General features: G+C 39.4%; 3 protein-coding genes and 1 pseudogene across 10 annotated transcripts; 1 reads left to right on the forward strand and 3 right to left on the reverse strand.

The window, feature by feature from the left end:
* Positions 1 to 8,960: 8,960 nt before the first annotated feature.
* Positions 8,961 to 10,567, forward strand: LOC146451370 (forkhead box protein D2-like). The gene has a single exon (XM_085099202.1). It carries the CDS (start codon positions 9,044 to 9,046, stop codon positions 10,022 to 10,024), a length of 981 nt encoding a protein of 326 aa, XP_084955328.1. The 5' UTR covers positions 8,961 to 9,043; the 3' UTR covers positions 10,025 to 10,567.
* Positions 10,568 to 19,216: 8,649 nt separating this feature from the next.
* On the reverse strand, positions 19,217 to 38,674 carry LOC146451371 (uncharacterized). 7 transcript variants are annotated; one of them, XM_085099191.1, is made up of 16 exons: positions 38,467 to 38,674; positions 37,530 to 37,671; positions 33,621 to 34,118; positions 32,634 to 32,712; positions 32,442 to 32,472; positions 31,683 to 31,717; positions 30,933 to 31,017; positions 29,192 to 29,279; positions 28,281 to 28,337; positions 24,500 to 24,893; positions 23,894 to 23,970; positions 23,378 to 23,479; positions 22,111 to 22,244; positions 21,192 to 21,470; positions 20,445 to 20,604; positions 19,217 to 19,455 (listed from the first exon to the last, which is right to left on the reverse strand). In XM_085099191.1, the coding sequence occupies exons 2-16, from the start codon at positions 37,602 to 37,604 to the stop codon at positions 19,363 to 19,365; spliced, it is 2,187 nt and encodes a 728-aa protein (XP_084955317.1). In that variant the 5' UTR covers positions 37,605 to 37,671; positions 38,467 to 38,674; the 3' UTR covers positions 19,217 to 19,362. The 7 variants fall into 7 exon arrangements, with proteins under 7 accessions (XP_084955317.1, XP_084955316.1, XP_084955319.1 ...); XM_085099190.1 differs by having other exon boundaries at positions 37,530 to 37,674; positions 38,467 to 38,606; XM_085099193.1 differs by lacking the exon at positions 38,467 to 38,674 and adding an exon at positions 38,140 to 38,221.
* Positions 38,675 to 42,858: 4,184 nt separating this feature from the next.
* On the reverse strand, positions 42,859 to 51,121 carry LOC146451372 (uncharacterized; annotated as a pseudogene). Its single transcript, XR_014860049.1, has 7 exons — positions 50,983 to 51,121; positions 49,548 to 49,831; positions 48,793 to 49,042; positions 46,957 to 47,256; positions 45,636 to 45,751; positions 44,719 to 44,902; positions 42,859 to 43,093 (listed from the first exon to the last, which is right to left on the reverse strand). The product of XR_014860049.1 is annotated as an uncharacterized LOC146451372 (transcript).
* Positions 51,122 to 55,616: 4,495 nt separating this feature from the next.
* On the reverse strand, positions 55,617 to 57,427 carry LOC146451373 (uncharacterized). The gene has a single exon (XM_085099198.1). The coding sequence runs from the start codon at positions 57,135 to 57,137 to the stop codon at positions 56,268 to 56,270; it is 870 nt and encodes a 289-aa protein (XP_084955324.1). The 5' UTR covers positions 57,138 to 57,427; the 3' UTR covers positions 55,617 to 56,267.
* Positions 57,428 to 66,599: the final 9,172 nt, after the last annotated feature.

Raw genomic sequence — 66,599 nt, forward strand, 5'->3', positions numbered from 1 at the left:
TGGGTACTTCTGTCAGCGTGATCCTGGGATTGCAGTCTGGTGATAATCTTAAAACGTGGCCTAAACATTTCCATCATCAACAGGATTTTACTTGTTCGCAGTAAATCCTTGTCTCTCATCTTTTTCTAACATTTTCCGTTACTTTGTTTCATCGGCCAATAAATTTTGGGGAATATTTTTTTTAGGCATTTATTCTGAAAAACAAACGTTCTAACCTGTTCTGGTACAATTTAGTCTTCCTCCATGCATTGAAAGCGTGGCGTAGAAGTATACTGCGAATAGGTGGTTTGCAATCCCTGGAGATCCAAAAAGACAACGGTATGGCGGCCATGTTGGATAACAAAACAAAAGGTTCTGTCATCCAACATGGCTGCCGCACCATTGTCTTTTGGATTTCTAGGGATTAGTTGCAAACCACCTATACGCCTTAGCTTGACCCTGTACTTCTTATATCCAACATGGAGGATCTGGGAGCATTACTACCTCTCAATAGATAGGAAAGAAGTACCTCAGCATTTCAAACCAGGCTAGAAATAGACCTTTTCTATTAGACATTTCCAATTGGTGTTTGACTGGTCCGTCTAGATTAGAAACTTATCTGCGAGTCAGTCTATGATAAGATGTAACTAAGATTGTTGTTTGTAGTTGTAATGTTAAATCCTAGCAAAAAGAGAGAGTAACTTCATCTGTAGGAAGCTTTTCAGGCGAAAGCTACCCTTTAAACTGATCAGAATTTACCAATGGAGTTGATGGAGGGTCGAGATGAATGTATCCATTTAATTCTATAGCTGTATCTCTTGCGACATGTTAACATCATATTCTATGGCGCAAATTGTTTCGTGTAAATCGATGCTATCAATTGGTAAATACACCAGAAGTAATGTCGTAAGCTTGTGAATAAAATGGTAAAGTCTAATCGTCCATTGTTAAACCTGTTTTGACGTCATCCCAGTCCGATAACAGCTGATATGGCCTGGTATCATAATCGGCTGTTCAGGAAATAAGCAGGAATAGAGCTTTATTAAAAAATAAAAATCCCTCTTAACAATATAGCTATCACTTGTCATTTTGCTTTTAATTTTGACAAATGAACAGTGTCACAGAACCTGCTTCCTTTTCAATTACAAGGGAACACATGGCTCCGATCACGACAACTTGCTTTACAAGTACAGTTAAGAGCAAGTTTTTATTACCCGGATATGGGTTGTCAACTTTTAAACCGTGAGTAATGATATAAAATAAGTGAGTTTCGTCTTGTTATCGTTCAATTTATCCATCCTTACACTTAGCTTATGATCGCTCGGAGTTTGCAGTTTTAGAGAATTTAGTTGAACTTCAACGAATCCGATTTGTTCGTCAGTCAGGCTTGATGAGGTATTCTGATACAAAGTTGGCAACCATACATGTCAGTAATAAGATGGGAATAGCTTTTCCGTCGTGTTCCAATTCCTGTTTGATTAACCATCAAAGCCTAATATCTGAACTCAAAATGTCTTCATATTCGTTGACTTTGTGGCTTCAATTCTTCTCGGATTTAAAAGAACTAGATCTTATTCAATGACGAGTTCTTCGAGCATCTTTCCAAACAACAAGAAACTGTATCTTGTTTCTGCCAGTTTGAGTTGAGATAACAGATGAAACGAAAACAAAATTTCATTACTGCAACAGGTGGATATGAGAACAAAAGGCCAAGAATGAAACTTCAAGGTATGTAACGTCTTTTATTCGGGTCTTCACAATTGTTTTTCAGTGAATTAAATTGGTTGTGTGTACGTGTAGCTAAAGAGATCTGACTTTACCAATTCTAACGTATTATCTGCTTTCTCCCTCCAAAAACTAACATCATAGCTTTTCATTACTGCTTTTAATTTTAAAGAATCATTATGAATCCTTCAGTTATTTCTATGGTAATTTGAATCACAAGAGAGGCCCTTTGTTTCTAAAACCTTAACTAAAAGATTCCCTTAAACTTTTTAAAAAGAAGCGTGCGATTGTATTTATGCCATTGATTTTGCGGTCATGGATTCACATTGTAAAATATTGATTGATGGATATTAGTTTTTTGAAATAAATAAAATGCTTAGCGTGAGCCCCATACTAGGGAGGTCTGCACCTTAAAAACACTTGTCGCGGTTCCGGTTACCGGGAAAAAATCTATTGAGACTTCCGTTTTATTCGCCTTTTTTATTTCAATTTCCGTTTCATTGCGTGAGCGACACGCGAAGTAGCTTCAGTCTAGTCTTCAAACTTTATCTGCTCAAAGTTCCAGAGAAAAGAGAAGGCGTTTCTGTATCTGAGTTTATCACTTGTACAGTATCGATGTACTTCATTCGAAATGGCTATAGCGTTATACGTTCCTTGTACACCATAATAAGCAGCAACGTAAGAAAGTGTAGTTTTTTGAAGATTTCGCTTTATCTAAGTCTCAATTTAAGTTTTCAAAAGCTAGAGCAACCTTATGCCGCATAACAATAAACAGCACCTTACGAAAATACTGCGCAAAAAAGATTTTCTTTGATAGCTTCAAATATGCGCCATCTCTTCCACAGACTAAGAAGTTGCAATCGCCTGGTACAACATAATTAACAGCAGCACAGGAAGGCATTGTTCAAACGATTTTCAATTAAATGGTCACTTGAGATTTCATTCACTTGCTAAAATGCGGGTTACTAGGGACTTTTTTTTTCTGTTAACTGATAAAGTCGATAACACAAAGGGGTTACGTCCCTTAGAGACATCTAGAAGGGTAACCAGCGAGGATACATAAGAAAAATACTTCTAATGTTGTTCACGTGTTCCCTAACACAAATTTCCCTGTACGGCTTCTTCACCGAACAAATATTTTGCCTGTTCGGTTATTAAATAGAGGAAAGACCCTCGCAGTTATTTACCCAACTTAAAAAGAAAGCCTGAAAAAAAATTCATGCTTGAACGGGATTCGAACCCATGACCTTTGCGATGCCGGTGCAGTGCTCTACCAACTGAGCTATCAAGCCAACTGGGAGCTGGTCGTATTGTGAGTCCATAATATACCCGAGAAGAAAAAATACTTGAAATGTCATTCAGATGTACGCTAACTCCATTTGCTCCATTAGAATTCTTCAGGTGAATTTTTAAGTCCCCAGAAAATTATACGGGACAGAACCGCATCCCCGAATTCATGAGCAGACAGACGCGTTCCGAAAATTTTGGCTGGGTCTATTTAACTCTCTTTGCGATATTTAATTTTGTACGGTCGAAAAGAAAACGATTTAATTTCCCCATGTTTCTTATGTTAAGTGACGAATGACACCCAAGGAAAGCCTAGTTTTCTCCCGCAGGTCAAATCAAATTTCTGTGATTTAGGCCAAAAGAAAAAAATATATATTCACCTTAATGAACCGCTGGAAGCCCCTTGTCTAGTTATTTTGCCCATATAGTTATCAAACAAGTCGAAAAATGTTCTCAAACAGTTACTCATTCCAACAGAGCCATCGGGAAAGAAAGATGAATACACAAGCGCTAAAATCCTGGCTTAATGTTTTAAAATTGCTTCAACAAAGTTATATTCTAAGGAATGGTATTGAAAGAAACGTTTTCTTTTCATATGACATGACTACGATTTGTTTTACCATTGAAAACAGTAATTAACGAAGCCTTTGAATTCCGAATGAAACATCAGAGAGATATTTTACAAAGCCAGTTTTCAATGCAGTGCTATTTGTTAGTATTTTTTTGCGATTTGGTGTTTTGCGATTTTTTGGGGGGTTGTTATTACGGAACAGGATTTAACGGTAGACGGTTACCGTAGTCGACTGTATTCATGTTACTTTCAATGAACTATTCTTTTGGGGAATGAACAGAAAAGTACTTTGTCATAATCTGCCCCTGATGACAGAATGAAAGAAATACAGTTTACTCACAATAAGAGGAACTGCGTTCTGTTGCCAGAAAGGTTTTCAGGTTAAAGGGAATACGCGGAATGGCGTTCTTTGGTAACCGGTATTCTGTGTATACTGCTGTCCCCGTACATTAATAAGGATAATCAGAATTGTCCCAAAAGATTGCGCCCTTATTTTAAAGCAAGCTTTTTTCATGGAAAATATAGTAGTAGTTCAATGCAATGAAGGAAACGTCAGGAATGACCTTCTCCCGCTATATTAGTAGTTGTACTGTCAAAAGTTAGCTACAATCTTGGAAAGTAATGATCCGAATTCACCTGCGTGTGTGTGTGGCGAAACCAATCCGGGTTTTGGTGCGAGTTGCCAGTTATATATTGAAGTACAGAGAAATTGTTCAAGAATATTTTTGACAAGGACTGTAGATGCATTCGTAGAGGTTGTGCTCATATTGATATCTCACAAATACAGTGCTAATCTTTCTCTTTGTGACTAACTTATTGCGTTGTCAAACAGCAAGTTCTTTAGACATTTTTTTGCCGCTGAAGACAACTGGTCGAAACACGCTTAAACGCCAAATATGCAGTAAAGTGATTTCCACTTGTCCAAAACAGACGAGAGTGTGTGTCTTTTGGCGTTCGAATGAAATGCTATTTGCATGTTGTATGTGCGACTTGCTGTGCCACAAAATTGCAAGTCTTTTTTCTGTTTTTGTGTTTACAAAGCGTGTGTACTAACTATATCGCAGCGCTTTTGCAAACGGGACCCGACCAACTTGAGCATACATTCCGCAATGAAGCAAGCTACGAATGCATTTAAAGAACGTCTATGACGTGTAATAGCGGCTTCAAATTCATAATGCCATTCGGTTTTTCTTTCAAATAACATAGCATATTTTTACCACTGAAGACCCGCAGGCTGACACTAATTAACAGTTAGCACTTTGCCATGTACAGGTATTACAAGTAAATACAAGATAAAGATTCGCATGTCGACTAAGCTTTAGATAGAACACGCATGCATATGATAGAGTTCAAATTCGGCTTGCGGTTTGCTGTGTTGTTTAACTTTGAAAAACAGTAATTAACGAAACACTCTTGCAAGAGATACAGCAAGAGAAAATAGCGTCCTAACCAAAACAAAACGCCTTGTTTTGTTATCGAATGTATTTTCTGGTTTTAATGACACACGCACAATCCGCTTTTTAATTCTTTATATGTCTTGTTAGTGAAAGAATGGAAGATTCGGCCCTCCGGCAGTGCCAAAATCTTCTCCAAATGACCGCGTGTTTGAAACTCCAGGCACCTGTTTGGGCATATCGGAACAAAGTAATTTATCTTGGGAATTTTGTACTTCTTTCTGTTCGTTTGTATCTAAGGCTGAAACTAATTTAACGTTAGCACTTTGCCAAGTACAAGTATTACGAGTAAATACAAGTTAAAGATTCGCATGTCGACTAAGCTTTAGATAGAACACGCATGCATATAATAGAGTTCAAATTCTACGCAAATTTGCGAGCCAGCTTACGGTTACTGTGTTGTTTAACTTTGAAAAACAGTAATTAACGAAACACTCTTGCAAGAGATACAGTAAGAGAAAATGGCGTCTAACCAAAACAAAACGCCTTGTTTTGTTATCGAATGTATTTTTTTTGTTTCAATGACACACACAATCCGCTTTTTAATTCTTTATATGTCTTGTTATTGAAAATGTGGAAGATTCGGCCCTTTGGCAGTGCCAAAATCATCTCCAAATGACCGCGTGTTTGAAACTCCAAACACCTGTTTCGGCATTTCGGAACAAAGTAATTTAACTTGGGAATGTTGTACTTCCTTCAGCTCGTTTGTATCTAAGGACGCTAGAAAGTCGAAGTCGACACTTGGTGTTTGCTGTTTGAAAATATGATGACGCTTTGTTGGCGAATTGAAAAGATCCCTGTACATGCATAAATGAACTACACAGCTAAATCAAAAGCAAGCCTGAAAAAGGCAGTAGATTTCGGAACGTCATTCGATTAAGATTCAGGTCACTTCGTGTGATAAACCAACGTTTATCTGCATCAACAGAAAATACGTGACTTGCAAACTTTACCTTAGCATTTAAAGATTCCGAACGCTTCAAATTTGTAGCTTTAGACTGAATATTATAGACTAACATATGGTGGCTTTGTGATATATTTTTTCTATGCTTTTGTCTGCATCAGTTTAATAAGAATGCTCGCTTATTCGGTGAAATTTTATCAGGCTATTTCGAATTTTCCCTCTCACTTACCAGTCAGCTAAAATGTCGAATCGTTTTAGACAAAATACCACATCGTAATCTTATCTTTTCTTTGTATGTAAACAAACTATAAACATTCCCGTTTTAAAAAAAATATTTTTACTCTCCTTATTGTTAATTTTTATTCTTTCGGCCCTTGTCTCAATACACGGGTAGTATTTTTTTATCATTGACAATTTTACGAGAACTTTTTCACCATTTTATATTCACACTAAAAAATAAAGCTTGTAATCTATAGCTAACACCTACGCCATTGATACCAATTTTTCCATAACACGCATTTGGCACAGCGAAAAGCTTTCATCTAAAGTCTTTCGATGTCTCACATTTTCTTATTTTGAAAGACACCCCGCGTGTTTCACCTTTTGCAGCCTAAATATCTAATTGTCCTATTCAGGTGTGCAGTCATTTTTCGCAAAACCGGCTATTCATGCCCAATCACCAATGTTTTCACTTTTTCCTCAAAACACATTATCACAAAATAATGACTCTTTGTTTTCATTCTATCTCTTTCGCCAGCCGGCACACATGTCGTGTTGATTCAAAGCAGGTATTATAAGCCACGATATCCACCTCGAGTCTAATTTTCGAAGCTAGCAGATTGTTTTTTTTTTCAGCATCGTGTAAAGGACGAAACGGCACCACTTAAGTTTTGGGTTCGCTATTCTTCATGCAGTTTCTTTCAGAACAAAAAGATTTACCTTAACGTATTGTTTGCTTTAAAAATATCCTTCTCATTGCGGGTAGCTGTTATTTTAACTTCTCAGCGCCAAAGAGTCATATACAATGCGAATTGAATTTTTTGCATGGACCTGCTAACAAGGTGATCACTTTTTCACAGTAGGCCAAGAAAGGACAAATTATAGCTAGGATTAAATAGAATAACATTTTCCCTTTCATTCAAAGCTTGTTATGTGCCCTGTAAAGGCCATCCATCTTTTAGTCATCTCTATTCTCCTTCACAGAAAAAAACATTGAGCTTTCTAACTGTAAAAATGCCACAAAAACAAATCTTTGCTTTAAACCAGAGCTATTTCGAAGAATTCCGAACAATTTGAATGCTGCATGACCGTCGTTTTCTTTAAAACGTGTTCAAAATCTTGGTCCTCGGACATTATCTAGTATGTACATTGTAAGACAAAAGCTCTAAACTTGAATACTCCAATTTGTGTACGTAAATAAAAAAGATGTTTTCAAAAAAACATGCAACTCTATTGTACAACTCTTGATGACCAGCGCTTTGGCGGCATTTATTCACGAAGAAAATAAATAACGAGATTAAACAATCACCTTTTCATTAGCAGTATTAACAAGCTTTGGGTTGCTACTCTAGCAAAGAAAGAGGACGAACTCCAGGCAACAGTTTTGTTGCTTGTTTAAGAAACAATAACAACATTGAGGAAAACAAAACTCCCCATTTCGCATAAAAATATATCGACCTAAAATAAGGCGTGGAAAGTAACAAGAGAAACCTTGCCATAGCACAAAAACAATTGCAAAACTAACGCAATCAATGCCTTTATTTTCAAAGTTGTTTTCACAAAGATGTTCGCTTTGAATCGCCATAAACGAATATTTGGAACAAGCGAAAACAAGCAGATAATTAAAGAGCAACCTAAAAGCATGCCGAAAACTTTGCAGTTCTTTTCGAAAAGAGCGCATGAATTTGCGTATAAGTTATAAAGTTTAATGCTTGTGATTTTAACGGAGTGTATAACACTATGATCATTTCCTTCTGTGGTGATAAATTTTCTAAATTTTCAAATTCACTTTGGAAGTATAGCGGTTTGACGTCATAATATTTTAAGTCTTTTCTCGAGTTTGTACAATTCCTCGCAAGGCGGCTAATTAACTTCATAATGAGGTTTTCTCCCGCAGCTGAACGGTGAAAAACTCAATTCTATAATGTAATTGAAAAACACTTTCTTTTCTTTCTTAGCCATCTCGCTTTCCCTTTAATGTTTAACCGCTTTTCACCTCCATGTGGACTAGTTAGTGGAGAATATACGGTGTTGTATTAATTAAACGAGGACTATATGTTCGTAAATAAACGTGTAAACTTCGCTTCTTGAACAAAGTATTTTTCACACTTCACCATCACCTGCCTCTAGCTTGGTGATAAGGTTTTTCCGTTTTAATTGGCACGCTCTTGAAAATAGTAGCATTTGAATTGGTGTCCATTACGTACAATTTGTACAAGAAACGGGTATTGCTTCCTTAAGCGATATTTTACCACTAAAACGGGCCGATATTAGCTTTTATTCAATAACGGTTCTTAGGGGCGTATTGGTAATGTCAACAAAAGCAATTAAATAAAGAAATACATATGCTTCTTAAAATACACACGTATCCTTCTTTGACTTGATCGCTTTTATACCGCAACACACGGTTTTAATGAACCCGATATCAAAATTGCAACAACGTAAATTAAAGTGTACACTATTGATACAGTTGTCGTATGACTCCAAAACGCACTGAAGCCTTGGCACACTGAGCTTAATCTTCGCTTTTCATCGCACCTCGAAAAGTCGATCGATTCGCGCTTGGCTGTAAATTTGTAAATTGAAGCTATGATTTACTTGTATTGTTTCGCTAATGAGATATGAAGGCCAAGGCACAGAACTTTCCAATGTTGTTTACGTTATCTCTATTGTTATATGGGACACTTCACTGAGCTTGTAGCACCTGTCAAGGGAAAATTTTGAGCCCCCTAGGAGGCACTGCGGCGTACAAATAAAGCTTATGTACCTTTGACGAGCACAGCATATAAAGGCCGCTTCACAGCTGCATGACTCACTTAGCACTCGCAACTCGCAAGGTTAACACCTACTTCTGCGCGTGGCAAACTCATTTGACGAGCTAGTGAAGAATAATAGCGAGAAGGCATGGATAATATTCCCAGTTTGAGCCAGTACCTCCTTCAGCCTAGCAGAATGCCGCGGTTTAGCTTCCACGATTTTAGAAGCCTCCACGAGAGGGATTTGAGCTTGTATTCTGAGAAACTGTTGGCGGACAAGAGGGAAGATGCCTACGAATTTGTGGGAAGCAGGATTAGCGAAGTACAAGAGCCTGAAGAAGAAAAGGCGATAGACGATCGCGAAACGGCGACGCCAAAACACGAAAGTGATGACGAGAAGACAAAAGAAGACGGCGAAAAAACCGCAGACAAAGACAAAGCGAAAAGCTCAAAAGAAGACGATCGTAACTCCGAGACTTTTGTGGCAGTGATAGCGCAAGCGATTCTCAGCGTCCCAACCAAGCGAATGACTTTGAGCTCAATCTATAGCTTCATTGCGCGTAACTACCCTCACTTTGACAAAGAGAAAGGTCCCGGTTGGAGGAATAGTGTGCGCCACAATCTCTCCAGTAACGACTGCTTCGTGAAGGCAAGCAGAGCGGAGAACGGCAAGGGACATTACTGGATGATCCATCCCAAAGATTTACCAGAATTTGCCAAAGGTAACTTCAGGAGGCGAAGAAAACCACGCCGCCCAAAGTGTAGTCATCCATTGATGTTTAGAGAAAGCCCGTTTCTGTATCACACGTTCACGCCAAGCTTTTCCACATTCCCTTACACCGCGCACCTCAGGTCATCCACGTCTAGTGACATTCCCTCGGACTTGCCTGTGCCGCTACCGTACGGCGGCAGCTCCGATCGCACCATATCGCCCGCCTTCCGCCCTAGACTGGGTCTGCTGCCTGGATATGATGAAGCAAGAAGTCTAAGTTCTGTGTCCCACGCGTTTACTTACCCAACTTCTGCGCTCAGACTGGCAGAAGCGACTTCTTCAAGGAACTTTCCAACCGCGGGTGGATTGACAAATTTTCATGGCTCTTTTCACTACCCTTGTGCGTGCCACCGATAAAAAGAAAAACAGTAAAAAAAAAAAAAAATGAAATAATGACATTGGAATATAGCGAAACATTTGAGCGAAAGGTTCGTGCGCTTGTTATCTCGAAAGTAAATTAAAACGGGCTTTCAAGGTTCAGACATCGCATCTTGAGTCTTGTATATGTTGCGTATAATTATGAAAAGATCATCAAAGTTATTAGATTACAACCTCACAGAAAAATTTTCGACTAAGTTTAGATTTTATTGATTTCGGGAAAAATGTATTAAGGCTTAAAGGCGGTCAATAATTGCTGGTAATGTTAAATTTGTGAAGTTTTATTAAGCGCAGCGAATGGGAAATCTTGTCTTGACAAGTTTAAGAGTTAAACTTCATTTAAACCCGGGTGTCTGAAGCAAGTTAAGTCTAGAGATTTTAGTGTTTTAATGGTTCGCGGAATATTTCCGTTAATCTTTCAAAGTTTGTAAATACATTTTATAAAAATCTGTGTTTGATCCGCAACGGGCTGTGTACATAGTTTTGCTGGCTTAACAAGGCGAATAAAGATGTGAAGTGAAACAAGGATTTAATATTTACTTTGGCTAAATGGAATATTGCGGGAACAATCCTTTTATCTGCCGTCAATACACAAAAAAGCGGATGAGGAATTAAAATCAACTGGCTGCATTATTCCAAAACGGTTCGTTGACCGGGATAGTTTCCGGCTTAGTAAGTTAAAAAGATCCGGAGTGCTTAAGTAAAAACGTTGGCCAATTTTTTAATTAAATTGTTTAAAAACTTGCGTATTTGAAAGATCCCGCTAATTTTTGTAACCTCGAATGGGAACATAAGAAATTAATGCCGATTGATGGGCGCAATAAATGTTAAAACGAGAATTTCTCTTGATAGTCTAAGTTTTGGAAGATAATTATCGCTGGGCAATTTCCTCCCAAGCCTTTCAATTTTTGTTGCTTCAATTCAAAGGCCTTGGATCGCCGTTGTGTTTGTGTAACAGCTGTACAGAACGGAAGGAAGTCGTTTTTACAAACTTTAGTACTTCAAAGCGACAAATAACACAAATCGAAGAAATTAATTAAATTGTGAAAAGGAGGGGTAGAATTTGACTGTCGGAGTAAAATTATAAATCGATTTTACATCGGGAAGTCAAATCAAAGTTAAGATTTTTGAACCTGATTTTTCGCGAAACTCGTTAAAATTGTGTATATTCTAATGCTTATTTCAATAAAAATCGCTTGTCTATTTTGTGCGGTTCGTTTATTACTTAGCTAACTAAAACATCCTTAATTATACACAACACTGTTTAAACGCAGCGAAGAGACGCTGTTTGGTTCTTTAACAGCTAGTAAGTTAACTCAAACTAAATATACATTTATTCGTTTTATAACTTTTTAACCAAACCATGTTTTATTGAACTACCAATTAGGACCCTAGATCTCATATTTTAATTATTACAGTACGAAAGCGATACTATTTAAAGCCAACACTAAATATTTCTTGGTTAATTCTAAACGCTTTCAAGACAACGCGAGGGTTTTTCGGTCTGGTAGATTTTGTCTCTCGCTCTGTTGCCATTAGACGGAAATTCTTGGCGATAGTTGCGCGTTTTCGATAAATGAACGCGGCTCAAATTAGCCCGTGGTAGATGCCGTAAATTCAAAGGCATGACACCACAGTGGTTGCGAGGTTTTGTTTCATGAAAAGCATGTTCATTAACTCATTTTTAATCAACCAAATGTCTTTGCATGAACTTTAGAGACAAGCGTATTTCGTGTCTCCAACGCCACATTTTTAAAATCGCCGAAAAAAAAAAAACCATCTTGCCTAGAGGGCTCATTCCAATAAGAAGTTTAATAATACAAATAACTTCGGCAAAGAATAGACAGAGAGATAACATCATTATGTAATGTTAGGTTTACATTTTGGAAATCATAAACGAGAGATGTCAAACAAGTTTAACTGACTCTTCTCGATAGTGCCAGAAGCGCTAAGACATTATCACTTTTTGAACACCTACGAAAAGGTATGAATTGGATCAAACCGATCAAATTCGATAACGTGTAATTACATGGCGTGAAAACAACGGAACATTATGATACCGACTCGTCTGTTATTGAGAATATTGTTAATGACAGCTTTGACCCAAGCAATTCTACAAAGCCAACGCAAACAACCTATTCCTTTGTCTATCACATTGTCATTGTGCGGTGAAAATAGTTATTCAATGAACATGGTAATTAGAAAATTAAGTTTCCTGTGGTGAACGCATCTTAATAGACTAACGCAATGCTTAGACTAGCGCGAAACTTTTCATCTCAAATCGCACAAGAAAACCCTGGGGTAAAATTATTAAAATTATTGTTTTGGGAACGGCTTGAAACTGGAAACAATGCAAGAATACTCCTTGGTTGCAGATTCGTGCATCGTTCATCTACGTTGGTTCATAACCCCCTCTAGTCTGCATGTCAAGCGTATTGTTGAACACTCTTCGTCTTTGTATAACCTAAATAGGTTTATCAGCTACAAAGGAAATCGCACATTGTTAGACGTGTATTTAGGGTTAAATCTATGCGGTGGTCAACGACCGCAGTCAAAGCGTATACACATCAATCAATGGGCCAATTTTAGCTGCAAGGCGACTTCTTTGTTTCTGCTAAATATTGCGTAAATTTGCGGTGTAGAGCGGACAATTATACTTCTTAGAGATATGAACAAAGGCCGAACCCCATGGAATAACTGCATAATAGAGGGCAGATCAACGAAATTGCATTTGCGCTTAATTTTTTATTCATTATTGTTTTTTAGTTTCTCCCCACGAGGTACGCAGAAGGGTTCCCTTTGGAGCATAATCAGAAAAAAACTGAACTCACTCGCAAAAAGGAACGTCATAGAGACTCTGCAGGTCTTGTAGGCTTTCACATGAAAATGCTCACGCAAGAAATATCAAAATGAATTTTTTGCACATAATTTTGTTTAAACTTTCATTGATTTTATCAAAATAAATGTTAAAAACTTGCGAGGCTTGTTTTGGCTTGATGCCTAAGTTTGGGGCGGCATTTGCAAAGTATCCATTATTTGGTCGAGAAAGCAACAAATGGATCGCGATTTTTAAAATAATCAGAATATTTTCTTTAATTTGTAGTAATGTTTCGATGTGACTCACATATTCGTCAGTTACAAAGAGTATTTGTAAAACAGTTTGAATTTAAGAAAAGATATTAAGTATTGTTATGACGAAGTAATTCTTTAGTTGATCGGTTTATGCCATACGTTTTTTTGTCACTTTTCTCGTTCACATTGTGATCGCTGTAATTCATCCTTGCAATTCGTCATGATTATCTAGAAATCTAAGCCTGCGGCGTTCATGACAAGATTCCCGTTTTATAAGTACTTTTGTCGGGCAGCAATTCATCGTCATTTGCTGACGTACTGAGCTGTTGTTACTACAAGAATGGATTTTAGTCAAGACCAGCCTGGACCTCGTGGGACGAACCTTAATCCCTTAACACAGCTTATAAACACATCTCAGGAGACAGAAAACAATCAAGACCTTGGTTTTTCTGTACTGCATACACTTAACTCTTTAGAACTAGAACCAAACCCCAAGAAAATATACACATTTATTTCGTCAGTAAAGGACTTAAAAACAAAGGATGTTGCGACAGGCGTGAAATTAAAATCGCTTGTTCATTTGGCATGACTGTGCTAGAAACTGTACCAAAAGCGTGTTTATAATTGTAAATCGTAACTGGAACTTTCCCATTTTACTTTAAAATCAAGTTAATTCTTTCGTTTTGAAATCAAAATTCGTAGACTCCAGCACATGAAAAAGGTAAAATGGAAAAGCAAAAATGAACGCTGAAATTTCTAAGACGAGACAAGCGATTAGAAGAGTGGGGGTATGAATGTACTGAAATTGTTGTAAACAGTTTTTTTAAATGATTTGATGGCAGTTCAATGAGTTTAATTTCTTCAAAACTTTTAATTTGAATTTTTAATACAGCTGAATCCGAACAAGTTTTATCTGATTAAGTAAGTAAGTAAGTAAGTGAACTTTATTTAGATAGGGTGACCCAATCAGCTACGGGCCTGTTATTCAGAGGGGCCCTGTATACACCTAAAATAATAATTATTATTATGGTATGGTATGGTATAACTGACCGTATATTATAGATTCAAATCATAAAGAAAAGTTAGTACACTAGCTCATTTAAACAATTTGTAAAAGAACAAACTTCGAATGAAATAAAGCACCTTATACAATTATAATACATTACTGGGAAAAAGCCAAAAAATTATTCGTATTACCATTCTGAATTCGTCTGGCTAAGGCTAATCTTTATCAAAGAAACTAAAGTATCAAGTATTTTATCAGCGGGTGACAATTTAACTTATCAACCGTAATGATAATTGACAATAATCCTGCGAAATCTTGCGGAGTATCGCCTGATACTTAGCCGAGGACTCAGCCGTAGGCCGAGTTGGCTTAAATCAGGGGATATTCCGCAAGGTTGAACAGGGTAATTGTTCTAGTTTTCAAAACATTGATAACAAAGCACAGTTTCATTGCAGATAAGCTGGAGACGATCTTTTCTTTACCATTTTTCTCCCCGACACTCGAAATTACGAATATCGCTGGATATCCTGCAGACCACGAACATTGAGAGTACTATGACCATATTTGGGCAGTGTTACAATGTGTTGAATAATAAAACCAAATATCCGTTTTCACTCCCCACCGACACAGCACCACAGTTTCTTTAGAAACTAGCCCCCTTACTAAAGTACACATTGCCTTATTTTTTTGCCACGCAACGGCTTAACCTTGTATAAGTTAAACAGTGTTCACTGTGGAGATTGGATAACTCTACGTTCATTAATACTGAAACTAGTACTGTACAATAGTAAACAATCATTCCTGTTTTCTGTTGCATTTTCAGATAGTTGTCAGGGAGTAGAAACGATTTATCATTGTTCGAAGTCTGAATTCTCCATGCCATATTTAGCGCAATGGAACCCGATTAATACGGACGCTAAACGAGCACGCAAGTGTCCGTATTGTAAGGGCTCTTGGACACGTTTTTTCGATACAAAAACTAAAGCATGCAATTTAAAAGCAATAGAACGATGTTTGATGCCTTATTAACTGTAACTTAACTTCAAACTGAATAAACCTTACGCTCATTCAAATAGCCTCGTGCTAAAATTTATGTTCCCTCAGTGCTTCAAATACGACTGACAACGTAATCATTTAAAATAGCGTGTGACTTTGCTCTGCGCTGACATTTTCAGTTGTAGTTCAGATAGACGGGATGAATATTAGACAATTCATACCGTGCGTATTTAGCCAGTTTCCGTAAAGCGAGGAAAACTCTGTATGAGAGCGTGTAACTCGGGTCACAGAAAAGTTTCCGTTGACTGGTGTCCGTATTAGGCGGACTAACGAAAGAGAAAATATATGAGCTTTTCGTCGGGGCACATACAACTGTTCATAATAAGCGAGTGTCTGTAAACGGTGAGGTTTCACTGATAAAAGAGCCATGCGGGCAATGAAAAAAAGTGGAATACCGGGAATAGAATTATAAGGAGATGTCAGTAACATTGAACTATGTATAGAAATGAGTAAGAATGAGAGAGTTGAGTTAAGGGGTTGAAATTACTGAGCAATCACTTTCATTGAATGTAGTTCATCGTACAAAAGAAAATTAAACGGAAGGAAAAAAGGCCGGTGCTATTTAGACGCAACGTGCGCTTCAGCCCACACGCAAGTTAGAGTAAACCACATGCATAGTAATTCAAAAACAAGGCTTATTTACCCGTATTCCTGAAAAACACTGAAATTACTTAAATATTCTCCTTTATTTAGTTCTGGTCATCTGCTTGTTTAAGGAAGCGCGAATTGAATGTGCCTCTTTAACCGAGAACAACTCTTATCGTTTAACCACAGCAGTACAGTGCAGTAATCTAAATTTACCGTTGACTAAAATTACAGCTTTACAAGATACACAACGCAGTTGTTTGTCAGCCAGCGAGTTGAAGCACGGCCGTGTGATATGGTGGGTTGTTCACCTGCCGTGCTAGACAAAACTCCCGGAAAACCTTTTGTCTTTGAACCACGCAAATAAACCTCTTACCTGCCTTCTTGCTAAACACAGCAGTAGTTTGGTAAGCAGTTTATGAGTAACCGCAGGCATTTTGCTTATCAAACCTTTATGATAAATTTAACGATTCAACTAAAGTGGATGGAAAGCTACATTCGAAATGCGCGCGCGGTCTATCTTTCCTCCCGCGTGTTACACTCGAGTTACTCCTCGAACGCAGACTAGCGGAATCACGGTTGCTACTCATGTTTCAAGGCGTTGCCCAAAAGTAAGCTGTATTGTATAATTTTCACCACACGAGGAGAGCAGCAGCGACCGGAATCGACTCGGACCAACGGAGACTGTTCATTTCTTTCCGGATTAACCGGCTAGGTGCCACCACAAACAGGGATTTGACGTCATGAGCGCACGGCAGGGGGACGGGGCTTTTTAGCGTGTTTACTAATTAACCTTGGGAACCTTGCACCAAGGCTCATGCGAGCAGGTAACAGTTACCTGTGGAGAAGAAATCTTTGGGAACTTTTCTACATTTACTTTGTCAACGTTTTGCATAAAAACCCGACAGAAAGTGAGAACTGTTCAAGGGTGTCATTTGAAAAGCCATTGTGGAGAGCTTGTGAGCTTAGCTTAATAAACAGCTGAGAAAGTTAATGATAAACAACTTTATCCTGAATTGTCGCATTTAGACAGGACTTCACGAAAGTACCGGTCTACAGCTTATATTTAAATGGTATTCAGTTTTGGATTTCATCCTTAGACTTAACAAGCTATAAACGCCTTGCACAGCATAATAAACAGCACCAAAGGAAAGTGAATGGTCACACTTTAGGATTTTATCTACACTCTCGAAAGTTAGAGCCACCTTGTACAGCATAATAAACAGCGCCGCAGGAAAGTACTGCTAAGTAGCTTCCACTTGGAATGGCCGAAAAACTTGAAGTCAACTTGTATAAAATAACAAACAGCATCTCAATAGCTTGTGCAAGGACCAACGCCGCATGTTAGATGCTTGTTTGCCTCTGTCTTAGTTTAATGACGTTAATCCTTTGCAAACCGGCCATTTAATTAAATAAAGTATAAACGTGAGGTCCGAAGAACCGCAACACACAAATCTAAGATTTAGATTTTAACAGAGCAATATTTCTTAAAAATATTGAGGGGCCGTAGCCAGGATGAAAAATAGTTAAAATTTAAAAAAGCGATCTCTGACTAAAATGAGAACAAAACTACGAGCTTTCGACTGCCCGAACTGCAGTCTTCGACGGGTAAAATGCTGTACAATATTTCGTTGTTTATTTCAACAACACCATCATCATATTTGTGAGATGGAGTTCTTGGGTCTCACGTTTATACCATGGAAAAAAAAGGTGGTTAACTAATGAAATCAATTCTTTGTTTTCAAAAAGGATCGCGTTTAAAAGGCAGGGTGGAAATGCTAATTTTGGTGAGTAGCACAAACATTTTGCAACTATTTGTACAACCTTGGCTTGAAATTTGCTGCTGTTTTAAAAATTTTAAATAAGATTTAATTTTTTTTTTCACTTTCCAGAACAGGATTGTAAGCTATTCTTCTAAGCTTTCAGATTATGCAACCTCGTTCCCAGCTAAAAGGAGAGAGGACCCTGGGAACGAGCTTGTTTCAGGTTATAGCGTAAACAAATGACGTCATAAGTAACACAACGTCTCCATTTCTCAATGTTAATCTTTATTTCTCTTTTTGCATTACGCAAATTGCGTAAAGCCTGTATTTCTTAATTACAACATCATCTTTATCAGTATCATTTTGTCCTCAACATAGTTATTGTCCTTAGACCATTGTAATCTTTACATGCAACACACAAAAACAAAAAATAAATCAATTAAATTAGTGTACAACGGCTTTCACCACGACGAAAATAAGACTGCCTTTTAAGGCATGCGAAGTGAATTAAAAAAAAGACCTAGTGAACCACATGCTTGTAATCCTGTCTTTGGGGAAATCCTTAAATATTGCCTTTTAGAAAGGCTTGTTCGATAATGGTACAAAGAAAACAAAAGACGTTGACTGAATACTGAATCCTCATGTATCAAGCCTTGGGAAAACACCAATTTTCGTTGGAATCTTAAAGACGTTGCCAACTTGTGTTGTTGTGCATGAAAACTATTATTTTACACTTAACGTTGACGACAGCTGGAAACTTACAATAAATTAAACTGTTGGCAAGAAATACGAGTCTTTACTCGCGTCAACATTTGTCGACAACTTATTAGTGGCCGTAAACTCGAATTGGTGTGTGAACGCTTGTCAAAGGTGTTATTTGCTTCAAATTTCAAACACAATGAGTTCTACCTTCCGCAATTGATATATGTTTACTTTCAAACACGAGTTAGTCAACTTTTTCAAGTGGATTTTGACAAAATAAGTTTAACAACTACTGAGTACCTCGTGTTCTGGTGACCAAACTTTGGGTAAACAAATTTAAAAAAGACACGTGTTTTGATGCATAACAATTCTAGACATCAACGGGTATAAATTCTCCTTTCAATATCTATGCCATTTCAACCAAGCAGGTGGTGAGAAAAACGAAAATCATCAACTAGGTGATATTTTCTTGATTAATCACTAAATTTTCATGACGAAATGGATGGGTACCGTTGGAAAACTTGAAGTCTTTAAGTTTGAAGTTTATAAGAAGGCATATGGCTTGACAAAATTCTCCTTTATTACGGTAATTTGAAATTTTGATGTGGGTCAGCTAACGAGAAACCTTTCACACTGTTGAAAAGAGCACCTTAAAATAATTATTAGTAAAAATGCCAAGTTAGGGAATCTTGTCTTTTAAAATAGCAGAATAGAATGCAATGAGGAGAATTGAAAGACCCGCCCCTCTAGAGACTTATCAATCAGTAATTCAGATATTTTGAAATCTCTCAGCAATTTGTATTTTCTTCACGTTTAAAAAAGAAATCACAGAATGTACCTCGATCAAGTACTTAAGTTGGCGATTTTAAATAAATTCTTGAAATCAAATTCTAGCTGAAAATATTTCCTTTTTAAGTGTTATCAATCGACGATCACTTTCGTTTCAAAATCTTGCGTTAACTCGATGTTTTATCTTATCAGTAAAACCTTCCGTTCAAGTATTGAATCTCTTTTCTCCCATTTTTTCTTTTTTTGTACAAGATGTTAAAGTTGATGGGAGTTGGTGTTACTTTGCTATTTAGCATTATTGAAACCTGTTCAAATCTCTTATCTCTTGTTCAATTCTTTTATCGTCACTGCGCAATCGCAACTTCCACCTGTGCTCCAGTCCTCCTGGTGCGTGCAAAACTCGTTCCCATGCGATACTCGGCCATCAGCTTCTCGGCCTGCCAACAGATGACATGAAACACTCGTTATTTTGAAAGGCTTTAAGTTCAAGGCATTTCTTAAAGGGGCTATTCCACTTATTTTGAGTATTACTGTTAAAAAAAGCTGAAAAGACATTGGAATGAAAGGAAATCAAGAAAATTGTTTACCCTCCTTTATAAATACCCTATTTGTTTTCCGAAACTATACAAAGAAGTGTCTTTAAAGGGGCAGAGTCACAGAGATTTTGCTGTATGGTGGTTAAGGCTGCTCAAATATTTTGCAAAGAACCTTTTTTCTAACATGAAATTACTCTCAGAACACCGGGAGGAAATATGAAATGAGTTCTTCGAGGAAGAATAAACCGATAATCACTCAGCAATTTTTCCAAAACACTCAGAAGGAACTTGAAAAAATTGGCCAACTTTTTCAAGTTGCAATCCGTTTCCATCCTAGCCATCTGCAGCTAAAGATGAAGGATACTAGTGTCTGTGTAGTAGTAAGGTTATTATTAACAAAACTGATCCATTAATTTTACGATCCCATCTATTCAAGGATGTTTTTTGACAGTTCAAAGTCACACAAAAAAATAGGTGACGTGACCCTGCCCCTTCTCCAGATGCCCAGGTTTCAATCGGTTGCAAGTGAAAAAGTTTTCGAGGTTTTCCACTTTGTCTCAGAAAAATCTCTAAAAATAGATTCTGGTTTCTTCTAAGTTTCAGAAAATCACTTGGTATCTCGTAGTCTTTAGAGTATTTCGAGCGCAAAATTGAAGAAAAGATACAATTATCTACCCGGAGTGGGGACTAGATTTAACTGGACTTTCTAAATGGCGGTTAATGACTCTATTGACCATCCACAAATGCCCTGCAGTCGGGCATTTCAACAGAAAATCTCAGCTTGGTTTGAATGCCACCAGTAGCCGCCTCCCCCACCCCTCCCCTCCAAACCTCTGCGGCTTGATACTGATTGGTGCGTTATACTTGCCTAAATCTTACCGCTGCCTAACCTCGTCCTCGCTGGCTCCAGTTTCCATTAGACTGCTCCCGTTCATGAGAGTGGAATGGTAATGGCCTTCATCTGATTGGCTGTCGCCGTTCAGCGCTATGATTGGTCCATCCTCTGGGGGCTCCAGCTTCACTTGTACCTGAGACTGCGACAATTGGCTACTGCAAACATAAAGTCAGGAGAAGCCAATTAAAACACGGACCCGCACTTTTCTACCGCACGATAACAATGCTTATTCAATCCCTGGGGTCATGGGAATTAAGGATATGGTCACCCAAGGTGAATTTTCTTGATATCTTAATAACTTCTCCCCCGTACTTTTATAAGAAAAGTATGGGGGCAAGATAGGAGAATTTATTTTTTGATATTAGGGTTTAAAGGGTCAAATATCTCACTATCTTTATCTAAGGGGCATTGTAGCGCTTTCGTCTGTGTAACGTTTCCGGGAAGAAGGAATTTCTGTTGCATGGACGACACAAGTACGGCGATCAGTGGGGCCTACAAAGCACAAATATGGTGCGATGTAAGCAGCCCGCTGATTGACCGGATAAACACAATGCCAGAAATTGTCTGGCCAAGCAGAAGAAGGATTCTTTCGCTTGAGACCGTTTGTTAACCGATTTTGCCTATTTCTATCAGGTGAACTTCCAGGGCGTTTTAAAAACGTTCTGGGGGTTACAAAATGTCGTAAGGCGACACAGCTCATTCCTGTGATCGCGCGCAAATTCTGTCACATTAACATTCTTACTTGATATCCTTGGAACAGAACTCCACCAATTTCGTGATTCCACCCACTACTCCCTCAACTTCCTCCCCGTCTCTAAGCTCCCTGCGCTTCTGGGGCGGTAACTCGTCCCCAGTCTCCTCGTCCGAGCTTCTCTTTCGACTCTCCTCTTGACCAGAGCCCTCATCTTCGCTGACGTCATTGGAATTTGAGGCGGCGAGAGGAAGCAAATTGACCTGCGTGGGGAGTCCCCCTAAGGCGCCTTGTTGCATTAGGCGTTCTCGCTCTTGTCTCACCATTCTTCTGTTTTGAGAGAAAATAGATCAACAGGTCAGCGAACAGTCCTTCGCTTCTCATTTCCAGTCTCACTTTCCTTCTTGCTCACGCAATTCCCTCTCCCAAACGTTTGCTTTTTGTTTTGTTTTGTTTTTTTCCCTCCGTGAAAAAAAATCTCTGAGCTCAAGTTGTAGGCCGTTTTAGCTAAAGCCATCTCTCTGGCCTAGCTGGGTCGCACGGCCGGAGCTTGACGTGTTTTCGGTAACACGAAGTAACTACGAATACTACCAACAGCTCCAACACACCCTAACGAGCATTACGGAGTGAAGAGAAGACATTTAAACTTATTTCCAAAGAAAATGGCTGGCGTGGGGTGGGGGGGGGGGGGGGGAGAGGAAGGGGACGGGGACTAGAGTAACGTTTCTCTTTCACAATACCATAAAAATTGAGAGAAATCTCATCTGCTTTCAAAGGCCACTTCCTGGATAGTTCACCCACATATTACAATTTGAACGACTTGATGATAATCGCGAAGTAGGTCAAACGATAATTTTTGTTTCTAACTGACACCGTGGTTGCTCAAGTTCCCTAAAGTCTATTATAAACGTTACTGAGAAATCAGGCAAACTCACAAAGGCCAAACGAGAAAACGAACAACCCAACTTACGCAGCGCTGTGTGTCACTTTTGACTGAGGTCGACGTTTCATGTACTCATCTTCGTCTACAATCCACACGGCTCCTTTGACGTTTTCCTTTCTCACGAAGCATTTATGAAGAGACAGGTTATGGCGGACAGCGTTCTGTTAAAAATGGACAATGTTACTTTAGAGAGGATGTTGAAGAGCGAGAAAAAGGAGAGAAACATGTCAAGTTTTAAAAGGCGGGAGAAATTGTGGATGAAATAATAGCGGGGGAAAGCAACAATCATACCACGTTAGACCCAGAATAGACTGTTATCCGGTTTCGTTTGTTAATTGCCCACCTGTTTTTGAGTCTAGACAGTGACGGATTAAGGCGAAACAAGTTTGTTCGAAGAGGACCTACCTTCTATGAAGTAGGAGGGTTAACGGAGACACCACCTATCGCGTTACCGACAAAATTTTGTTGCCTTTAAAATTTGAGTTGACACAAAAACATGCTTAACAAGTTTGTTCGAAAAGGACCCACCTTGTCTGGGGTAGGAGAGTTATTGAAGACAACACCTATCTCATGAACATTACCGACAAAATTTTACTGGCCTTAAAGTTTTACTTGACACAGAAATATTCAGCTAGCAAGAGTCAGCATTGCTAGATAAACAACAAGAGTGAGGTTGAATCTCATTGTCATTTTGTTTTACTGCTGGATAGAGGGGTGGCTATGCAATAAAGACACCATCTTTTGAGGTTGAGGAAGGAGGTACAGGCAGAGACCACCTCTATTTTGGGGTTTGGTGGGTCCTGTTTGAGTATAGAAATTTATTTATTTATTTATTTATTTATTTATTTATTTATTTATTTATTTATTTACTTTTTTTTGTGCGGTAACCCTACAAGGGTAAACCCTAAATTATCTTCAAATGTTACTTTTTTCCGCCCCATTTCTCTTTTCTTATATTCATTCAAAAGTGTTAGAAACCTTTCGCGTCATATTTTTTTCACTGCGCCTAGTTGCTTAGCAATCTTTTACTGTCGTTATTTAGGGGAGATTGTAGTTTCGGAGACAGCAAAGATTGCAACGTGCAAATTGAGCGCCGATTTTAATAAAATCGTGACAGGTAGAAAGACATACGCATAATTTTAACTAAAGAAATATTCAGAGGGTGTGTTTTCCAATGATTACTGACAGTAATTATTATTAATAGTTCCAGGTTGTATACAAAGCCAAATTGAAGGCTTTTAAAATCAAAGTTAGCAGAAACAATATTTCGTGCAAGAAGACGTTTCCAGCTCACCTTCCAAGTGGCAGCATTTCTCCTGAAGTAAGCAAACTTGTGAACAAACCAAGAATAGATCTCGTTCAAAGTGAGTTGCTGCTCCGGGGCGTCTAAAATCGCCTATGGTTAAAACAAACAAGGCATTAGTCGAACCCGCTTGCCCGCTGGTAACCCGCATGGCCGCGGACAAACCAACGAACAACAAGACAATGTTCCCAGCCCTAAAAAACAGTGCAGCTGCAGGTTATTAGGGTCCAGTGGAAATAGAGCTTTTGAAGGATGCAAGTATACTGGCGGTTTCAGAAACCAACCATCGACCCTCAGGTCAACAGCATGGCGTGGCAACAGAGGGATCACCAAGACCCCTCCAAATTATTGAACGCAACACAAAAGTAAATGAATAGCAACCAACAAGGAGTAAATGGATTGAATACTGCTGAGCTGTAGGAAAGTTCAACATCAAAACTCGTGACGGCAGCCAATACCTCTTATCCAAAGACTTCAAGAATTTCTGACGTTTTTTCAAAGATTTACCTGTCTTATTAGTGACGCATACGTGAAAGGGGGCCTGACATCCGCCTTTTGATAGAAATCTGCTGACCGCTGGATATCTAGATGAAACAAGAATGGAGATAATGTCAACTGGGTTACACTGGCTCGCAAATTTGCTCGAAATAAGACTTAATGAGCATTAGTTTCTTGTGTGTTACAAGGTGGTTCTAACGTTTGAGTCTGTGGATGAAATCCTAAAGTGTGACCATTCAAATGAAAGCTACTGAGTAGTACTTTCCTGTGGTGCTGTTTATGCTGTACAAGGTGGTTCTAACGTTTGAGTCTGTGGATGAAATCCTAAAGTGTGACCATTCAAATGAAAGCCACTGAGCAGTACTTTCCTGTGGTGCAGTTTATTATGCTGTGCAAGAGCGCTTCTAATATTTTATTCCAAGTAAGAAATCCTTAAATGTGGCCATCTAAACGGAAAGCAACTACGCAATACTTTTCTTTGGTGCTGTTTGTTGAGTCTATGGATCACATCCAAAAGTGACACCCTCGACGCACGATGTACAACTATGCCAAGGAAACAGTGTTGTCCTGAGCATAACGCTTCTTTAGTGCAAAAATGACCAGTGGTATACTCACCCAAAGCTATACCGTCTGGATCCCCATTTCGTCTCTTTACATGGACTGGTTTTTCGTCCATCATGTGACACGCAGGCGCCGCCACAACCGCAATGGACTCAGCGGCAGAGTGCGTTATGTCATGCACCGTTATGTTGGGGGGTGGTGTGAGGGCGTGTTTCCGTGGAGGAGTTCCCATAGTCGGAGGGGGGCTCTCGGGGGACATTGGAATATCCTGTCTACTGGTGAGAGTGGGTGAGTGTTGCGCCGGTGGGGTACCCTCTAAGGGAGGCATGTGAGTGTGTGGGGGAGGGGCAGGTGCAACATGGAGAAGAGGCTGTGCTTGGGAATGAGGCACCTGCTTGGAGCCTTGCTCTTCAAGTTCCGTGTTCGGAGTTGGCGAGTGTGGAGACACCTGTTATAAAACAAAGATAATTTATGAAATAAATATTAAAGATATTAGATCCACTGTCATTTGTTCAACGTCTCAACATCATGTTTCTAGATCAAAACATTACAGAGAATAGGAATTTGCGCAATACTTTATAAAAGCAATTAAACATATTTCCTGGATCCATTAAGATATATCCAGACGCTCACGACCGTTTTTCATCCATGCTTACATTTTATTCGTTTTCGCTAACGATTTAAAAACTACCCAAAACTTTACCATCTGTTAGCTCCCCTGGTGCTGATTACTTTAATCGAACATTTAGGATAGCTTACAAGTAGCCAAACCCTTATTGAACAATCTTCGTTGTCATTTCTTTTCTCAACAGCGGCTCCCAACGAGCACATTCAAGCAAAAATTATCACGGTTTTCGACGCCATTTTGACGAGTAGGCAAACAGGCTTGAAATAGCAGTGTTTATATGGAAATCCGATGTCAAATAATTTTCATAAAACATTGCTTCTGAAAAATTCACGAATTGGAAACTTTTGGCACTAGGAAAAGGATTTTAAGAAAAAAAAAATTGGAGGGATGTAGCTGCGTCAGACAGCGTCCAGTCGTGTTTTGAACTTTCCATACATTTCCCTGTATTTTTTCCCGCGAACTATTTTAGAAGCAGGTCGCGGCTGGTTCGCTATACAGACAAATATATTGTACATGTGCTAACGATAAATATCTCATTATATCCAATTCAGTTAGCCTAGTTGTCGTTCTTGCTTTTAATTTTCGTGCTATTGGCTACATTTTCGGTTGTTTTCGATAGTTCACTTGTGGACGGAAAGCCTAACCGTTTAAAAACAGATCCGTTATTAAACTAAGAAGGTCAGAAAAGGTATTCGCGGTTTGTACGCGAATATCTTTAATTGGTGCTGACTATCAAGAAGCTACCGACAGAGATACAAATTTTAGAAGCTGTCACAGTTTATCTCGCCTGAAAATTAAATATTCTACATTTCAATCTTTTCCAATCTTAGTACCTTCCTTTTGCCCCAATATCAACTGGCACTTTTTATCATTGACTTGGCATTTTTCTTCTTTCAGTATGTAATTATTTCGAAATTTCCATTGATTTAAGATAGTTCAGGGGCAACCAATGAGAACACTAACCCTTTAAGCCCTAACAGTGATCAGCATCAAATTTCTCCTTGTAATATCAAAGCTTATTCAACCCCTGAGGTCATGAGAATTAAGGATATGATCACCCAAGAGGAATTTTCTTGATATGTTAATAACTTCTCCCCAGTACTTTTGTAAGAAAAGTATGGGTTCAAGTTAGGAGAATTTGTTCTTTGATGTAGGCTTTACGAAAATGCTACCCGGCCTTATTTTGCTTGCCCCTCCGAAAACACAATGGATTAGTTTTCCGGCATCAGAAATTTTGAGGTGGCATTAGCCATAGAAAACCCTACTTTTTCTTCACCTCTAAATCCTAATTTCTGAGGTGATGTACAGTCTTCCCTAACAGAAATTCAACTAAAATGGCGGTTGGGTACCCCCAATAGTTGAAGACATTTAGATAAGAACATTATTATAGTGTCAAGCCTAATTACTGGCTGGCTGTACATTGTAAAATAACCCGTAATTTGAGGTACCGCTAGTGATAACGATACAATATAAGAAAATGGCTGAAGAAGACTTAAATAATTATACAAAATGAAACCAATGCCAAAACCCTAACTTAACTCCGGCTTCGCGGTAAACTAACCAACTAACCGATGAAATGAGCGTTTAAGAAACCTTTGTTTAAAAATTGAGGGAAAACGTTTGTATTTCGTCGTGTTTTCCTTTCGCGGTTTTGTAGTTCCTCGGCTGCTGGTAAAACTACGGCCTTGGATTGAATATGGCCCAATATCGTTTGCGCTTTGCTGTCAAAATTTAATTGATAGCCCAATCCGTCAATCAATCAACCGAACCGCAATAAGACAACATTGAAAGGGCATTCAAAAGCTTCTTTACAATTTTGCTGTATATTTTATTTATGAAAAACACCTGCTCGTTGTTTTCATTTATTTAAATTCTACTGCATATGGCGTTCCTGTTACATGTAGTAAGAACGAAAGTTTTTAAGGCCAAAGGTTTCAAGGCCTCAAAGCGAACCGTAGTTCTTAGTGTCAAACAACGAGGCGAACCTTGATTCATGTTAATAGGGATCTAACTTTTAAGACTCTGAAAGATCCTCAAGACTGACCATTCAAATTAAATCTACCGAGCAGTACTTTCCCGTCCATACTCTTTCTAATAAGCTGCTCAACGAGGATCTAACATTTAAACTGTGATATCTTTTTCATGAAAGCTACTGAGCAGTATTTCCCTGTAGTGTTGTTTAATGTGCTGCACAAGGTGGTTCCAACTTTTGAGTCAGTGGGTGAAATCCTAAAGTGTGACCATTCAAATGAAAGCTACCGAGCAGACCAGTGGTTCTGCTTATTATGCCGTACAGGGTGTTTCTAACTTTTGAGTCTGTGAATGAAATCCTAAAGTGTGACCATTCAAATGAAAGCTGTCTGAGCGGTACTTTCTTGTGATGCTGTTTATTATGCCGTACAAGGTGGCCTCCCACGTTTTAGGTAGCGGGTAAAATCCTAACCTGTGATCATTCAAATGAAAGCTATTGAGCAGTGCCTTCCTGTGGTTCACATATCTTATCAGATGAACATTTGGTGTGTAATATCGCTGTATATTTTTACGAGTTGTGCCGTATTGCGGGGGAGGCAAAAAAACAAACGAGTAAAAATAAACAGCGATACTACACTCCAAAACATCTAATAAGAGATTTATTATTCAACTTAAGCTTTTCTGATAAGACGCCAAGAAAACTACAGGTAAAACTAAAAGAAGATTACTGCACGCGCGTTAGAAAACCGCTACGGATAATCACGAAATAGGTCTTTACAATACAAATGACTAACTGTACGAATATCGCACCATATTCGTGCCCGTTTCGCTCGTTACATGTATGTGGACAGTACTAAATGCAGCTGGATAGTAATGTTTACTACCCTGTAAAAGATGGTTCTAACTTTTGAGCCTGTAGATAAACTCCTTACGTCTGTCCATTCAAATGAAAGCTTGAGAGCATTCTACAGTATTCTGTGGACTGTTGTTATGCTCTACAAAGTTGCCCTAACGTTGAGTATGTGAATAATCATACATGTACCAAGAATCTGCAGTTTTCCTGAACTAGCTGTAACCATTCAAATGTAAGCAGTTTAGCAGCACCTTCCTATATGTCAGCGTCAACTTGCTTCAAACTTGATAAAAATGTATTCCAACTGACACTCTCAGTAACATTTTCAAAAAAAATAATAATAAAAATAAATAAATAAGGAAAACGTATAAAAAATATAATACCTTGGGAGTGTGAAGGTGATTCATCATGGCAGACAGTCTTTCACGCTCTTTGTTCATCTGTGATCATGAGATAATTTAAATTTACTAAAAGCAGAGTGACATCAAATTTACATACTAGCATTGTAAATTATCACAGAGCATCTCTGTCAGCAAACAGAGACAGTCCCACCTTTCAAATAATTAATGCAGACATAATTTTGAATCACTTTGAGCCAATTTCACTGCTGTACCAATTAACAAATTTAGCCCCGGGTAATTCTTCAAACATGATTACCTGACTATGGAGATCTATCTTCCCATAGGAATTCTCATTTCTCATTTACGTATGCCAGAAAGTTACTCCAGAATTCTCTTTAGTTAGTGTGTTATACATGTATTTATATTTTATGGCCAAATCTTCTTCAACCTAATATTTGATGATGGTTGAATCCAGATGGCCAATCATTAAGCTTCCAAATCATCAATCACGATTGAAGACTTTAGTCTGCATTCTACATTGAAATACATTATAAATAACATTGTCTGCAACTCAAAACAGTACATGTACTCTAGGTTTGACACAAACCAGGAAAGGTGCTGTTAACACTGGGAAATTTGTCTTACAACTTGTCACACAATTTATTGCGTCATTGTGCCACAAGTTACACGGATCTTGCCTGGTGTAACATTCCCTGAAACGAACAAACCTTGCAACATTTCAGTTGCAGTCACCGTTGCACAACATAGAACTGACTTACTTCTACTTCTAGCAATTTGAATGCGGCAACCGAAAAAATGAGGCATGTTAATTTCAGCTGTAGTGGCTCCAGAACTTTGCGCAACCATGTTTGGATGGGTGGGGGGAGTGACAATTTAGGTTGCCCAGGTCCCCCCCCACCCCCTCCTCCCTTAGACCCCACACTGAAAAGTACCTGAAATTCTAGGTGCATCACCACTTGCATTTGCACCCTAGCTTGAGCAGTGCTTCTTTCGTCTAAGGCGTGGTCTGCATTAAGATGACTAATAAAAGAAAGAGAGAAATTAGGTTTCAAAGACATTACAGAGATTTAGGGTGCGTTTCTTTGGGAAAATTTGAATCCGGATTTTTGATCTAAGATCACTTGGATCATGGTGCATCAAAGGAACTAACGAATCCTTACCTAGAGTAGATTCGTTGGTTTCTTTGATCCACCATGATCCGAGTGATCTTGGTTAAAAAATCCAGATTTGGATTTTCCCAAAGAAACATGCCCTTAGAATTATGTTTACAGAAAATGGCAGAAATGATCACGTGACCATGTTTCCCCTTTATATTTACCACTTGCTGTTTTCTATTCCTCATTATAATTGAGTAGTTTTGTGTTAGCATCAAAGGTCAGCATTATTTTGCACTAGTCTCATCTGTGAAACTAATTTTTTAAAGAAAACATAACCTGAATCTTTACCATTTATTTTAAACAGGATCCTAAGTCTCTCTTACCACGATAAACCTGAATGACCAGTTTTTGAGCCCCTTGCAATGTTTGGTGAAACTCCAATTGAAATGTGAATTGAAGTACAATTTATGCAGCTTTCAACACCACTTTTAATAGGCATGATGATGATGAATAATTAATATCAAAATAACTTTTTTAAAGTATCAAAGTATTCAGCACTGCAGCGTTAATTGGAGATGCTATTAAATCCGTTTCAACAACACATTAATAATTCATAAGCCCATTGACCTATCAAATGGTTGATAAAACGTCATGTGCAGTGGTTTTAAAACCCAATAAAACATCCTCCTTATTAGTATGCGGTGAATTCTGTTTTTCTCATATTGTAATTTCCTACGTTCACAAAAGCATCATTGTTATGAACTCTCTTGACATACGCTTTTCCAGGAATGTTTTTGAAGCCGTTCAAAAAACTCGCAGCACGTGTTTAATCTGGTCTAAAACCACTCGGCTGCGCCTCGTGGTTTTTAAATCCCAATAAAACACTGCTGCAAGTGTTTTAAACATTAGAAAATAAATATACAAACTGAACATTTTATAACACAGGTTAAAAACACCAACTGGTGGGAGGCAAAGCAGTTGGCTATTTACACACATGTACCATGGTCTTGATTTTATATTAAACAGGACTACCGTGAAACAAATCCAAGTGGTCAGAGCAGGACGTGAACTTGAGACTTCTGAATTAAAAGTCCGGCATCCTAGCTTCAAGGCTGCATCGCCTCCCCAATAATGATAACACATGGCAGTTATAGTGATCAAGTCTGCTGTTCTTTGATATTGATAGAATCAAATAACTTTAATAGTAACATCCTCGTGAGGTTTTTCAGGAACTATTTACAAACTATTTCCAATTTATAAAAGCAAAAATGACAAAAAAAACTCGAAATCACAATTTATGCTGGTATTTTACTAAAATTTAAAGCTTATGAAGGAAATGTCTGCCTCAATAGTGTGTCTTTCAGGGTGCGTTTGAAAGATGCCAATGAGGCACTTTGCCTAAGTTCATTATGCAAGTTATTCCATATGTAGGCCCCTCTATAGGAAAATGAGCGCTGGCCTATAGCCGTTCTGTATAGTGGAATCTGCAAAGAGTTCCGTGTACGAGTGTTACGAGTATGTATATTTGAGCGCTTGGTAAACTTGCTCGTTGCTCATTGGATATTGAAATACTTACTGTATAAATTGTTGAAAGTTTTCACAAAAAGCTTCACAGCCTGGCCACTGGCAGATATTATGGTGAAACAGAGGCTGATGTTGGACTGAAAACACATCAAACACAAAGAAACATTGGTCAGCAAATTACCTAATCTGTGTCTTCGTGAACAATATTGATTATCACAACTGTAAGTACAGTAATTTTATAGGTTTAAATTTATTTATCATGCATGGTGCCGTCCAGCAATCGTGCATAACAAGTCGATAATCGTGCACTGATTTAGCTTTCCATTGATGGTGCATAGATTGCTCCTGAATGGTGCATTTATTGTGCATCAATCATGCTTTAACATCGCCCAGGTGGGGTACTCGGGTATAAACGTGACAGGGGGGTCAGACGGAGCCTAACATTTAGAACCCAAAAAAATACATGGACCTTATATTGTGTACCCAAAAAAATACAAGACTGGAGATTATTCGAATCATGCTTTTGGATCTTGCGGGAACTTTGGCTTCAATTGCATAAGAACTATTAGCCTGGCGGAAATTCGAACCCAAAAAAAAATGCGCAGATTTCTTAGACCCAAAAAAATACACGGTTAAATCTCCAACCCAAAAAAATACAGAAGTTGAAAATTTTAGACCCAAAAAAATACGTCGGACCCCCCCGTCACATTTATACTTAAGTATCCCCCCTGGGTAACATCGTACCCTAATGCATCACTAATAAAGGTAGGAATAGAAAGCAGTTTTGCTAGAGACTATTTACCTGCTTGTGCCTCATTGATAAATGCACTTGCTGGCCTGTTAATCATCAAAAATAAAACTTTAAAGTTATAAATTTTAAATAACTGGCAGTCAGGCAATCGATCTATCTATCAATCAGTCGGACTCAGATCTAATTAGTCACTACGAATATCAATTAGGCAGTCAGTAAGATGGTAGGGCTGTTAATCAATCAATCAATCAATCAATCAATCAATCCATCAGTCAGTCAATCATTCATTCAGAATCAATCAGTAAGCTCCCTCAGTCAGTCAGCCTGTCAATTTAGTCAGTTACATACATGTGTAAGCCCCCTTTACCATGTAAGCCCTAACAGTGATCAGCATCAAATTTCTCCTTGTAATATTTGCTTATTCAACCCCTAAGATCATGAGAATTAAGGATATGATCACCCAAGGTGAATTTTCTTGATATTTTAATAACTTCTCCCCATTATGTTTATAAGAAAAATACAGCGACAAGATAGGAGAATTTGTTCTTTAATATAATTAGGGATTAAAAGATGAACAGTCACATACATGTAGCAAGATACTCAGCCAGTCAATCAATCAATTAGTGAGTCCCTCAGATAGTTAATAAAATCCCAGTTTCATGTACATAGTGTACAGTTCTACATAATACATGACTCCATGGTCCACTATGTTTATACCTTTTATTTACATGTAAGGATGTAAACTTACAGTATGTTGATACCAATATTTTTTTAATAAGTTTATAATTTAAACAGTTTTATTAAACTTACACTGTTCCTTCTGATGGCTGAGCCCTTCCACCTAAATGGCATAGATTTAATAACAAAATAATAATTAATTACCAAAATGTTTCTATTTCTAGTAAGAAAAGTGATGCATGCAATTCAACATTCTCTCACATGCTTATCTTTTAACACCTGCATAGAAATACAGTATTAAACTTAATATTAAACAAAACTTACCAAAGTTGGTGAGATGAGGATCTCCAAGCCCTTTCCACTTGCCATCAAAATAGGGACGAAGTTCCTGCTCCAATATTGCCTGCCAAATCAAGAGGGAAAACGTTGGTATCATACAACCACAAACTGGGTGCATGCCATATTTTTGTCCTTTTTTAATTCCCTTTAAGTCAACTGCTACAATTTTAAGAGTTGGTAAGTGAGAAGTTGCACGTTGACATGTACTCATGCCAATGTTTTTGGAAAAGTGAGGAAAGACAGTAAAACTGATATTTGATTATGGAAAATAAATGAAATGATGTTGGTTGTTCTCAGGAGACAAAATTTGACCCTGCCAACTCCCCCGAGGTTCAACACCTTTACCCTTTTTATACCACTAATTTTACAGGAAAGGTAACCCTTTCATATACCTTCGGTGGAAGGTGGTAAGTACCCCTTTCACGCACCTGTACATTGTACGGTAGGAACATTGCATCTCTTTTCATGTTGGTCTGTTTGAGATGTTTTGATTAAGGCCCTTTTAAATTCCTATAGAATGACAGTTTTCCCTACCCGTTTCTCAACTTCAGCTCATGAAATCCCTACTCTTGTCATAAAATGTTCAAAACTTGGCAGTGAAACCATTTGCCATCCCACAAGAGTTTTGCATAGAGTTTTAGTCCTCCTAAAAACCTTTCATTATTCTTATCATAGTTCAGTCTGCCTTCTTACTTAGCAGTTAAAGTCATTCTTTCTTTTTGTCATCCTGGCCCGCCTAGATTAGCTTTGTTACCTGCGGCACCAAGAAATTGTAAATGTACATGTAATTTTTTAAAAACACCTAATAAAGTTGAAAGAAAGTTTGAAAAGTTGAAAGTTGAATATTTTATGATGTTGTTTATGGTCTATAAGTCAGAGTACAGACCATAGAAAACTGCTGTCTATTTGTCAAAATAAATAGAAGTATGCATCCTGATGCTGGGGCTTAAAGGGTAAATGAGAAACACCTACCTGGTGTTGCTGCATGTGCTGTGGTTGGACAGGTCGTAACAGCAGCGGCGGCGGAGGATGTGCTGCCATCACAGTGACTGGTCGCGGAGGAGTCTGCTGGTGAGGGAAGTGGAAATGTCCATCAACATACCCAGGCTGACAACCACAGTGAGCATGCTCCATAAAGGCTGCACCCTGCTGTGAATGGCACCCAGCTGGAGAGTACACATGGTGTGTGTGGGGCCCTGGAGGACACGTTGAACAGTAATGGACACCACCGTGTTTGGACGGCACTTTGGAGTCTTGAGATGGAGAGCTTGATGCGTCAATCATGACACTGGTCACTGCAGGGGTAACGTGTTGGTACACCATACCAGGAACATGAACTTCACGACTGCAGCAACATGACTGACCATTGCTTTGCTTACTTTGTGGTGTAACTTTCTGTTTTGCACAGGCACAGTTGTTGGAGCCACATGATTCTTGAGCACCTTCCGTAGATGGCGAAGATGCTTTGACCTAGAGATGGGAAAATACTCCTGTTACCTTAAAATTCCAACTATACTCCCTTACCCCAAAACTACATGTACATGCCTACCCCAGATCTCAGAGCTACAGTACACAAGCTTTATTCCTATGATAATTTTACAAAGTAGAATAACTGTCAAAATTCCTGTGTGCTGATTGGCTGGTAGCTAATGTCCATAAGAGTACAGACAATAAAAAATGACCTCAGATGTAACGCAAGCAATTTCTCAATGGAAAATAATGCCAATTCTGCTCGTACTTTGTCTATGTTATTGTAAAAAACAAATTGACACCAGTTTCCTATGGTCTATGCTCTTATAAATCATAAAATGACGTCATAAAATGTTTAAAACTCAAGTGGAACCATGAGCCACAGGTGAGTGGTTCCACTTGCATTTTGAACATTTTATGAGATTCGTGCAGTAAGTTTTACACACAGAAGTATCGACTTTTCAGCTTGCTTTCTGAGCTTTTGGACTTCTGCTGGGTGCTGTTTTAACCTAATGGGATTGTTTTGGAGTCTAGAAACTCGGTAGCCTCCCTCGCGTGACGAGCCAAAAGAGCATCTGTGAGGGAGGCTAGAAACTAGGCTTCATTTGAAATCCCCCCCCCCCCCCCCACACACACACACACACACCCCACCCCTGACACTAATACAACAGTACTGGACTTTGCTTTACGTACATGTATGTAGGGGCACTTAAGGAAAAAATTTGTTGCCTTTAATTCCCATATTGTTTTAAACAACCACTTGTAAAATCTATGATTGTCTGATCTGTTTGAATCCATTAGCTGTCAGACACAGATGTCTTATGAACAGATTCATCTTATCACCTTGATATCACAGTGGCTGTTGACTTTGTGAAAACCTGTGCTTGCCTTAATATTTTGCACACTGCAAAGAACATTAAGTTTTTGTCTCTCCAAAAGCCAAATAACAGCTGGAATTTGTCACAAAAGAGGCATTTCCCATTGAAAACTCAGAGAAGTTTTATGCAATTTAATGCAATTTTTCAAAAAGTTTGATGGACAGATTCAGTTCTCACCTAGAATTCTGAGATGCTTTTGACTCTAAGGGGCTATTCACATGATTCTGGAATGAAACTCATTCCAGAATGAGTTTCGTTCCAGAATGAAGTTTGTGCCACATTCACATGTGAAAATCGACTGACTCTGGCTCACGTGGTTTTTTAAGTTCCCGCGCATCAGTAAACAAAGATGGTGCGAGCTTCTCACGACACATTGTTGTGCATATTAATGGCAATAGCTGCCATGATTTCAAACAACTTGACCATGTGCAGGGCTGCTTCTTCGGGCCAGACAGAAAAGACAATCACGTATGTTGGCGCTAAGTCCAAACTCATGACTTCCTGTATGCATATTTGTGTCACATCGGAGAAAGAAGAAGTCTTGAACTCTGTAGCAAGACTGAGCCACGGGTATTAAAACTTGAAGGAACTTCTTTGTAATGTTTTAATACAGCTTTTAATTGGTTAAATTTTATTGTTTATAGCTAATGAAAACGTCCAGCAATTTTTCTGTTTTTGTTGCATCCCATTTCCAACTACGAAACGGATCTTTCTTTACTTTCATATTAGCCATCTTGAAAAAGATACGCATACGCTACTTGCCCCAGGCGATTTTTCCTCTCGGAACGAAGTGCATTCTCACTTTACAATGATACCAGAATGAAATGTCATACCAGAGCGAAAATTTCATTCAGATTGAAAACCGGAATGAACCCATTCCAGAATGACTTGTGCGAGGGCACAATTTCGTCTCGGCATCATGTAAGCAGAAGCAGAGAAATATATATGGAGATGGAATGAACTCATTCCGGAATGAAACTCATTCTGGTATCATGTCAATAACCCCTAAAAATGCTAGCCAGGCCTTGGATTTTTCCACTGCAAGTTTTCGTCCCTCTAGAAACATTCAGGAATTAATTTTTCTGTAATGAAGGCAGCAATTGCCATAGAAACTCTTGATTTTGAAAACAATGAAATAAAAAATTTTGAGATGACTTCAAGGGCCTTCCACACAAATGTAAAATATTAAATAGTTTACTGAGATAACCTGCTGGGCGCCCCTGTTAAGGAAGAAAACTTGCCAAAAGTTTCCAAGGTGAAAAGAATTTTACAGCTGAGGAACAACGTCAGTTGGCTCTCATTTCCAAGGACAGCTGAGTAATCCACTTGGGTCCAATTCACATTGTTTATTACGACCAAGTTGTTTATGGATAAAATTTCAACTCAAGGGATAAGAGCAAACAGTACAACCCTCGAGCTCACTCAGCTGAGGGCCCCAGCTCAGAATGCTTAGTTGTTAATTAAATATGAATATAAAGCTGGAAAGTATCATGAAAATTTGCTGTCATTTCAAAACCAAAAACTGTTTGTCGGACAACAGAAACAGAAAATAATTGTCTAGTTTTGTTATAAATTATCACCCCAGTGCAATAAAACTGCTGATTAGTGCCTCTGGCCAGAGACAGGGTAGGTCGGAATGGATTGAAACTTGAAAAATGTTAGGCTAATGTTTTTCAAGTTTTCATATTTTTGTTTCCAAAATGCACTAGAACAGATCACGAGTTGGTCCTTTTAAGGATTGAGTTGATTTCTCTCCTCTCGTTGTTCAAGAATTATTTTGTAGCAAAGTGAAGGTCTTATTTCACCATTTTTAACAAAAGAGGTCAAAATCTCCATGATACTTTCCCTACAAATCAACAGAAACTGCATTTAAAGCTTATAATTCAAAGTAAAGACGAAAAATAATACAAATGTGAGTATAAGCCTTGAGCTTCTAAAGAAATTTAAAACTTCCCATTGTTCTAAAAGAATAGCTTTGGGCAGAATATGGTAACTTGAATCCACGAAAGTACAGTGCGTACAGTATCTCTTACAAATGGGACCACGGTCCAATTTCGATCCTGACCTCTTGAGAACAAAAATTAATTCCTCCGCAACCACGTCAGCTTCTATTAAGCAGAGACAATTATGCTCCAATGAGGCTGATGCCAGGTGAAAAATCCACGTGGAATCAAGCACGCTCACACCCGCCTTCGGATAAGTGAAATAATTTATGTCTTATCACTTCGAGGGACGCGTGACACCGCTAATTTTCAGTTGATGTCGATTTCAATTCCCGACGGAACGGCTAGCAAGGAAAGATGACCTTGATTTCACGCTAACAAAGCATGCCGTTTAAACGATTGAAGCCTTTGTTGGGCGAATACTACCTTCGCACATGTAGTTTGAAATTTTGTTCATGTATTTTCCTGGTATAGAACTTAGAATCAGCTATAAGCTTTGTGGACTTATCTAGTAAGTCACGCTTTTGTCTGGATTTCATAAGTTACAAAATTTAACTAAAAGATAAATATGAAACTACAGTTTGACTTACCCCAGATCCTCGAAGACTCGTTGCCGTGGATGTGACAGTCACTTCAACCTCGCTTGACTTGCCGATATTCGCCATTAAATCGCTCCTTTGGCAAGGATATTGTGGTGCAGAATCGTTTTAGATCAACGGGCAGGTTTTACAACTGCTAAAAAAAGAACAGGTTGTCAAATCTAGCTGCGATTCATCAGTACATTGCACTCTTATAAACAGCGCATTAAATTCAAATTTCTCAATCTCTTTTTCACGGATGAAAGCGATTCATGCGGAAGGCCCCGCGCTCTGGTGCGCTTTCTGCGCTGCGCGACGCGAAGCCGGAAATTTAACTCTCGTGTCATTTTCAACTCTGTCCGCAAATAATTTTCTTGCTCTAGTTTGGTGGGCATGATTTACAGTTTGATTAAGACGAGATGTTTCTTCTTAAGAAAAGAAACAAGCCGTAAAACAGACTTAAATCGCGTCTTAAAGGAAAAACCACGCTAATTGATTCACATGCCATATGGCCGCAATTTGAATAAATTTGTTCGGTAAGTCAATAGTGAATGGGCCTTCCTTGTTAGTTCAATGGGAATATATCTTTGTTAAACTGCCGAAAACTAGCCAAAGAACTCACTAAAGATTTCGCTACGTTTTCCACGATTCGTAAACCTTCTGTTACTTGTGAAAATTTCACCCAAAGCGCTTCAATCGTCTAGCCACCACGCATAAACAACAACAAAAGACGCTTCAAGTAAACAACAATAAAAATGGCAATTTCACTTTCGATTGGGGCATAAAACACACCAGGAAACCGCTTAAAACATTTTTCAAACTTCTTGTCAACTAAGGGACTTTTCCCACGAAAGTTCGCGGCGAACAAGATTCCTTTTAACTATTGAAATTCAAACAAGATAAACATCAAGCTAGTTTCTTGTTGATGGTGGAAACGCACGTTACTTACCTCCGCCGCGACGAATTTTCAATGAATGAAAGATGCAGATCGTCTGGCTATCCGACATCAACCTTACAACAGGGTTTCCTTCGTCTACCAGCAAAAAACTAAAAAACTTTTAAAACAGATCGCAAGCGACTGCGGGCAGGAATATTTTATAATTTTCCCTGCTAAACAATTGAAGCGCGTTGTTGTTGATGAATTTACTTTGAGCCCCAAACAAAGCCTCGCTTTGCACCGTGACGTCACGTAATTGGCACCCGTAAATAAAAACAAAAACAAACATAGGAAGAAGAAACAATAGACTTCCCACGCCAGCAATCTGCTTTTAGTCATCTAAACAAAATATTTGTTTGGGAGAAAATGTTCAATTCTATGAAAACTGTTGTCGGTTTAGCTTGGTTCTAAACGACGCATAAACAACCCCAGACGACACAATAAATATTCCGTCTTCTTGCTTTCAACTGTCATTTATGCTAAGCGAAGGCGTTGTAAACTTTTAATTCCGCGTTGTTTTAGCTTATGTTGCTATTGATTGCGGTTCATTTTCTCCTAAGGTATCCCATAGACAACACACGACCTTGGGTAAAGAAATCACTTTCTCGAAGGACAAGTTATCAGATTTATAGCGAACCTGATTGGCTATCAGCGTTTGCCCAAATGAAAGGATCTCGTTTTCGCAAACATAAAGATTATTGTTTTTCCAGATTACCTAACCCGCCCAGCTGAATTTGCTATCAGTTCTTGTCAATTTGACATATGAAACACCACGTGTTGGGAATTTCAATAAGTTTTTCTTTCCCTCTACAGAATTTGCACACCAATTTCGTCGCGATTGGGAACAGCACTCACTGTTCCCGGAAAAGCGATTGGACAAAGCGGCGTAATTTTCCAGTTGAAAATCGAATAGGGCATATCGAATTTTATTTATCTAGGCATTACAGGCCAGCAAATTCAAATACCTTTTGTTTTGTGTAGTCTCTTCGATGAAATTTGTTTGTTATGCTGGCGTCTGTGATGCGAAAAGAAAAACATATAGAATTTTAATTCGTGTCTAAACCACTTTGGATTCCGTGGTCAAGTTTCGTGGTAGCTTTTTCATATGCTTCCGCATTTTGTCGTGGCGCGACGCAATTTAAAATTGTCTGAAAACTCAAAGAACTTTAAACTCTGCCTACTCGCTTCAAGTCACCGTGACCTTGAATAAAATTGATAATATCGCAGTTGTGTTTTACTCCTCACACAAACAAAATAACTCAGCATGAAGCTTCTTCGCAATCTTTAGACAATGCGTTCATTATTGTTGTACGGTTAAACGTATTAAATCCACGTCCTGTTGTTTCACCTTTTGTCTGAAATCTTTTCTCATTTCAAATCTGTCGCATTTTTCCCTGGTAACTAGAACATGATCGATCGCTTTCAACTTTGCTCGACCGGTGTTTTTCTCGGGGCACATCAATTATTTGTGATCTTTGTACGACATTTGCCGGCTTTGGCTAGCGAAAGCATAAATAAACAGTTTCAGATTTATGTCGCCATATTTGGTTTCAAGAAAATAAGATATAAGACTCAAAACCTGCCCGTATGAAATTCGTTATTTGGGGGTTAGAATTTCCAGGATACACTGTGATCTTGACATTTCAAGGAATAAACATTTTCACACTACAAATGATTATTTTGAAAGCAACAAAAAACATCAAAGTTTCCCTTAGCTGTGACAGAAACTAAAAACCTTCCACATTATTATAACCAAGATGGATACTTAAGAAACTTAAGTGGCTTCCACCCCACTTGGCAGAATTAAAGCTGGGAGCCAAGGGTAGAATTAATGAGCAAAAAATATTGCGTGCATTTCGAAGGAAATGTTGTCGTGTTTGTCTGAGTTGTCTTGCTTTTAAATGGCTTTAATTGCACCCAAGGGCTTCCTTGGTATTTTGCTATTTCCAACCACGTGCCAAAAATGGAAACATTTTGAACAATCTACTATCATCCAATCATATTGAACCGAGCTCAGTACTGATTTGTAAACAACTGCTTGTGCCCAGACTACAATTTTTAAACAAGGTAAAACTACTTAAAATCTGCTTGATAAGGAAATTAATTTCACTTTCCAATTAGATATACTGCCATGCGATCAATTTCGAAAGAGGAACTGAAACATGTGAGGTCAGAAAGTTCGTGCTTGATTAAAGAAACATTTCAGCTCTTTTTCGCTGTTGTTTTTCGTTACAAGAGTATTAATTTCTTCGAAGAAAATTAAATAACATGTTTGGTACACAATTAACCGGTTTCCTGCATGCTTAATTTTGTTGATTTCTTGTTATAAAAAAGTCAATGATTACGTTTTCTCCGCCCTTTCTTTTTCCCTCAAAATAACTGCAGGAAGTTTTGTCTATCACTAACATCGGAGTAAATGTATCTAAAATAGAAACTTTCGCTTTTGATCGGAGACAATCCCGGTGATTTCAAGCACTGGAGGGCAACCTAGGGCAGCCTTTTTTAATGGATTATGAGACAACAAAAAACTACACCGATCAATGCAAGCCAATAAAAATACCACAAATTAATATAAAACCTTCAGAGAAAGGAGGAAATTGATTGCATACAGCTGTCTTTTAGTCAAATTTCTTCAGTTTTGCTTGTTGATTTTATCGGCAAAAATAGTTGTATCGCTGTTTAAATTTTCGCAGACCGTCGATCAGTCCGTGTTTTTTTTTTTTTTTTTTTTTTTTTGCAAGTCGCCTGTCGCTTATTTCTTGTCGTATGAACGCGAGCGGTTTTTGAACGAAAGCTAGATCAGGATCCGTATCGTGCGAGCACTGGATTGAAATGGCAAACGCATGCAGTGAGACTGCATGGGAGAGCCATTAGAAACACTTTCAAGGATAAAACGTCACTTCCACAATTACTAGCACAAGGAATTTCATAACTGATAAGCGAATATTCTGTCCCGGACCAAACCTGTCAAACAGGCCAAGATCTTCACGGCTGTCTACGCAGGTAACCAGGCCAATTTTTCCAGTCTCAAAAAGGCAATTGTCTCAACGTGTGAATGTTTTTCACTATAAGGAAGAATTTTCCGCCTTGGGTGGTTTTTTCAGTTTTAGGAAATGTTATAAAGTAAGCGTCGCGTAATTTTAGAAAGAGCTTTTAAACTGTGGACTGTTTTTCAATCCTGTGAAGTGCATTGTCCGGCTACTGATGAGCCAGACGTCAAGAACCTGTTCGGCTGCAGTGCATTGTGAAAAATGATCATCGATTGCAAATTAAAACATAACAAGATTAATATTTTCAAACTTCTTGAAAACTAAGGTTCTTTTCATGAGAAAGTCAAAGCGAGCAAGATTCCGATTTACCTGTGAAATAAGCTTGATTTTTCTAAAGAAAAATAGTCGAGTTTATTGTTGATGGTAGAACCTACCTCGGCAACGGCCAATTTCACCGAATGAAAGATGCAGATCGTCTCCGTCACCTCCACCCTCTAGCAAAAAACCCGAGAAATTTTTCAAACAGATCGCCAGCGACTGCAGCTTTTAGAGGAATATTGCTAATTTTCCTTCCTGAACTTGACGATTGAAGAGCGCTGTAATTAGTAGTTGAAAGTTTGAGCTCCAAACAAAGCCTCGCTTTGCACCGTAGCGTCACATAATTGGCACCCGCAAATAAAAACAAAAATAAACACAGGAAGAAGAAAAAATCATGAAACTTCCTTGCCAGCAATCTGCTGTTTAGTGATCCAACAAAATATGTGTTTGAGGATCCGGAAAAGTCATGCACCGCTATAACCCCTTTAATTGCAATCTTGTTTTAACCTGGTTCTAAATAGCATGCACGCAATCCTAATCAGCAAAAAACGGAACTTCATGATGGGCAAATATATTATGTCTTGATCCAAAAATGTCAAATAGGCAAGGCTAGAAAACGCTGTCTTTGATTCCGACCTTGAGATCTCTCGCCTACGTAACCAGGCTATATTTTCATTTCTATTCTCGGGAAATGTTCTCGACCGGGGGAGAGGGGGTGAGGAGGAATGTTTTCCGCCCTGGGTAGTGTTTTTTGTTTTGTGAAGTGTTTGCATTAACCCCAGGAAGCAGCTAAGGTTATAGTTAAGGTTCAGCTACGATGGGTAAAGACTTGAACGAATTAAATTTAGATTGAGAACCAGAGGCTGTTCACAGCAAGAATTCTTTATTATACCAAACTAAGAATATAAGTTTGCGCGCAAATACCAACGGCTTTCGCATTCACCAGAGTTCAAATCAGAGAGCCCTCGCTCGTCCATTTTGCTGACCCGTAGAAACTGGCGGCTCAAGGACTAAGAAGATGGGCGTTACTTAACACAGCGGTCAAAGGTACGACGCATGCTCACATTGCCAGCTGACAGACAAATGGTGGCCGTGATCTTCTACGCAAAACGCTTCTAAAAACTTAAGTCCTTACATCGGTTGTATGTTTTTTATCCTTTCAAGTTTAATAGCCTAGCTGAAGGCGAGGTCCATAATTTAATTAACAAGACAAAAAATTCCTTATTCTTTTTACAATCACTCTAGAGTTAATTTTGACATCTCAGATTTGTAATCTTCTTTGGCATCAGTCATTGTGGCCTCAAACTCTTGCCATTTATCCGCTGGTAGCTCTGTAAGAACAAAACAAAGAACACAGCAACACCAATCTTTAATTATTTCATCATTAAGTGTACATTAAATTTATAAATAGAGTGTTTTCATTCACGTGACTACCGGCCATATTGGTTCACTGAAACAAAAGAAAGTATTTGCATAAAAATAGAGTTCAATTCCCAGAGGTTTAGTTTGGGACACCAACATGGCCGCCATTTCTTTGTTTTGGGACACCAACATGGCCGTTGTGACGTCATGTGAAAACACTCCATACAGAGAAATGCAACTTCTTTTACTAAATACACTGGACCGCGGGTAGCGAAAGCTAATCGATGCGGGCAGAGTAAGAGAAGAAGAAGATATACAATATATTAAAGAGACACTAAAAGAAGTAAGGGAGTAGAATATACTAAGAGAATGAAGTGATTACTTTACGATAATAAATAAATAAACAAATAAATTAATACATACATTAAATGTATATGATATATACTGGCGGTTTGTGGTTATAAGTTATGAATATTGCAACAGTTTAGAGATCAGGATAGACACGTCAACATAGGTATCCTCAAGTGACAGAACCTTAAGTAGCGCTTTGTGCAGTTTTTTTTTCTTTAAGTTATGTGTGGATAGTTTCCGAATATCAGGTGGAACACTGTTCCATATTTTAGCTCCAATTCTGGAAAAGGAATTTTTTAATTGATTTATTCGAGAACCTTTCGAGACTTATGTCCTCGTTCAAGCGTAACACTTAATCTAAACCCACCACAGCCGCAGAACACTTCCTCAGCGCTCGTAACCACACCGCTAACGACATGCAATTCTGATCCCCATAAAAAAAGGCTCCTCCAACCGACTCTGACAGTCCGTAAGGCCAGGGAAGCCTTTCTAATCTCAAAAGGCAGAACACTTCTTCCACATGGCCTGAATATTCGCGAAGAAATTTACTATCATTTTTCCTTTTTTTTATTTTTTATTACTTCATTTGCGTCATCTTTTATACTGTCAATCACTTTAGTTTTACGTAGTTCCGTTATTGCGCAAATACTTTTAACATTAGCACATGCCCCAATGCAAATTCTCATTGTACCTGAAGAAAGCTGGTTTGGCCAGCCGAAAAATAGTGCACTTTAAAACGTAATTCCACGTTGTATCGGTCTCTGCTTCTCTTATCATTAATAAAAGAATACGACGGTGATGATGATGATTTTTTAGCGCTATATGACAAGCCTTAGACTGCAGACTGTTTTTTCTCCCTCTTATTGTAATTTTTCCGCTTAATTTTTTTCTCTAATCCATTCGCGCAGAAAGCGTAGATCCTCGCGCGTGAAACACGCGAGCGTCCCCAGTCCTACTCTACGTTCATGCACTCGCTCCAGACCTTTCGTTTGAGAACCGCGCGCAACCGTACGTATCAGACCAACGCAAAAAATACGACTGTAGATATCTTGCAATATCTAGTTGAGCCTAGGTCCTGAAAGAGGACGACTCTCATATAAGACGACCGAGGTGATGGTTTGCCGGGAAGTTTTGTAAAATACGCAAGAAATTATCAAAACCTTGTCCTGTTGGCGTCGCTCAAAATCTTTCAACCCCTAAAGCTAAAAGTACCAAATTCCACATTAACAGTTTGTAGACTTACCACATAGGAGTTTAAACAACACACCATAGTCTCGAATAGCGCTCTTTGACGTAGAATCTACTCTAAGAACCAATTGCCGAGGCCTGGCACGAATTCCAAGTTTGTGGAGGAAACTGCAGTCGTTACTCGTCAGTGGTTTGTCAAGAGGCAATAGTTTTTTCTCTTCAGTCAAAATCTTCTCAAACTATTGAAATAAAGAGGAAAAATATGCAACGGGATCGGAGCGTCGGTAATTCGCGCAAGGTTGGTCTGCCTACATTACGTTGACCAGGAGCTTATGACCCATAAGCGCCTGCGTGTTATTTTGAAATTCTAAGACAAGGCCCTACTGTGTCTCTTTCTTAGCGAGCGTATAAATGGCTACTGAAGAACCGTTAGAGAATTCTATCAAAATACTATAGGTAACCCGTTGATAGCTTCCATACTCTTAGTTGCTTTATGTTACGGCATTTCAACACAGGCTGTGTGGGATACCTGTGGCCTGTGCTAGCTGTGTGGGGAACCTGTGCATGGCCCAAGTACGGCTGTACTTTTACTATTTACTCGGTTAGTCTGTGCTCGCACTCCAGGCCCAAGAAGTCCATACTGCTGATGATTAACCAGGCTTCTTCAGCGTCGAGCAACCTGGTGACGTTTTATCATTATATTCCAGCCTACCCCCCCCCCCCCTTCTTCCCACCCACAGTCCATTGCAGGATTACTCCCACCAGAGTGTCGCTGGTACCCTTTTTATTATACACTTGGGTGAAGGGAGACAATGTGGAGCGAAGTTTCTTGTCGATCTAAGGAAAGAACTCAGCAATGCAGAGACCAACCTAGCGAATACAGACTTGGTCCAGAAAATGCTAGAACAATAGAACAATGCTTCATGTTAAATTGATAACAACAAGAAGTTTCAATTACTAATCATAACTTACCCGCTGTAGATACATGAGAACGAGGTTCTTTCTCTGAAGGCTGGCCTCTTCTGTCATCAGTAGCTGCTTAATGTTTTCTAATTTTTCACAATCATCCGCCATAAACGTGATAGGATCTGAAATGGTAAGGAATGACAAAGTAAAATAGAATAAGGCTTCGTCTGCATCAACTCGTTTTCCATACGCCCCATTTTCGCTCAACCGAAGAGCTCGAATCCACACTAACGTTTTCGCAGCTTTTTTTTCCCTGCCCACACTAAAGTGCTCGAATACGCTGATATGCAACGTGGAAACATTACGTACAACTGTTATCTGCGCACGTTACAAATGTAGACCCGCTTGTCCATGATGTTTGTGGTATTTCCGGTGTCAGCATTTTAGAACATCTCCGTTTCGTTGCCCACTATTAAACGACAGGGTTATGTTCTAGCTTTTCGAATGTATGCATTTTCGATGAAAACGAGCAGCAGTTTTGTACGTTTTAGTGTGGACATCAATCGCTCACTCAACCAACCAACCAACAAACAACCAACCAACCAATCAATTTCATCAATCAATTAACATATCAATCAATCAATCAATCAATCAATCAATCAATCAATCCATCCATCCATCCATCCATCCATCAATCAATTAATTTTTATTTATATAGCCTGTGAACAGGTTCCCAACTGGGGTATAGGGCGACCTCGATTTTTGTCTTCGGTCTGTCACGCCCTAATTGGGAGCCTGTTGAGAGGCAATATTTATACAGTGTGTGCATTTTCAAACGAAACACATTTGCGGTTTCTCCTATTGTTTTGTATGAATTCAATCCATCGTACGGAATAACACACTGGTGCATGGTTGTACATTTTACCACAATACCTTGCGAATCTAACTTAGCCAATAGGCACATAAAAAGCCATATTTTTCCGAAATTTGTTCCTGTACTAGCAACATTGTGTAATCTAGGTTTGAAGAGTTTAGAACTCTAGCCCTTCGCTGCGTTTTTCGAGCGTTTTTCGGGATTTCGTGCGCTAAGAATCATGAGTAAATGTATCAGTCACCATCTTTTACGATACTGTGGATTGGCTCTTCCTCTGTGATGCCTCTCTCTCTATCTCTAAGAATTCAAGGAGCCATTCCTGGTGACCAGCGTGAAGTACATGCAGTAACCAGGTATTCTGCATAACGATACTGTAAATTTTTTCACTCGTCATGGATAAATGGTAAAAGTGAAAATTAAATTGATCCAACATCTTAGCCTCCGTTTTTCTTAATAATCAACCACGCTCCCAGGAGATTCTAACCTAATATAACAATTACTACGTAATAATACCTTGCGTTAAACTTTCCGCCATTTCTAAATGCAAGACTGCTTCTTCATAATCTGGCTCCTTTTCCATGTAGCTCGCGCTACGAAGTGTCTTACCCACAAACTCTCCATCGCATTTCTTAACCTCTTGTTCTCTTTATCATAAACAACGCGACAGAACTTAAACAGGAACGGCCCGCGCGAATTTCGAACCACCATAGGGGGAGGGACAGTAGTGTTTGTCACGTGACCTTTGAGCCAGGAGTTTTTCCCGAGCCACGAGGCCACTTCCGAGGGAGCATGGACATTTCCGGAAACAGTTGTCTGTAAAAAGGTGAAGACAGAAATAAAATCATAAGCCCAATAATTAATGTTAAGCATATGATCCATTGTAAGGACGCATTATATTGGGACAATTCTGACAAATGATTTTGGTTCAGGGATAACAGAATACACACGACATTCTGCAACCTCGTCAACCTCTTTCCCGAGTCTCTCTCTCGATGTTGGATACACTGTGGCATTTTCCCTTCATCGTGGTTACACAGGACACCGCGCAAATGTTTAAAGCAAACATTCATCTTCAAAATCAGCACTCTTGATGCCCACCGAATCAACGAACGCCTTTCGTTTGACTACTTTATTCTTGTTTTCCACGTTACCAAGTTCCCGCCAATAGCGTAGCTCCATTGCTCACTATATAAACACCATACGACTCAAGATTCCTTGATTCGCTCTGTCGACGGGCTAACGCTCTGAATGTCAGCACTCATCAACTATGTCACGTTCATAAAACCAAACATTTGTTTAAACAGAATACCAGTCCCCAAAATAACGCAATTCTGCCCTTTCCGATTCAACCGAAAACCTCCCCAGAACAGAAAGCAAATCTTTCTATTCTTAGCAAACCGCATTTCCTTTATTCTGCTTTCAGAAGGGAGAATGAACGGAATTCTCTTCTTTTCATCCCGAAAACAGAATAGGTTTCAAAAGAACACGAATACCGTCTATTCTGTGTATTTCTCTTCCGGAATAGTCCTACAAGAATGCGCCACAAGTATGCCCTCAGCCTGCTAATGTGCCTCGAGAAAGAAAGTTTCTGAGTTAATTGCTCGCTTTCCTTTGTCTGGTTTTCAAGTATAATATTCTTTGTGTATATCATTCTCACCCATCCCTGGCCCTTCTAACGAGGTCCTTGAGCTCATTTTAGGGTAATACCGAAATGGTTGTCATGGGGAGGACATTACATCATGAATTGACCACGACCGCGGGAAAATAACGAGGCCTAGGAACTAGGCAACGACCAATCTACTTCGGCATCGAGAGAGAGGGCGATGGGAAACGAAATTAATATTTTCTGGGGATGGCTTGTTCGCTTATAGCAAGGGTGCACCCGTCACAGCTAGGTCGTTATGCTCTCTTCTGTATAACCCTTGGTCTGGGGGCGCCGTGGTTTTGGTCCCCAAATACTGTTAGTATATGAATGGATTCCCTGTGCTTGAGAGTGTAAAATACAAAATACTGACGGCAGACTGATCCTAACGGCGGAGGTGACGAGCTTGATAGAAATAAACAACAAAGGCTAGAAATATATTTGTTTTAAAAAAAAGTTTTTTCTCGATATTTCGGTTTGCCATACAAACCTTCCTCAGGGGCTGAACAAAAAAGAAAAGTCAGAAACATTGTACTTGAGATTGTTATATGAGTGTGCTTTTACTAGCACTATGGGTATTTTATACTGTTATTAATTCTATATGGGCTCCTAACGGAGCAACATTGTGAACTTTCGGCGCTTGAATTAATTTCAAGCTGTATTATTTCACAGTCATGGAAATGAAAACTAAACTCATCCCAGCGTACCTGATGCATTCTGTTGCCAGTCAAAACGAACTTAGCGCTATACATCACGCCTGTTACAAGAAGCAGGTGTTTGCCCTCTAGCGGCGCCATCTTGTCAGTATCCAATGCAGCGTCCGAGAGGATCTCACGGAGATCTGGGTCCAAGAAGTATTCTTCTGTAAGTTTGCCTAGTTCCAGGTCTCCGAGTGTATCGCTCATTTTCAGTTCTAGTTCTCCACTGTCAAACCCACCAATTGACACGTCGACATCCCTGTTTTAAATCAAATTTTAGAAAATTTAAGAACTCATGATCCCTTGAATGGTTTAAAAATGTTTATTACTGTTCTGGTAGTATTGATCCGTCAAAGTATAAGGGATGGAAAGTTCGGGAAACTAGTGCCAGCCACCATTATTTTGAATAGATTAAAGTGTGAGATAATCAGGTCACGTGATCATCCCTCCGCCGCCATTTTGAAAACCGATAAATTAAAACCCTGTGCCCAGTTGTTCAAAGCCCGATTAAGCTTATCCTGGATTAACGTGAAATTTGATTCGAGTTTAATTACTAATCAATTTACATTCTTTCAAAGAGTTTTGTCCTTCAGTATCTGATTGACTTAGACTTTTCTTTACCTTTGGCTTGACATTACGCTTTAAAACCATTTTTAACGAGTGAGATGAAAACCTCGATTAACTTTTAATCGTGGATTAGCGTTAATCAGCTTTCGAACAACCGGGCCCTGGAGATGAGTTTGGTGACAATAAACAAAACTTACTTGTACACGTCTGCGACTTCCGTTTTCTCCAATTTCTTGTTTTCTTTCTGAAGTTTTGACTCGAAAGCGTTGTGGAAGCATTTCTTCTTGTTGCTCATGACGTATTTCTCCAAGCTGGCCAGGACGACCATTTCCGCTTTACCGAATGGGCGCTTCCACCACTTCCGGTTCCGCTTTACAATAAGCGCCATGGGCGTGATGATATTTGATTGTCCGTGATATACCGGGTAATAGTCCTTACCAAAATTTTCTTTGACAAATGCCCGGATGGAGTCGTGAGTCATCTAGACGGAGTCAAAATGAGTTATCATATAGAGAATCTTGGATGTTAACAACTTCGTAATCTGATTGGCTCGCTAATATTTCACCATAAGCTTATTTATATGCTCACCAAAGGACACTTTCCCGTAGCGCTAAGACATAACCAGGATATTGCAGCTAGTTTGGTTTGCGGCAATTTGATTCGCTCACTTCGTGGAGGGAGAGCGGGCAAAGGCAGCCACGTGAGATTGGATGGTAATTATCTTGCCTGCACGGGTCTGTTTAACCGGATTCAACATTTGCCCAACATTCGCCCCCAAAAATTGAACGAATGTTGTAACAATAAACGAGTTCTCCACATAATTCCTGTCGTTGGACATAAGTTCCTGTTGGAATCAGTCGGGTAAAATAATTGTTTTAGTCATGCAAATCAGGCTTGAAATTCTGAAGAAATTAACATGCGATGAAATATATCCTTTTGCTCTGACTCTTAAGATTAATTTCGTTTGATTGTGACATTAACAAAAATAAAGGGCTTCGGGCAAAATATATATTTTCAAATAAGCATTCATTTTATCTTGTTGTGATTATTGTTACTGGAGAAAGTTTCAGTGGTCACAATATAATTAACTAGAGCACATGAAGTCACTGACATGGTAGACAAAATATAATAAACGGAAACTGATTGCTGGGCTGACACTGCCTGAGCAAAGGGCTTATTTATTTGGGCCAATATTTCATATAGTACCAATTGTCTTCTTCAGAGCCACAGTTACAACCAAACGTATTCAGAACAGTTTATTTGTGCATCGTGTGGTCCCCTGCATTTAAAAGAATCAAAATATAGTGTTTTAATATTCGTTTCTGCTGTCGTTTCGCCATCCAGTTTCTCCGTTTTCACGTCGTCGTTTCTAGTATCGTCTCATCGTTTTGTTGTTTCGGTTTACAAAACGACATCGCGAATCGACGAAACCCTAGTCAAACAGTTTGTCCACCATTTGTTTTCTTCCGCACATACAACTTGGACGCCAATTTTTAAACAGATTTCATGAATGCTTCGGTCCTTTGCCAACCACTGCACACTATAAACGCCTTTGACCGGAGGATGAAAATCACTTGTGGTTTTAGTAATTTTTAAGAAGTCACATCAAAGACAAAAAACAAGTGAACCCACCTTAGAGAGCGCTAATAAGCTGTTGAAAAAAAGTGAAAATTGCTCAATGAAGTTGTGGAGAATGCACGCAGTTTCTTCTTTGTGATTCAATTAACCAGTCACTGATGTCAAACAGTGAGTCATTTTCACTCTGTTCGAAAAGGTGAAACTCTAATAATAGGACATGAGCAAAGACCAAATATCGAAATTGAAAACTGTCTGAATTTCCTCTGGATGATATGAAACTGAAAACATAATGGACTGAACCGAACCCTTTTGAAAGAGTGGATCAAAACCCATCATGTTAGATTAATTAGACGCATGCATCATTATCATATCATCTCTGGATTTGTTTGAAGTGTTCAATATCCACTGATTTGATGCCGTGAAAAATTAAATATTGAAAAAAAAAAAGTGACTCACAGCCAGAGACACAAATCCTTGATCTATTACGCTTTTACATTTTTATTACAAATCAATGGTAACTAACAACACACTTCCGGGTTGAGTTGGGGTTTACCCGCCTCGTCCCAGGGGGCCGTTTCTGGAAAGTCCCAGTAACTTACCAGTTTCTTAACAGATGCTAGCTTTGAATACTAAAATTTAAAATGTTTTATTTCTATGAAAACATTGGCCAAGTACCATATGTCTGTAATCACTTTATAATCTCGCGAAAAAAAAAAACATTTCAAAATATACCTAGTTACTGGGACTTTCGAGAAACGGCCCCCAGGCGTCTCTCTTTTTTACTCGGACGTTTCACGAAACACGTTGCCACCTGTGAACAAGGCTAGGGGTTTTCCCAAGTCTATTTAATACTTTCAGTTTCGTGAATATTGATCTTCTAGGGAGCAGCATTAATTGTTGTTCATTTTTAAAATCATCAAAGAGAGACCCTGCCTTCGACTCTCTTTCATCGTTTCTCATCTGTCTGACGAAAACCCCATTACCGGCCCAATGCGCGTCCATTTTAGTTATTTTCAGACGAAACCCGTTCGCACGACACATTTCGGACAAAAAACACCCTCGGTCTATTTCTTTCCGTGTGTAATGTTGTTGCTGGAACACACTTACCGCCGTTTATACCAACAGTTCAGTTTGAACCGAAGATAATGGTTTTGCCTTGGGCCGTGTTTGCTACAGACAATTGGAACAATAGAAAACAAAAATATCCCTTTAAGGGGAAAAGAGAGTTTAATCCAGGTTTAATGAGTTTAATTAATTTATCCATTACAATTTGTGACTACAATGAAAAAGATACACGACCGAATTTTTAATGCAGTCGGCCCAGGCCTCCCGCGTAATTAAAATTTGCAAATGTAGTTTACTTTCGACTAGGTGTTGGTTTGTGCTCTCTTTTTTTTTTTTTTGGAAGGGGTGGCGGGGGGGGGGGGGAAGGTAATTGTGATCTCAAGTATCCTCTCACTATCCTCTCACCCACCCCTCTCCTTTCGTTGTTCCTTTGTTACAGGAAAGAGCAGCGGTGTCATGCTAATTAGGGTCGTCACGCAACAATACAATACAATACAATACAACTCTTCTCCACTCTTGCGTGAAGACCCTAAAAACGGCTGGGAAGGAGACGAAAATTAACACGAAGAACAAGGCAAATATTCAAACGAAAAATTAGATAACGGGATTGTTCAGTGCGATAGTGTAACTTTGGTGCTGAGTACAGACGCTAACAATGATGATGTATGCCATAGACACTTTGCCTGACCGATCAGCCGGAAATTATCATGGCGCTGAATACTTCTGAGAAAGAGGAATCTGAACCTGGCGTGTTATAAATTAAAATACTTATGTACCCACAGGATTGGAGTACGCGGAAAAGAGAAACCTGCCTTCGCATGAAACAATAATTGCGGTTTTGGCCAGACTGGTGGTCGCTGAACCGAACGCCCCAAGAATTCTTTAATGTGATTTGAAAGGGCAATGTCAACTATTTTTAGAGTCAATTTGAATTATTCAGAAAGAAAAAAGATCATATTTCTGCCAATACTGAGTAGCATGAAAACAATAGTCTTGTGCTGGGCTGTTAACATTTACTTTACCTGTGCACGGAAACTGGTATTGATTATCTTAATTGCCCGTGGATGGCCAGGGTGGACACGGATTGCAACTTGAAAAGTTAAGTTTTTCACCATGTGTATTGGAAAAATCACTTAAAACTGTGCTAATCATAGTAGTGGTTTTTAATTCCTTCGAGAAATCATTTGAGTATAAAGCGTTCGATTAACTGTATTCTGGAATAGGAATAAGCAGAATAGATAGATTTCTGTTTTTAAGTAATTGGAAAGACATTTCTGCAAAAGTAGCAATTAAAGAAGGAGTGAAGGAAACAGATTGTACAGCTTATAAACCGAATGTTTTTCGTGAAGCACTGCCTAACTCCAAAGTCCTGCATCTTTGCTTTGTAATATTGCCCCTTGCAAAATTGTACAAAATGATACATGAATATTTTTTCAGTCGCTGACTCAGGTATTTGTGGTTAGCAACCAATCCCTGCCGAGATCCAAAAAGACCATGGCATGGCAGACATGTTGGATGGCAAAACAAAAGATTCTGTCATCCAACATGGCTGCCACATCAAGGGATTGGCCGCAAACCTCCTATACTGGAAAAAAAATCCAAGTTCTCGCAACAAGATGTCGATCCTATGACCTTACTATTCGTTCGTTCACAACACAATTGCATTCAAATCTCAGTTTCACATTGTACAAAATTTTCATAGAAATAGCGCCTGTTCTGTAGGCTAGTCTACTAGAGCAGTTTCACGTTCAAGGAATGTTGCTATATGAAATGTTTTGTACATATTTGTTTATTGAAACATAACAAAATCTCCTTCCGCGGTGCAGTCGTCCCTTCAAATTTACGTTTATTCCAAGAAGCGTAAGTCCTTGAGGAGCGTATGGTGCAGGTATAGGAATTTTATACGCCGAGAAACTTGTTCCCGGCGGAAAGCGGCTCGAAAAAAATTGCGATGTGAGCGATTATCAATGACCAGGAGACTTCGTTTTTTTCCCCCTCTCGCAATATTTCTCGCTTGCGCACCATTTTTCACTGCTCCCCACAGCAGCGAAAACCGCGTGGAACAGCAAAACGGGGAGGCAATTTAAACGTTGTCAATTGAAAATGGTGTCATTTTCTGGACTATGTCACTCCAGCTAGGATCAAGAAGTTTTAAAATCAGCAGGATGTTTTATTGTTGTAAAGTACAGGGTATAAACAATAGAACATCGTCGCGTCTGGCAGTGGAACAAGACATCAATTGCACGTCTTTCAACTCAATACGAAATCTGTTCCTGCTCAATTCAAAGAGAGAAATTCATCAAACAGAACCATCACGTCTGGAGTCTCCTCGCGAAGATCACTCTCCACGCTCGCGCGCGATTGATCCGTCGCACGTGCCATGCACAGGAGACAGAAATCAGCGGGGGTGGGGGAAGGGTAAAAGTTTTGGTGTGGGGGTGGGGATAGTAGAATAAATGACATAAACTAAGGGCGAATTTGTTAATGACTATTCCGGAACAGGAATACACGGAATACTATCAATAGACGGTATTTTTGTATTCTTTTGGCACCTATTCTGCTTTCAATCGGAATGAACAGAATAGCATTCCGTTCATTGTGCTCCTAATAGCAGAGGAATCGAATACCGAACTTTTACTCAGAACAGAGTGACTTTCTGGACCGTTGGACTTGTTTGTGCCAAACTGTAGCAGCTGGACTTTTTTTTTTTTGGGGGGGGGGGGGGGTCTAACAATTTGACCCCAGAACTGGTATACCTGAGTACCCTCCCCTCCCCCCCCCTCGGGTCCTTTCAGTTGTGTGATATACTGTAATAATAACAGGCAGAATAGGTTCCTTTCGATATATTAAAATTCAGCTTGACAATTTGGCCAAGGGGACACAAACACAGGAAATGCGATAGTCATGTTTAATCACATCTATTGTTTGTGTCCTCTGGAACTCGAAAATAAGTTGAATTTTAATGTTTCGAAAGAAGTCTATTGTCCCTTCAGAACGCGCCCTGAGGGTTTGATAGCCGACAACATTGAACTACGAACGTTTGACGTTTGTTTTGCTCAAAAAAATCCACCAAATTGCCATATAATAACAAAACTGATTTAAAAAGGCTAAATAAGGCAAAAACCTAGTGTCAACCGATCCTGCGAACGACAGTGGGTACGAACTTCCTTAGATCAACAGAACATTTGGGCACGTGAGGATCAAAAGACTATCGTATATCATGTGACAGAAAGTTTAATACCCTCAGCACGTTACAATAGGAAACCTTTTTCCCCTCGAATATCGACTTTGGTAGTATTCATCTAACGTCTTACAAAAGCCGCATTATTAAATTTAGGACCAGACAACCGAGACTAGAAAATGGCTGGTGCGATCATGCGAGGTTGTTGTTCAATTGGCCACGACAAAACAATTTCCGGTGTCCACACACACAGGACCGTGGGGTGGGGAGAGGGAGGTATGGATGAAATATTACACGTAACACACTTCTGGCCGGAAATAAACATGTGGAAGTTAATTTAAAAGGCTGGTTGTTGACAGACAAACCGATAACTCACTCGCATCAATTGTTCTGGTCTATATGGGGTGGTCTGTTCAATGTTGGTTATCATAATACAAACACATTTATAGAGAAAATATGGACTTTATTGCATGGAACAAGGTCATTTACAATATTAACAACTTGCAGAGGCAAGGTTAACGTCCACAATGGCTGAAACAATATATTCTTACTCTTTCAACAACCTCCGAGAGCCGCGAAAAACTGATAAATTTTGTTCTCTTGTTTTTTTTCGCGTGCTAAAATGCTCGTTTGGAAATTTACAGGAAAAACAATGTGTCAAAACTTACAGCAGCGAAAATGAATTTTATACCTGTGAATGGTGAGCTCGGAAGTTAAGAAAGAATGTAAAAAAATATATATTTACACAGAACTTAAGATAATTAGTATGGGTAAAAATAACAAGAGAAGTCATCTCTTATATTAGAAGCTCTTCTTGTGTTTGTTTACCGTGAGCTGGAACTTAAAATGAATGTTTGCGTTTGCTTCGTTCTCAAATGAAAACAAGTCAAAATAAAATCGTTCCACTTCAAGAGCAATGCTGTCCTTACCTATGAATATGCGCAGAAAAAAAACCTGAAAGCATTTCCTGGCTGGATAACATTTTACCAATAGCTACGCTGTTTGTTTTTTTGTATTTTTCAACAGGAAATTTGAGATTTGTTTTCCAAGTTTCAAATTTAGGAAACTTAAGTGTAAAAACTAGCTAACAGTTCTACATTTTCATGACAAAAGTAGAGTTCTTCCTCGTGCGATAATGAGTTTTCCTATGCTTGGCTAAATGGTCGGATCGTGAAAATCGCTTGTCACAAAGGTCGCAAATAAATGGTTTTATCCCGCTGTGAGAGCGCTTGTGACGGGCCAACTCATCCGATCTTGAGAATCGCCAATTACATCCTTTCCACGTGCAAGCAAACGGCTTCTCTCCTGTATGTCGTCTGATGTGCGCCTTCAAATGGGAGCTCTTGGTGTACATCTTACTGCAACCGGGAAAACTACACTTGTATTCGCGCGTGGAAACGCGACGTCTCGCGCGCTCACCACGTGGAACAGCCAGAGCATTGCCGGTTGCACCTGGTTTGCCGAGCGGGAGGCCGATCGCGGTAGCAGCTTGACCTTCTGCCCCGGAATACTGATAATGAGCTGCAAGCCCATCCAATTTATCGGAAATATCACTGCTAGCATCACTGAGACACGCTGAATCACTAGATTGGTCGCTGTCAGGTAGAAGTCGGCTCGCGGACAACACGAAGTTGTCCTTGACACTCGCGCCCTTCTCGAATTCAAATGTTTGCTTGTAATAGGAGTTGAATACTGAGGAAATAAGGTGCTCTTTCAGTTCGCCTACCTCATCGCACTCCGGTGCAAGCACTATGTGTTCATCCATCGAGTCAACAATCCCCTTGGAAAATAAATAATCAAGGTAGAGATCAACTGGACACGATAGGCCTATAGAGTCAATATGCTGTTCGACTGCACTATCTGGGGTCTCCAAATATCCGCATAGCGGATATTGCTCTTCCAGTTCGGTGAAATCCAAAGCACTCGAGTCCATGAACTCCTCAAACAGCAACCCAGAATCCATGACTTTTTGGCGCTCGCCGCTACAAAGCAAAGTCGGACACCGGCGATTTTTCCGCGTTCAAACTCTTTCTTCATGCACCGAGCGAGCACCACAAGGCATGTGGCTTGTAGCAAACGCTTGGCGGCTTAAATACCCCGAGGTTGTTTAGCACCTTGGCTGACTTTTCAAGCGATTCTATTGGTTTAGCAAACGATCAACGAGGATCGCTAGTGATAAGCATCTAACAGAAACATCTTACTTCCGATCATTTGATTGGTCGCAGACTTCGACTCCGCAAAGCGAAGTTAGTTTGTTGCAAAATATAAAGTACACAAGTTTGTTACCCAAGACTTATCCGTTGACCTCTTGACTCGGAATTCTTTTGTTTCACGTTTCATGTCGAAGCGTGCCCCTCGCAGCCAAACGTTTTTTTAGTTTCCTCACAAAATATAAATACAATCTGGATAACAACAGTCAGAAACCAGCCACGGCGGGTATTGTCTTGGAAAATTAATTTAATTTGATTAAGCTGTTCTGGCGTTCAGTAGGTGCTAAAAAAGGATATCATTCATGCGAAGTAATTGTTTTCCAATCAAGTCATAGAGTTCTTTGTTTTGCATCCGATTAGTAACAGTCACGGCGCATAAAAGAGAGGTCGTGTTTTTTTTTACGCACGTGAGCGCTCAGGAAATAATTTTTCACACAATCGCTTCGCGTTGAACTGCAATATAACCAGCCACCGGTGTTTATTGGTTAGCAACATCAGTCTTAACATCTCTGTCCAAAATTATAGGATTTGCATGTTGTTTCTTAAGTTGTTGCAAATTCCACGTACATTGTAAATCTCGTAAGCAAACAAATCAGCTATTATTTTAATTTTATTTCCTCAAGTGTTCGGCTAAACAAACAGGGTTGAAATCTGAGTTGGTAGGGAAGCTTAAAGTTTTAGCAAAGCGCTCGGCACGTATTTACCAAGAAAAAAAAAACCTTCAAGGAAATGAGTTTCACTTTACAGTTTCCGTGAATTGGTTTCGTTTCGTTTCGCGCTGCAACTTTGAAAGCTTTATTTATACTCAACACAAAACAGGAACCGAACTTGTCAGCACTCAGGTCGGAACACTTGCTGTGATATCCCCCCTTGTTCTATACTTATCCGACTGTGACGTCAAACGAAAACTAAAGATAACAACTCGGGCAATTTTTCAACTATGCTCTTGACTCTTGACATCCCAGTACACGCGCAGAGCAGACGCGCCAATATAGTTTCGTAAAAAAGATAACTGCGACGGATATGATTCAAGTGCTTTCAAAATGCAATGCACTAAAAATCGACAACAGCACTTTAGAATATTGGAATTCCATTGGGTGCAACAAGAGTGACATTTACATATTTACCATTATTTATCAGGTATTTTATAGTTTTCTCGAATACGTTGAAGCAGTGTTGTCAACTAACAAATTCTCAACACTTGCCTTCTAAGCTCGGGGGGGGGGGGGGGGGGAGGCTACCCTAAACATTTTTGGGTGGTGGTGTTCCGCTGATACTCCGAAACCGGTAAAACTACACCGAGTTCAGCTGCATTTTGCAATCCTTAAGACCAAAAATCCCTACCCTGTCCCAGACGCGCTATTTTCCAGAAACTCTGCCACTATCACAGTCCAGCCAAAACAAAATCTTCTACGTGCACAACAACAACAACAACTAAAACACGATTTTAAGTGTCAATTCCTGGGAAACCTAACACTATAAATTCTTCAAGCAATTAATTCTTACAACTTTCATGCCTGATTGTACGTTAACAGTAAGATGAGAATTCAGAGTCTGATCATTTTGTCGCAAGACCAGCAAATATTGATGGGGGAGGGTGTGAGCGAAAAGGGAAGTAGTGGCAGGGGGGGGGGGGGGGTGGTGAAGTCCCTACACACTTACAGTCAACTCGAACTCTCCCCGATAATACGGACAGCAGTTACATCCCCTGCAAAAATATATCACAGACGTTTGACTGAAATCAATTCCCGCTATTACGGACTCTCGCTATTAAGGCCATTACTCGCGGTCCCGAGGGTGTCTACAATAAAGGGAGTTGACTGTACTTTAAAAGGTGGGTTAAGGGCTGGGTGGGAGGGGGATGAGGTGAGGTTGGCTCCTGGTTAGTCCCCCTGGTTCCTGTCGCTACATCGTAAAGTCCATGTCTGAACTTGTTCTTTGATTCAATTAATTGTGCAATTTGTCATCGCGGTTAATCTAGATTGATCTAAGTTATTTCGTTGCCAGAATTTCTGCCCGCCTTCGATTAAGTTGTTTCTGAATTACTGCAACTTTAAGCTAAGTCTGTTTAGAAATATTTTGGAGAAACAAACCCGGGAACAAAGAGGCTGAAATGACTCCAGCCGCATTTTCCCATTCTATATCTATGGCAAGACTTGTGTTAATTTTTATTGCCAGGGACATGTTCCAGACTAAATGTTTCTCAATGACACCCTCAGTAGACCAAAACTCCGCTGATTTTTATACCCTATCCAGACTAAATTGCTTGAAAAACATACCCTTCAGAGCAGCACATACAACAACACAAAGCGAACCATATCAGTTCTTCCAATTGGTGTTGATTGATTCATCTAAGTGATTTCGCAATTGCTCAACTGACCCCAATGAATGACCCTTATTGCTTAACTGCTTGCAGCCTGTAATCCTAGACGCTGAAAGGCCATTTCAAATGCACGTTTGCTTTCAGCGCAAATTTATCATTTATTTCGGGGAGGGGGAGGGGAAGTTGAGGAGGCTTATCTCTCTTTTTAGGGAACTAGTCATAACAAGTTTGTTCGAAGAGGAAGATACCACCTATCTCATAAACATGGCCGACAAATATTTTAGCTTTAAAATTTGAGTTGACACAGAATTATTCAGCTAGCGAGTCTGCATTGCTAGATAAAAAAGAAAAGTGATATTTGAATCTTTATGTCTTTTTTTACTGCTGGATAGAGGGGTGGCTATGCAATAAAGGCACCATCTTTTGAAGTTCAGGGGGTGCAGGCAGAGACCATTGTCCATTTTGTGGTTTGGTAGGTCCTCAGTGTTCGAGTATATAATTGTGACCATTTTCCTTATTTGTTCAGTCCAAGCTCCTAGGGCGAGGGGTACTGGTTGGAATTTTTGATGGGGGTGTGCGGATTGATTCTCCAAACCCCTAACGTATTTCAGACCAAATTATGTACTTTTCTGGAACCTTTTTTCAGATTTAGCCTCTAAAATTCATACCCAGTTTTAGACCTGGTCTCTAGAATCCATTCCAAGTTTCAGACTTTCGGACCAAAATGGTTAAAATCTATAGTTGTACATGAAACAGACAGCAACGAATATTCCTTCTAAGTGAATCAACCATATTTTCCACGTTTACTAAAAATCTTTACCCTATTTCAGTCCAAAACGGCTCAAAAACCATTCGCTTTGGTGGCGCCACACTTACCTGCCTATACAGAGCTTATATAGGGGACTACCATCCCCATTTCCCCCCCCCCCCCCCCCCCTTTGGATCGATGCAGGCCATCCTGGTTGATTACAAGAACAACAACAACAATTTATTTGATATTCCTATATGACTGATATGATAGCATAATCTAAAATTGCAAAAAGGGTCTCTCACTAAATTAAATAATTTAAGTCTGTCTATAATCCATACATGAATGGATATAAGCAGCTGTAAGTCTGCAAATAGTAGGATCAACATGGTTAAAAAGAAAAATAATTTTAGAATTATTGTTATTGAAGCAGCCGGTCGTCTATCATTTGCCTTATCTTTTTGGATCCTGTTTAGTTTTCATTTCAAAGTACAAGTGTAATGTACACCGCACTCAACAAATTTGACAATAGACGAAAATTAAAGTCAATGAAGACCTATGGCCTTATCGCTTACTGATCTGAGTGTTCATGTTGGCTTACGATCTTTAAAAACGCAGGCTTTTGGAACGCGTCATGTTTGGCAACGCTAACTTTTGAAAACGACTGCTCATGGGATGTTACTGGTTTGCAGGTTAAATTAGAGCCCTGGCTAAGTTGTACTTGGCGTTTGTTCAACAATGTAAGAATTTTTAGCGCCCCAACGGTTAACTAGATGCTTGATCAACTTTTTTGTGCTTGACAACAATCATTTTTTTTCCGATTATTTTGGCCGACATTCAAATACTAGATAATCAGTTTAGCTGCACCTCTGAACATGTTACGTAACAACTGTCAGCTTGAATAATAAGAATGCAAAGGAAAAGAAACCAAAACGCACATATAAACTGTTCTGAATGCGTTTCGTTGGCGGATCTCTTGTAGTAGAAGTTAGACTGCAAGCAGTCTCTTTCTGGTTAGTCGAGAGGATGCGCTCACAACGCAGCGAGACTGGAGCGAGGAGAAATAAACGAGAAAAAGCCCTCCTCCGCTCGTTCGCACCAGTTCAGTTTTTCGCACTCGGCTTTTTCGCGCGACCTCTCGACTATCCCAAAAGCTAGGGGCTAAGTAGAAATGCACTAGCCAGACGTCACTTCACGTGTAAATAAACCAAACTGAATACAATGTACATGTTGGAGCGTTTAGCTGGGGCTTACAGACCTGTTTCTCTGTAAAGTTTCGGTATTCGTGTTTTGTGTGAACAGGTAAATCGATCTGAAACTGTTGTGTCAATGCGAATTGTTCTTCTGTTTTTGGTGCGCCCACAAACTCAGTTAAAAAACGCATAGTTCTTTGATGCGCCGAGAACGGCTGCAAAGAAGATTATGGAAGTGAAGCGCAAGAAAAATGGGAAGGGATTCGAGCGTGGCAAGTAAACATCCCAAACGAACCAGCCGGGCAGTGGGGGTGGAGAGGGTAAAACGAATCAAACCGATTGCCGGGGCTGACAATACGGCAAAGTGCAATTTATTTGGGCAAGAGAGGATGAAGGTACATCCTCTCTTGATTTGGGCCAATATTTCAACTAGTAACATTGGTCAACGCCTAATTCTTAGTCTGTTGAAGGCTGCCTTCCATAAAAAAAAAAACAACAACAACAACAACAACGAAAAGAAACAAACAAGAAACAAACCAATCAAAAACAAACCCCCAAAACAAACAAACGAACAAAACACAAAACAACGCACCGCGAAACAAAACCGTCCAGGAGAGCGGGTCATACTACAGAAACAACTCAAAGCGCCAAACCGGAAGGCCAAAAATCGGATGCGAATTTTCGTTCACCCATATACGTTAATGTCGATCTTGTTTGTCTCGTTCTCTCATCCATATTATGCTTAGGACATTTTTGTTTTGAAATCCAATTGTCTTCTTTCCCTGATATGAAATCCTCTCAGAAACGCCCCCTGGCCCAATAAACGTAGTGGAGATTACTTTCCGAAGTTTACAGTAAATAACGAAAATCAGTGTTCTTAGCATCTTGGAACTTAGTCCGTCATGATCAGATCTTCCAAAACCAGGACGGAAGTTGCAGCAAGCTTAGAAATGTCACGCTATTATACCCATGACCTTGCAGTGCTGTAATAGCTCAAGTGTTTTGAGATCAAAGAACTGTCGCGGTTTGGATACTTTTCCCAGTGGCTATGCCGGTTTGCTCTTGGCGAAGAAAAGGGCAAATAGATTCTGGCGACCTGGTCCTATAGCTGAGGGTCTGGATGGGGGGGGGGGGGGGGGTACAAATGTCAGTTGTCAGTTAAATTTTAGGCTATTTGTCAGTTGTCAGTTAAATTTTGGGCCATTTGTCAGTTGTCAGTTAAATGGCTGTTAATAATCAAGTGCAGATTTTAATAATTTCTCGAGGACCCAAATAAACTTAAACGTCATGTAAGACAGATAGGAGCGTACCCTGATAACCGAAAAAGTATTGTAAAAACTTGTTTCTGGTTAATGTTTAATTTTATGTTTACATTTTTGCAACAACAATCGTTTCTTTGGCCTCTCTACAAATCATCCCATGGCCAATCTACTAAGAACATACCTTACGAATCCAAGCGAAAATGGGCGCGTATTGGTCGGCCAGACCTTGAAACTGCGACAGGTGAAATTTCCTCCTCAGTATCAGAGATATCGTTGTCTGAAGCTATATCGTACTCGTCCTCTTCTTTCATGGCAGTCTCCGTTTCAGCGCTAATCTCTGCTGACGGAAGCGGTTGCATCAATTTTATACTTTCAAAAGCCATGGTGGTCTTATGTAAGGTGGTGAACGTCTCATGTTTAAAATGGGAGATGGCGTGAATGTTCTCCACAACTGTTGTGGGTAACGTGCACAACTCAACCTCTTCAAGGTATTCCTTGTTAGTCGCAGCTATGCTGTCATGCAGCCGGCGCATTCCTTGTTCCAGAAGCGTAAGTTCGCTGCCTGTTTCCTCGAGCAAGCTTGGCAGCTCCATTTTCCACTGACCATCTGTGATTATCGCAAAATTTTCGCTTCTTCCTCCCTGCTTCGGTGCTATGCGTTAAAGTTTTAAATCAAACTCTCCAAGGGCGAATTTTATTGCCAGTTCTCTCCCAGGGGGGTACTCGGGTAAATTAGTTACGGGGAGGTGCGAATGAGGCCAAATTTTGAAACCCCAAAAAAGTCCCGTCACGCTAAGGAAAACCCAAAAAAAGTCCAGCAGCCAAAAACGTAACCCTAAAAAAGGTCCAAATTTTTTAAGCATCAAAAACAATAAAAGTCAAAAAAAAAAAAAAAAAAAAAAATCTTAAGGGCAAAAAAAGTCCACCAAAAAATTTGAAACCCGAAAAAGTCCCAAGCTGAGAATTTCAAACCCAAAAAAGGTCTTCGCACGTCCCCGTCCCTAATATACCATAGTACCCCCCCTGGGAGTTCTCTCAGCCCAAGAAATGACAACAGATGCTTCTTTAGAGACTGAACTGTCTCTATTGTAGCTCATCGCAATTGATTGGAATACGGCTTCGGTGTCGTTCGAATACCGTATCCGAATCTTATCAACGCGGCAAAAGCTAGCAATCGCCTTTATTCGGCGCCGGAACGAGCGGACATGGTATAGACTCGGTATATTGCTAGAGCGCGTTCCACGTAAATTTGGGTCATGTTAGAAAAAACTATTAACTAATATGAATTGTTAGTATAAAATATGACGCCCTACTCTGCCGTTGTTTATTATACACGTTTGTTTGTTGTTTGGTGATTTGGTATAAAATATATCAATTATTAGCCGAAAAACGTAGCAGCAGGTCTTTCGTCAGTTGTCAGTACCAACGAGTGTAAATGTCAGTTGTCGGTTAAATTTTATGCTATTTGTCAGTTGTCAGTTAAAATTTTGGCTATTTGTCAGTTGTCAGTTAACCCCATCCAGACCCTCTATAGCTTGGGAGACTGACGCTCTCACGCCCCCTCCCCTCCCCTCCTCGCGGCAGGGGATACTCGAGTAGGTTTTGGGTAGATGTGTACCTTCAAATTAGGATCCAATTTAGGGAAATGGTCAAAACTACTATACTCGAACAGGACCCACCAAACCACAAAAGATATGGCAGTCTCTGCCTGCACCCCTTTTTCAACCTCGAAAGATGGTGTCTTTATTGCATAGCCACCCCTTTATCCAGCAGTAAAATATGACAGTGGGATTCAAACCTCACTTTTCCCGTTTATCTAGCAATGCTGACTCTTGCTAGCTGAATATTTCTGTGTCAACTCGAATTTTAAAGCCAATAAAATTTTGTCGGTAATGTTCATGAGATAGGTGGTGTCTTCGATAACCCCCTTACCCCAGGCAAGGTGGGTCCTCTTCGAACAAACTTGTTATGACCAGTTCCCTTAGAGCCGGGGTTTTGCATACTGTTTTACCCTGTACTGGAAATAGGCCTTTCCTTCATCACGCATATTTGCGAATCGAAGGGTTCACTCCGAGGAAGGTCTAACGTTCGAAACGTCAGCACTCGAATCTCTTTACGGTGGCCAAATTACGTTATCAACCAAGTTGATAAAATTAAATCTTCCTTTCTCCGGCACCGACGCAGGACAACAGTTTCTTTCATACCTCGTGATTAAATTCACTAAATTTCAAAAGTCCGTTTTTGAAAAGTCATTGCTTTGTTTGTTCGCTGATACGTCCAAAATACGTTAGTTAATTGAGATTCTCTATGGATATTCTATGAATATGTTTAAATCGCAGTGGATATTTAGAAGCTTCCGCGCGTTTGCAATAGAGTGTGTGCACGTCGGCCATGTTGGAGGACTAAAACAATAGAAGATATTTGCATAAAAATAGAATATATTTTCCAAAGGAAAATCATTGTATTGTTTCGGTCCTCCAACATGGCCGTCGTGCACACACTCTATATAATACTCCGATCTAAAAAAAGAAAAAAAAAACCCTCAAATATTTAACAATTATCCTGCGAAATCGCGCGGAATATCGACTGATACTCAGCCGACGAGGACGTAGGCCGAGTTGGCTTAAATCAGGGGATATTCCGCAAGATTGAGCAGGATATAAATTTATTACTCAACACTACGTATATCGCAGGATATCTTTTGACTACGGACGACGAATATTCAGAGCACCAAGACCATATTTGGGCAGTGTTACAAGATGTTGAATAATAATGGCGGATACCCCGTTCTAGATCAGGAGTTGCAAAACTGCGACCCTCGTTGGATGGCACATACGCACACAGTTCTGCGTTTAGCGTAAAATTTGTTTATCGATTGCGAAACTCTCGCGTTCTATTTTGGAAACAAATATACTCGGCGCTCAAGCAGATTGTAATCCGCAAGTACTTAAAGCTGACACTTCGTACTTAGGCCTGTCACGCTATTGGGCAATTAGGTAAAACCTTACCAAGAAGAAATTGCAACTGAGAACAATAGTAGCAAGAAGTAAACAAACATGGATAGATTCAAGCAAGACACGGGTAGTATAGTGAAGGCGATTTAGTGTGATAAAATAAAGCATTGAGGATTGCAAAGAACTCCAACGAGGAAACTGGCCAAAGCAGAGCTGAGAAAAAGGTTTTATTTCCCCCCCTTCGGAGCCCACCGCAACGTTAATGCGATTATGGCCAGATTTGTTAGTAAGAATAAACCAAGGATCCGTAAAATGAAACCAAGTTTCATTTATTTCATCGCGAAAATTTTAAGCCACTTAGTGAGCTCTTACAAGTTATCACTGATTGCGGAAAGTCAGCAGAATTATGCTTAGATTAGCGTGGACTGTTCACGGCTGTTTAATTTCTTTTCCTTCTCGCTTTCTTCGTTCTTTTTTTCTCTGTTCTTCCTGGCATTTACGTTTCGGGCGAAAAGAATTCCTTAAGGGCAATTTACACGGTACGACTTTGTCGCACGCGACAAGCTTACGACACGAATTGTTTCGTGTAAATCTAACCTACAACTCGCTTACGACTGTCGTGTACGTCACAAAAAATGTCGTAGGATTTTTATTTTAAAACATGTTTTAAAATCCTACGACAATCGTAGCTAGGTGTAGGCAATGTTGAATGACGAGAGTGTGCGATTTTTTGCA

This window comes from Pavona decussata, unplaced genomic scaffold, assembly GCF_977016875.1.
Source record: "Pavona decussata unplaced genomic scaffold, jaPavDecu1.1 SCAFFOLD_390, whole genome shotgun sequence".
NCBI classification, from domain to species: Eukaryota; Metazoa; Cnidaria; class Anthozoa; order Scleractinia; family Agariciidae; genus Pavona; species Pavona decussata.

What these genes read in the sequence shown, in the direction of transcription:
- LOC146451370 (XM_085099202.1), top strand. Translation starts at nt 9,044, where the DNA reads ATGGATAATATTCCCAGTTTGAGCCAGTACCTCCTTCAGCCTAGCAGA.
- LOC146451371 (XM_085099191.1), bottom strand. Translation starts at nt 37,604, where the DNA reads ATGGCGAATATCGGCAAGTCAAGCGAGGTTGAAGTGACTGTCACATCC. An exon ending in AACTTTCAACAATTTATACA is followed by an intron (nt 29,280 to 30,932) that starts GTAAGTATTTCA and finishes TTCTTTTATTAG; the next exon opens with TCATCTTAATGCAGACCACG. An exon ending in CTGGAGCCAGCGAGGACGAG is followed by an intron (nt 19,456 to 20,444) that starts GTTAGGCAGCGG and finishes ATCTGTTGGCAG; the next exon opens with GCCGAGAAGCTGATGGCCGA.
- LOC146451373 (XM_085099198.1), bottom strand. Translation starts at nt 57,137, where the DNA reads ATGGATTCTGGGTTGCTGTTTGAGGAGTTCATGGACTCGAGTGCTTTG.